Below are 72,089 nucleotides of genomic sequence, written 5' to 3'. Positions count from 1 at the left end.
TTTTGCTTTGCCAACACACTACGCCTTGCACAGCAACAGGCAAGAGCCCAGCACAGCTTTGATGGAGAAGAAGACTTATCACTAAACTGGACAGGCTACACCCAGACCGGTGGCAGCAGACACCTCTCCGAGGGGGTTGCAAGTGGGTGATGGGGTGTGGGCCCAGAAGTATGGGCATGGGACCTTGGTGCCAGGTAAAATTGCTAAAGTGTCAGGCCCCCTCTCGTATGAGGTGGCCCTGGATGGCGGGCAAGTTGTTTGCCGCCATATTGATCAGCTGCGGAAGCGGTTCCCAGAACAGCCAAAAGCGAGGACCTCAGGACGGGTCTATTCCCAGGACCAGAAACCGGCAGCCAAGCGGGGCAGTTCACATGCCCTGAGGACTCTAGCAGTCAGAATAACTGGGAGGTGGTTGTAGATGGACAAAGCCCAGGAGTGTAACATGGGTCCCCCAACAGGGAAGTCAACCCGACCAAGACAGCCACCGTGCTAACTCTGCTCCAACGATGGACTTTGGCTTGGGCCAAACAGGAATGGCCAGCCAGAGGGACTTGAGTCAGTCTGACTCTCACGGACTCATGGGTCCTGGTCTACCCAGCCCGGCAGGCAAGCTGGTAGACCGAGAGTTGTCTGGATCCCCCAGGTGATCTATAAGGTCATGTAAGCCTCCAGCTTATTTGCAGGATTTTGTCCTTAAGTAATTGTACTATTGTAAGTGCTGTATGACTACTGTACTTGTCTCCTGTTCAGGGAAAGTATCTGTACTATTGAAAACATTTGTACACTGCTGTTCTTATTCCTAGTATTGTTTTATACTATTGTAAACATTGTAAACTGCTGTTTTTTATTTTCTACTATTGTTTATTATAACGTGTGTACATTCTAGGGGGGGAGGGGTGTAATGTATTTGGCCTAGTTTGCTTAAAGTGTACCACATGGGTTTTGAATGCTGTGAGATTGCTTAAGCAGGGAATTGGCTGGCTCCTCAGGCAGACCATCTCCAGGACACCATTGGTTGGCTCTAGGGTGGCAATAGGTTCCTTTAAACCTATTGGCCGCTGCCTAGTGGCCAGAGTATAAATAGCTGCGTAGCAGCCTTGGTTCTCAGTTCAGTTCCTACATTCAATAAGCATGTTCTTGCCTGAAGTCTCTCGCCTCGTCTCCTGCTTTCAGCAAGAACCCAGTACACAACAACTAATTTAAGGCAAAGTTAGACTTGTCTGCTTCATAGGGCCTCCTGGCTACCTGAAAGTTGCATTTCAAATTTCAGATGCTCCTCCTTCCTCAACCATGGTCATGCTTTTATTTGAATATGTGAATTGAGTCCACTACCTCCACACGTGGCAAGGAGAAAGTTGTTTGAAATCCATCAAAGCCAGATTAAAATGAAATGCTTTTGGTTTGTAAAAGAAGTGTTATCATATTTATATTTATGCAACACTGCAAATTACTTTACTGTACATCAATAAGGATAAATTGCAAACAGTGAAAAAACACCTACATCAAGATGCTACAATTGTTTAAAATAGAGGATAATATATTGAGAATATGAAATGTTAGAGGATTTCTTAAAAATAACTTTTTAATATTTTGAAGAAAAAAGTTCTACATTTTGAAATATGGTATTTTACTCAACCCTTGAAATTTCCATGTGCTGTATTTAGATATCAGTGTTATACTTCAAACAGGGAGGTTAGAGTATTTCAGTCCATTCATGTTTTTACTGATCTATACTATTCAAATTTCCCATACAATGTATCCTATCACTGTTTCTATCTTTGTGTGGTGCAATAAATAAATTTCTACAATAATGCATCTTTTGAAATAAAGTTATGAGACAGAAACAAACTATACACTTCCGGAATAACATGTTTTGCCTGCTGTCTCTTATCTCCATAGGTATGCATGCATTTGAATTCTAAAGAAAGGAAAGACTATAATTTATCACCCACTTTGTGATTAATTATCTACAGTTTTTGCTAGGCTGTGAAGTGGCATAAATGCAAAGGTGAGATTCCATTTACTACATAAAGGATTTGGGTTTTACTTCATGTACACTGTCTTCAGTTTTTTCTTCCTCCTGTTCCCTAGGCAAGTACTGTGAAATATGATAAAGGAGAGAAGCCCATTTATAGAGTGTTAAAAGACAACCATGGAATAAATGACTTGTTCGGGCCAAGATCAAACGCAGTATCTGTTTTTATAAGTTTTTTTTAATGCTATTTAGTTTTGATCACATTTGAAAGTTTTTGAGTCTGTTTTTATCTTTGCTCACTGACATTTAAGTACTGACCCTGAGCTCCTATTTCCCATCAGTACTACAAATGAACATTTAAAATGTATGCTTACTTGAAATACACCCTTCAATAATCATTTCAAAAGATAATAAATATTTAAACTCTGATGAATGTGGACAATAATATAAATGATGGCCATAATAAATGTATTTGTGGTATTTAAATATTGCAGACAGCAAGATCGATTATCAAAAAATGTAACATGCAAACATGCAAAATAGAGTAAATAGTAGTCACTAGGGGTGTGAAGATAAATGGAGGCTAAGAGATATGTATCAAAACTGATTTTTTTTGTGTGTGAATGAAAATGGAGGCTAAGAAATATGTGTCACAGCCCAAATGAGATGTTGGGAATCTCATGTTACCTGTGAGCCACCCACCCTTTAGGGATGGGTTGCACCTCCCTAAAAGAGGGAAAAATGTACTCAGAAAAAGACTGGTCCAACTCATCAGGAGGGCATTAAACTAACATTGAGGGGGAAGAATGACATCTTTAGAATCTCTAGAACACAAAACCAGTCATAAATCCCAAGAAAACAAATCAAACAAAGAGATAGGGAGTGATGAGAAAAAAGAAAAATTCCAACAACAATCAGAAGATGCAGGAAACATACCCACAGACAGGCATAAAGGTCTTAAATGCTTATATACAAATGCTCAAAACTTGGAGAACAGACAGGGTGAACTAGAAGCATTAATACATGAGGGCTAGTATGATATAGTTGGCATTACAGAAACCTGGTGGGATGAAACCCATGACTGGAATGTACTGATGGATGGATACAAATTGTTAAAAAAAGATCTACAAAAAGAGGAGGGGGAGTTGCATTATATGTAAGAGAACACTACATATCTACAGAAATGCCCATGATCAAAGATAAAATCCCTTCAGAATGTATATGGGTCAATATAAAAGGGGGGAAAAGCAACATTGCCATAGATGTATATTACAGTCCATCCAAGCAATCAGAAGAAATAGATGAACTCTTTGCCAACCAGTTAACAAATGTATGTAGGAAGCGTACCACAGTAGTAATGGGAGACTTCAACTACCCAGATATCAACTGGGAGACAAACTCTGCAGTGAGTGGGAGATCAAACAGATTCCTAACCAAGCTAGCCGACAACTTTATCATCCAAAAGGTAGAGGAGGGAACTAGAAGTAAAGCTATACTGGACCTAATCCTTACTAATCAAGAAGTGATAAAGGGAGTTGAAGTTACCGGAAACTTGGGTGAAAGTGACCACGTCATGCTGAAATTCAATATAATTCAAACACAAACAATAGAAAATAATCCAACCAGAGTCTTAAACTTCAAAAGAGATGATTTTAACAAACTCAGAGAGCATGGGAAACGCTGAGGAGTAGGATCATAGGGGCCCAGTCTAGCTCAATACCACTGAAAAAGAGAAACAAGAAATTCAAGAGGAAACCAGCATGGCTGCACAAAGCTCTCTGACAAACTGAAAGACAAAAAGGACAAGTACAAAAAATGGAAAAAGGGATTATCTGATTGTCTGATTATCAGCAGACAGCCAGAACTTGAAAAGATGAAGTCAGGAAAGCAAAGGCTCAGAATGAATGAAGACTTGTAATAGAAATCAAGGACAATAAAAAAAGCTTCTTTCAACATATTAATGATAAAAAAGTCAAAGAAACTGTAAGTCCACTAAAGAGAGAAGATGGCAAGGAAATAACAGGCAGTAGGGAGAAAGCAGAACTGCTTAACTCATTCTTTGCATCAGTCTTCACAGAAAAAGAAATTATAGCCCAACATACCAAAAAACCTACTGCAAAAGACAAATTAGAAACTAGAAAATCAAAATAAGCAAGAAAATGGTAAGAAAACACCTATCTGACCTTGATGAATACAAATCACTGGAACCCAATGATTACATCCAAGAGTTCTGAAGGAGCTGGCAGATGTTATCTCAGAACCATTCTACCATATCTTTAAAAATTGCTGGAGCACCAGGGAAGTACTTGATGATTGGAAAAGGGCTGATGTGGTTTCCATCTTCAAGAAAGGAAGAAACAAAAACAGAGCCAGGAAACTACAGACCAGTCAGTCTAACATCAATACCTGGGAAGATCTTGGAAAAGATAATAAAAAAACAGATCTGTAAACAACTAGAAGCAAACAAAGTTACAACCAGCAGCCAGCATGGGTTCATCAAAAACAGATCATGCCAAACCAATCTTATATTATTCTGTGATAAAGTACTAAATTAGTAGATCAGCCAAACACTGTGGACATAGTATACTTAGACTTCAGTAAGGCATTTCACAAAGTAGCCCACAACCTGCTGCTTAGTAAGCTAGAAAAAGGGGGATAGACAACACCATCAGATGGATCTGTAGCTGGCTGGCAAACCATACTCAGCGAGTAATTCTCAATGGTACTACATCCACATGGAGAGACGTAAGCAGTGGGGTATCACAAGGCTCCATCTTAGGTCCAGTACTCTTCAATATCTTCATCAATGACTTCGATGAGGGAAGAGAAGGGGAGCTCATCAAATTTGCAGATGACACCAAACTGGCAGGAATAGCCAACACTCCAGAAGACAAGTTCAGGATTCAAAAAGATCTTGACAAATTTGAGCAATGGGCCCTATCCAACAAAATGAGTTTTAATGTAGAGAAAAGCAAAGTTTTACATTTAGACAGGAAAAATCAAAGGTTTAAGTACAGATTAGGCGAGACCTGGCTCAAAAACAGCAATGTGAGAGGGACCTTGGAGTTCTAGTGGAAGTGTGGATATGTGTAAAATCCACATTGGAATGTTAGAGCTGCCTGGTTTACCTGGATTGCGTAAACTATCTTTCTTGACAACAGTTTTACTGCCACAATTTGTATAATCTGATCACAGAATTCAGGCTGGAGTAGAAAAATGTGATGCTTATATCTGAGCCACAGTGCTTTCCCGCCAGATGGCAGATTTGTTATCTCTTGATTAAAGGATTTGTTTTAATAATGGACTTGGAGACTGTGGCAATCATGAGTTTCATCCCACCAAGTTTGGTAATGGCAACTATATCATACCTGCTCTCATATACTAGTACTTCAAGTTCACCCTGTTTGTTCCCCAAATTTTGAGTGTTAGTGTATAGGCATGAGTCCTCTGTGGCTGACCTGGGGAATGCTTCCTACATCTACTTTATATCTGAGGTTTTCTTCCTTCCATCACTCCCTACCTCCCTGTCTGATTGGTTATCTTGGGGTTTGTGTTTGGGATTAGATCCTAAAGAACCTAAAGATCAGTCATTCTCCCGCCTCAGCTTTAGATTAAAACCCTTTGGATAAGTTGAGCCAGTCATTTTCTGAGTACATTCTTCCAGGTTTTTGTGAGGTGCAGCCCATCCCTTGCCCAAAAGCCTTCAGCTAGACCACAGTCTGCATTCTGAACCTCTTGACTAGGTCTGGACATCTTGACTAGGTTCAGGAATTTCAGGAAATGCAGGAAATAATTATTTCTCCCTCTTTCCCTGTTTAGGCTAAAATACCAGGTGCCAAAGTGAAACAGCTCTTTCATCAACTGAGCACAATAAAGCAGTGACATGTAACACTCATGTAAAAAAGGTAGGGAGCAAATGAATCAGATAAGAAACTGTTAAAAGCTTCTTGTGTATGAAGTAGTTTATTAAGATAAGACTACGGTAGGTATAGTAGGAATAAGCACACATTATTTACTGTACAGTAGTTAAAAGCATTTTAACAATTTACTTTATAGAAGTAACTGTGTGTGTTTGTGTCTGTGTGTCTGTGTGTAAGTTCTTGTTCATTTTCTATCCTCCAGCAATAGCTTGTGCACTACTCAATTCATTACTGTGGCCTCTAACCCCCATAAATAAATAAACTTAATAAATGAATTGTGGTCCCCCACAATTGGGAAACATGCATACTTCATTTCTTGTCCTTATATACTGTCAAAGGCAAACCTCTATAATACCAGGATTTTCCCCCCACAATGTCCAACAATCCCAAAAGTGCTTTTTCAAAATGGAACTTGACTTTGGTTTTCCTTGAAGACATCTTCAAGGAAAAACAAAGTCCAGTTGCCTTTTGAAAAAGCACCTTTGGGACAAACATCTCCCTACACAAGGTCCAGCAATGAAAAGGAGAGAGATAAACCAATTTAATATTACAGAAGAATTGTTTAGGTAAATTGTAGCTACAATATTTCAGGTTCTTGTTAGGCAAGTGTTATTCATCTTTCTAAATCTGTTAATTTGAATATTTGTCACTTCCTACTTAGTTCCCATTAAAATTATGTAAATATAATGTTGCAATAAATAGAATGGGATTGCTGTATTAAGACTATGATCTATGTTTATATCTCTCTATGTGTGTTATCTATATACAAGTCTTCAATTGGCAAAATGCAATACAAATCTTTTTTTCTGGGAAGTGTTGTTTGAAGGGTATCCCAACATGTGTGACTATGAATAATATATCAGAAACCATTTTTCATTAATTCAATTTAGGAACTTAATATTATTTCAGTTATATTACCTTTATACTGAAAATTACTGGCAACAAATGGAACAGTTCTGGCATACCTGAGTATTTTCTCCTGCTGTTATTATCCATTTTCAGTGGTTGACCTCTCAAATATTGGTAGGGGCTAAAGTGATTCTATTCATTTCCAAACAGACTTGAGATGGTTGTAGCATCTATGGGTAGTCCTCATTTGCTGACCATTCACAGTTACAACTGTGGTGAAAAAGTAACTTTGTGATCAATACTTGCATTTATAACCTTTTCAGATCTGTAAAGCAAAGGAAAGCTGAAGTAATATTGTAAGCACAGTTGTGATATAATTTAGCTATTGCTTTACTTAATAACTGAGTTGCCACTTCCAATTGTGGTTGCTAAATGGATCCTACCTGTAGAAAGATTTCTGCAGTGTACTCTGTCTCCATGTAGATATTTCTGGGTTTCTGGATGAAATGTTGTGATGAGTTAGACATCTCTGTGAGCAACTCTACTAGTGGAGACAGCACAGTGCTGAAATTGCCAGCCAGGAAATGGTTCTGGCTGACATAAATTTCTCCAGAGGAAGGAGAAACCAAATTGTAGTGTGGAAGAGTTGCTCCTCATGAGAAGACTGCAGGAATTTAGCTTCTTGTGGTTGATTGTGTGTCAAGTGGCTTGGGGCCCAAGGGATTTACCATGTGCCCTAAATGGCTATGCAGCCTCCATGGCTATTTGACTGGCAAAACCCTCACCTTCTTAATCACTTTACAATTTAGTTGCTTTACAACCAAAGAGATATTATGAATAGGCATGAAGATCAAAGCCTATTGGTGAGTGCCTTCTTTTTGAAATTAAGAGGAAAATCTCCTACTATTTTAAAGGATTTAAAATGAAAAATAAAAGATTGTGATTTAAGAAAGTTTAAAATCGACAAAGGGGTCAGTGATTTTTTTTAAAAATACAAGGAGTGTTTTTTTCTCATGAAAGTGCTTTGAAAAATAGTACATTAATTAGTCTAACAGATTGGACCTTCTTGGGAATGTTGATTGTTTATTTTTAAGAACAGTAGTAATTGGTAGTTTTTACAAAACAAGAAGATAAGATTAATATGAACCAGATTGTATGTTTGTAAATGTTGTTAGCTGCAAAGTCGTGTGTGACCCATCATAACCCTATGGACAACGTTCCTCCAGGCCTTCCTGTCCTCTACCATCTTCTAGAGTCCATTTAAGCTCACGCCTACTGCTTCTGTGACTCCATCCAGCCACCTCATTCTCTGTAATTTTTTATTTATTTATTTATTTAATTTAATTTTTATACCGCCCTTCTCCCGAAGGACTCAGGGCGGTGTACAGGGCAATACAATAAAATACAATATATAAAAATTAAAAAATATTAAATACAATAGTCCATTATAATAAATTACTAAACATTAAAATAACCCTAAACCCATCAGACCAGGCCGGCTTGTTCAAATAAATATGTTTTTAGGTCACGTCGGAAGGAACGAAGGTCAGGAGCCATCCGGAGCTCCACCGGTAAACGGTTCCACAGGTCTGGCGCGCCCACAGAGAATGCCCTCCCCCTGGGGGCCGCCAGTCGACACTCTTTCACCGACGGCACCCTAAGGAGGCCCTCTCTGTGGGTCCATTAGGCGCCTGGGGCGGAACCATCTAGTTGGTTCAACAGCCCCACGGCGGGGATTGACAAAATGTTCTTAGATGCAGAGAAGGCCTTTGACAATTTGAACTGGATTTTTTTGTTTAGGGTTCTGGAACATATAAACCTTGGAAATAATTTTAACAAAAGGGTCCAGTCTGTGCCTGAAAATATCTTTATGGACCTCAGCTCAAGAAGCGTATCACACAAGAGAACTGGCAAGTAAAGATGAATGGTTGATTTACTGATTTATTGGAAATCAGTACAAACGCTGCAGTGAGTGGGAGATCAAACAGATTCTTAACCAACCTAGCTGACAACTTTGTCATCCAAAAGGCAGAGGGGGGAACTAGAAGTACCGTATTTTCCGGCGTATAAGACGACTGGCCGTATAAGATGACCCCCTACATTTCCTGTTAAATTATAGGGTTTGGGCTATACTCGCCGTATAAGACTACCCCTCTTCCAACGCACACCAAATAAAAATTAAAAAACATCAGATTTGATTTTAATATGGTAATTTTAATTCAAATGCTTATGACATGCAGGTGCTTAGTAGGAAAACTGTCACTTATAAACATAAGGCTGTTTGTCATCAAACATGTAAGCATAAAACAGTGCAAGTGGATAAAACTATAATAATAACAATAACAATAACAATAATAATAATATAATAATATAAATAATAATAATAATAATAATAATAATAATAATAATAATAATAATAATAATAATAATTTGTTGTTGTTGGAGGGGACCTCGGAGGTCATCTAGTCCAACCCCCTGCTAAGGCAGGAAACCCTATACCATTTCAGACAAATGGCTGTCCAGTCTCTTCTTAAAAACTTCCAGTGTTGGAGCATTCACCACTTCTGGAGGCAGGTTGTTCCACTGGTTAATTGTTCTAACTGTCAGGAATTTTCTCCTTAGTTCTAGGTTGCTTCTCTCCTTGACTAGTTTCCATCCATTGCTTCTTGTCCTGCTTTCAGGTGCTTTGGAGAATAGCTTGACTCCCTCTGCTTTGTGGCAGCCCCTGAGATATTGGAACACTGCTATCATGTCACCCCTCACCCTTCTCTTCGTTAAACTACACATACCCAATTCCAGCAACTGTTCCCTATATGTTTTAGCCTCCAGTCCCCCAATCATCTTTGTTGCTCTTCTCTGTACCCTTTGTAGAGTCTCGACATCTTTTTTACATCGTGGTGACCAAAACTGGATCCAGTATTCCAAGTATGACCTTACCAAGGCCTTGTAAAGTGGTATTAATGCTTCACGTGATCTTGATTCTATCCCTCTGTTAATGCAGCCTAGCACTGTGTTGGCTTTTTTGGCAGCTGCAGCACACTGCTGGCTCATATTTAAGTGATTGTCCAGTAGGACTCCGAGATCTCTCTCACAGTTACTACTATTGAGCAAGGTACCACCTATACTGTACCTGTGCCTTTGATTTTTCCTGCCTAAATGTAGAACCTTACTTTTTTCACAATTGAATTTCATTTTGTTAGATAGTGCCCAGTGTTCGAGTCTGTCCAGATCCTCCTGTATCTTAAGCCTATCTTCTGGAATATTGGCTATTCCTGCCAGCTTGGTGTTGTCTGCAAATTTGATGAGTTCCCCATCTATCCCCTCATCCAAATCGTTGATGAAGATGTTGAAGAGCTGCACAGACCTCTTCTAGATTTTCCTCTTGTCTTTCCGAGTTAACTCCTTGGTCTGTCATTGAGCAAGAATTGCATATTATCATTTGATATATATTTAACATATGTTCTACCTTTATTTACCAATTATATAATATTTGTATGCAATTCACATGGCGAGGTTTGGGGAAACTTACAATAGAAAAAATATATTTTTAAAATCATAAGATTAAAACATCGCCTGGCCCGCACCGCCTCCGCTGCCCGCATTGTACAGCCCCGCCATATAGAGTGGGCTCTGCTGTTCCCACAGCACCAGCCGCGCTGGCTCCGGCCCCAGGGAGGGGAGCCCGCCACCAACACCCTTCGCACCTGTGACTGCAGCAGCACTGTCCCCCCACCCCCCGCCTCCTGCGCCCGCCAAGATGAGAGTTCTGGCACCTTTTTTTTTTAGAAAAAAAGCACTGACTATAACATATGAAGAATGATTACAGAAATTGTGCATGTCTAGTTTAATGAAAAAGAGGACTAGGGGTGATATGATAGTAGTATTCCAATATTTGAGGGGCTGCCACAAAAAAGAGGGATTAATCTATTCTCCAAAGCACCTGAAGGCAGAACAAGAAGCAAAGGATGCAAACTAATCAAGGAGAGAACCAACCTAGAACTAAAGAGAAATTTCCTGACAGAAATTAATCAGTGGAACTGCTTGCCTCCAAATGTTATGGGTGCTCCAGCACTGGAGGTTTTTAAGAAGAGATTGGACAACCATTTGTCTGAAATGGTATAGGGTTTCCTGCCTGAGCAGGGGGTTGGACTAGATGACCTCCAAGGTCCCTTCCAACTCTGTCATTCTTTTATTCCCACATCATGCCCACAGCTGTATCAAGAGAAAATGGGAAAGAACACTCATTTAAAATCTGAACAGCTGAATGACTTTAAACCAGTGCATCCCAAACTTTTTCTTGCATTGCCCAAACTGCTTATCAGAAAGAATTTTTTTACCCAGTGTAGGTAAAATACTTTAAGTCAATTTAAACTTTCCTGTTGTGATTGGGCAATGGTTTGTGTGTTGTTATCCAAAGGGAAAAAAAACATTTTTACCCAGTTTGGGGTAATTTACTCAGGTTTGGGAAGCATTTTTTTAAACTGTCCAAGTTATGAGCTGGGTATGAGACAAAGACAACACATAAGGACATGACATTAAAAAAAGAGTTACATTTGGGAATCTTAGTGCTGCTTTTAGAGAGACATGAAGATTTATTTATTTATTTATAAAATTTATTGGCCGTCCATCTTATCATAGGGTAACTCTGGGTGGCCTATACAGTTAGATGAGCTCTCAGTGAGAATTTGCAGTTACAATCAATAAAATGAGATGATAAACATGCTTAATAATTAGCAAGCTAAACATTATGACAGTTACAAAAAGACACCGAAGAGAGTAATAATATGAGAGATAATAGCAATGTACCAACTTTATTATCTGATTACCTCACCAATCCCATCGTTGATAATACCTGGGCAAAAATTCAGGAATGTAAACATGAAATTCCTTAAGAGAAGAATTAGAAGGTCAAATTGTCCCAAAGGTGCTTTTTCAGGAGGCAACTGGACTTCCTTGTTTTTTCTTTGAAGATGTTACGTTTCTCATCCAAGAAGCTTCGGTAGTCTGTAATGTTTTCTGGAAATCCGTTCATACTCCCTCACCATTCCTGCACACTACAGGAACCATTGACTTCTGTTTGAGATGTAGACCACACAGATTCATCCCCAACAGCCTGCGCCTGTCTTCAACAGTGAAGGGACACAGGGCAGAAAACATCCTGCAGCCAGGAAGGCTCCACTCAGGTGATCCTGAGGACACAGGTGTTGAAGGAAAAGTCTTCATCAGAATTCAGTCCAAGCTGGGAATAAACAACATGGCGACTGCTTTAGAAAGAAGGTTGAAGTTTATTGAAGAGGAGAGCCAGACAGAAAGATGGCTCTGGAAGAAAAGAGAGAGAGCACATGTAGGGAGTGGGTTTTTATACCCTCTGGCGCTCTTGAGGTTGTTTCCTATTCCTGTTTGAGGCTTTGTATATCCTGTGTCATGTACTTTGACCTGAGTCTGAGTGTGCCTTTCTGGCATTCTGGTGGTGATGGGCTAATCCTATTATGTCCTGTCTTAGAGTTTGGGTGGGGTATGTAGATTTTAGGTGTCTTTGTCTTCCTAAGCTTCTAGCTGGAGGGACCCAACCTTCCTGAATGGATTATTACATCTTCATTTCTACAGAGCTGGTTTCTGCTTGGGGGAGGGAGACTTGGGGCTATTAAGAAAAACTGGGCATGCTTTCCTGCCTCTTTAAGATACTTTGAGGAAATATAATATTCTGCCCTTTTAATATTTCCTTCTTGGTGGGGCTGACTTCCCACACCGCCAAATGACCTCAACGACTCTCTAAAAGAATGCAAATGACCAGCTGTCTGCAAGGAGTATAAATCCTTCCATTCCCCACCATCCAGTCAGAGCTGAAGAAGCTTCTTGGATGAGAAGTGAAACGTTTTCAAAGAAAAACAAGAAAGTCCAGTAGCCTCCTGAAAAAGCAGCTTTGGGACAACCATGGCCTGGATGACTGAGAATCTCCATAGACAGAAGATCAAGTTATTCATCAGTTCTCACAAAAATGCACCTTAACTCACAAATTCATTTCTTAATACTTTCTTAAAACTTCTAACTCTTATGTGAATAATTTTGATATATATTTCTCAATATAACTGAGAAAAGGTAATAAAGGCATGAGAAAGAACATGATTTAATATGCATTATGAATACATGAAAAAAAATCTAAGCAAGCTACGATTTTATCAGCTACATGATACACCACACAATATTCTTTAGTAACTTAATTAGAATCCAGTGCATAAATTCAAGTATTTTATTTGTTGTTCCGCAATTATTTCAGGCTAGGATGTCCTAAAACTCATATTAGAAAACTCATTTTGCTCACAGAGCAAAGTTTCATTGCTAATGCTTGGTTCCTCAAACCACAAGTGATATCTTCTCTGACAAGCTACCTTGCACATCTCAGAAACCAAGAAGATGTGCTAATGCATCTACCCTGCCTTCTCTATTGCTTGAGAGGCTGAATAGAATCTTTGCATACAGGGCCAGCGGCAAGAGTGTCTTCATTTTCAACATGTGTCTACAGGTAGGGTATTGTTAGACTTAGCAGTCAGAATAACATGTGGGAGGAAGTGATTAGTTATTTGTTGATTTATTATTATATAGCATGGAGCACACAAACCTCAACATGGTTTGTCAGATAGTCAAGATGAATTAGAGTAGTCCATGGTGCATGGATTGCATTTAATTTAGATAATTGGGGAGACGTGGGAAGCTTATTAAATGAATGGGCATTTGTTTTCCTTTAACCTATCTTGCTACTCTCTCTACCAGAATCTTCTTGCAATGAAATTGTAATTATGACCCAGATTCAAAGTTCTGATGGGCCTCCTCTCTGCAGTCACGTGATTGCATTTTGGTCACCAAGCATTTGGCCTGTATTTATGGTTCTTTGCAACATCCTGTGGTCACATGACTGGAATTTATTATGTTTTTCTGACCAATGGGTTAACTTTACGACTGCCTCATTCACTGACCACTGCAAAAATATTGCATAATTTTGGGCTCAATTACACTTGCAAGTTGAGATTACCTGTACAATGTAGTTAAAAGGCAAAACTTTGGAAATTACATCAGTAAAAGCCTCTCTGTCTTCAGCCCCTTCCTTGTGAATATAGTCTAAAAATCTAAAACAAATATGCATAAACTGTAAATAGCAGTTCCCTAGCTTTTTGCTGACCTCTTGTGCTCAATATAAGGATTTAATGAGAAAAAAGAGCTAAATTGGTACTGCAATTCTAAAAATAAACCTCATCTTTGTAACTCTTAAAAACAACACAGATCAGATTTCAAGAATGTTACAGGTAGTCCTTGTTTTATACCACAGTTGAGTCTAAATTTTCCATTGCTAAACTAGATAGTTGTTAAGTGAGTTTTGCCCCATTTTACAACCTTTCTTGCCACAGTTGTTAAGTAAATCACTGCATTTGTTAAGTTAGTAACATGATTGTTAAGTGAATCTGGCTTCCCCATTGACTTTGCTTGTGGGGAGCTGGCTGGGAAAATTGCAAGTGGTGATCACATGACCCCGGGACACAAGAGCCATCATAAATACATGCCATTGTCAAGTATCCAAATTTTGATCACATGACTATGGAGATGATGCAATGGTTGTAAGTGTGAAAAATGGTAATAAGTCACTTTTTTCAGTGCAATTGTAACTTCAAACAGTCACTAAATGAATGGTTGTAACTGGAGGACTACCTGTAGATGGTGTTTTTGGAAATAAAGGTTATATTTCAAAAATATCTAGTTTTGCTAATACTGCAGAATTTGTGTCATTTGTTTTTCAACTTTTCAACTTTATTACGGTTGGTTGCACAGTCAGTCAGATGTTTAGACTAGATTTGGCCTTTTTATCCACTTATCGAGTCCTTCCCAAGGGCCTGGAATAGACAGAGATTGTTGTTTAATAGTGTTAAAAGTATCTTAGCGGGATATAACCTTTTACATGTAAAGCTGCCTTTTTCAATTGACCAATGGTGATTTTGTCAATCCTGATGGTATTCACATAGTGCTTCAGATGTTTTGGGATTGCATCCAAGGCTCCTGTTACTATTGGTGCTATCTGTGCTTTCTTTTGCCACAGTCATTCTATTTCTATATGCAGATCTTTGTGGTTTGTGTTTTATAAGAGCCCTGGTGGCGCAGTGGTTAGAATGCAGTATTGCAGGCTAATTCTGCCCACTGCCGATCCTGAGTTTGATCCTGACTGCCTCAAGGTTGACTCAGTCTTCCATCCTTCCACCAGGTTGGTAAAATGAGGACTGAGATTGTTGGGGGCAATATATGACTCTGTAAACTACCTTAGACGGTGCTGTAAAGCGCTATGAAGTGATATATAAGTGCTAAGTGCTAAATGCTATTTTGTGATTTTCTCCAATTCTTTCTCTTCTATTCTGCTGTCTTCAGATTCTGCTGCATCTACTGTTCAGACTTTTTTGCCTTTCTTATCAATAATTCTTAAGTCTGTAGTGTTATGTGGCAGGTGTTTGTTTATTTGTCTCAGAGCACTTTAGCTTCTTCATTTTGTATTACTTTGTCTATTTTTGTGATCCCACCAGTTCTTGCTTGCAGGCCAATAGTATTTCTTGCAAACATTCCAATGCACCATTGTTGCTACTTTGTCAAGCTGTGTTTTGTTGTCAGTCTGTGTGATCTTCTTCCAGAAGCTAACTATGTGGTCCATAATTTCTTCACCTTCTTTGCAAAGGCAGCATTTGCTTTCTGTTGCTGTCTTTTCAATTTTGGCTTTGTGTGCATTTGTGCTTGAGGCTTGGCCTTGTGCAGAACTAGAACCTCTGTTTCATTTCTCAACTTTCCTGCTTTTATCCATAGTTAGGTCTTGTTGAAATCTGCTTTGCCTGTTTTTTTTTAAACTACTGGCCACATAAAATCTCTTTTCTGTTTTTCTTATTGTCATTAATATACAATGCATGCAAACTACAGTACATCAATACATATATTCCCATGTATTCTGTTATCTTGATAGTATTATTTATTGAGCAGAATTTTAAATAAATATTATGAATAACTTAAGAATGCTTTAAGAAAAATGGAACAAAAATATTAAGAACATCATATAAAAATACACCAGACCCTATTTATTCAGAAATAAATTCCATCAAATTTACCTGTAATTATTCCCTAAGCTACCTTTTGCATTACTGTGTTCATCAGATGTTTTGGATTTTAACTCTCACAATCACCACAGAACAAGCCCAAAGAATGAGATTATGGGAGTAGGAATCCAGTATTTCCAAAAGTTGGGAAAGTTTATCTTAGGAAATGTATTTAAGATTTTAATCTTATCTAGGAATAACCTTCATTGAATTGTCCTACTTTTGCATAAGTGCATGGGATTGTGCTTTTAATTATTTCCTGTAATCAATTTTAATAACTACTGTATTATATAATTTCAAAAAAGTGCTCCAGAAGGGTACACAAAATACAAATTCTTTGTTTCTCTTTGGTGTCTTAGTGTAGTGATTTATTCTTAATCCAAAATAATTAGCATATGCTCTATACAACGTTAGTACTTTTCAGATTAGCTTAATTTCAGTTTTTTTCTTAAATACTTTCTTTTCTTATTTCTAATGTACCATTTTTTCTAGTTCTGGCTGGACATTTGAAAAACCATAACCCTGTGTTTATTACAAGTTGTTCACAACTATGATTGCTCCTTGCAATATCCCTGGCCATTTCATTATGCCAGCTGTGAAGCAGAGTGCTGGCATGTTAGCATGTAGCAAACACTGAAAAACACTACTTTCTTTGCACTCTCATAAAATCAGCTTCTTTTTCTCTTTTCATTTCAGCACTGACTTGAACACACATTTTCTCTGTGCTGGATTTCCATCAGCAAAACTGCCTACCATGTCCCCATTTCTTAGCTTGTACAGGATTTCTATCATCCTTCCCAGCCCAAGGAGAAGCCCCTAGTGTGAAGAAAGGCACAGAAATATAGTCATGCGTGGTCATCTTTGTGAGACATATAATGTATATGTTGGTGCAATATACTTTTTCATTTCTCTTTTTATTAATGAATATGGAAGAAATACTACTATTTATATTAGTACTGGAAGTACTGGGCAAGATAGACGTCAGGTAAATCATATGGAATGTTAGGTCCACCTTCGTGTCCTGCCATTCTGTTGGAGGGGGGGGAGAAACAATGGCATATTTGGGGTGCTTTCGCTTTGCTGTAATGCTTGGGAAATACAGAAGCGGATGGCCTTTGGAGATGAAGCAGACTCCCTCCCAGCTGGTTCCAGCCTGGTTCCAAGGCAGTTATTATGTCGTGGGCTCTGATGAGCAGGAATGAAGACACACAGTTGAGTACAGAGAAACTCATTCTTTTATTAAGCTGGAACTGTACTAAGAACTTGGGTGCACCTTGCCACAATATATAGCCAGACCTTCTGGTAGCAACCAATCAGATTGAATCCATGCTTGCCACCCAAAGCTGACCAATTGCAGGACCGGAGACGTCCTGTCTGGGTTGCTGGAGAACTGTTAGTTCTCCAGCAACGCACGTGGTGATGTACCAAAAGCCCATTACATAACAGTAGTCATGCCCTGAGAGTGACCTGTTATCTGCCTAGCACCTCAGCATTCTCAAAACATCTTTGCAACATCATATTGGCTGCTGGTGGACTGGTCAGGGACAGGGTGTTGTGTTTGGACTTGGGGGGGAAAAAAGAATAGCTGTGTGCATTGCATAGGATCTTCAGTTTCCTCCTGACTTTCTTGTAGCCACTTTCTCTCAGTAAAAGTTCTTTTGAGTCAATCACATGGATTCAAGTGTTTTACTTTCCTGAGGGACCATCTGGGGCAGATCCTTACACAGAATCTCCAAATGATGAAGACAAAGTGGGAGAAATATGGAGTGGTTTCTCAGCATCTTAGGTATGTTTTGTATCTGTTGATGTGGCCTAGTCTCATTCCCTAATCCAAATCCATTATAACAGCTATTAGGTTTATTTTCCTGACCATTGCAAAAGAGGCAGTGTAAAAACAGTAACAAAACAATTCAATGAACATTTTTGTGAAGCCTGCATCTTTATGATGCATTCAAGACCCAAAAGCAGGAAAGAAAAAAAATGTGTTGCTTGAAATGTTTATATTCATTAGGAAACATGCCAAAAGTTGAGCTGAGACCCAAAGTCTCTCCAAACATTCTGTTTCATCCACAAATTACTTTAGGTTTACAATCCCTGAAGCCTGTCAGGTCCATTTCAGATCCATTCATGTCTCTTCACCCTTCTTTCCTTGTTGAAGGCAGACTTTAGAATTTGGTATTTTCTGTTCACAGTGATATGCTTTGAACCAGATTTCACCTGCAACCTTCAAGGAACTGAAAAAAAAAACAGAAAGTAAGTCCTGCTTCATTGCTATGAGAATTAAGACCTATTCAGAGAAAAATCATGCTTCTGATTCAAGCAGAGGATTGAATTCAGAACGAGTACAATACATTGAGGACAGAGTGAGAAGCACAAAAATCTCTCTGTGATTCCTACATCTTCTTTTAGGTATTTGATGTGACTTCACAGTTATGTCTAGTTTGTATTGATGCTTTATGGACTTATATATCATTATCATAAAGTAGCACTTTATCCAACCACCCAAATTGAAAGGTCATGGTGATAGGGAGAAGGCAGACTCTGCCCATCTTCAGGAGACCAGCTGGGCATGTAATTTTCATACTAGCCATATGGAAATAGTTTGCCATTGCCTGTTTCTAGAGGGTTTTGTTTGTTTGTTTTTTGCAACTTTACAGTCTAGCTCAGCTGCTCCTAATCTTTTGGACACCATTTTTTCCATGGATTGGAGTGGGGCGTGACTTTGCATGCTACCTGTATCTTGTGGATGGAGCTTTGCTTGTTTGTGCAGCCCAGTTGCTAACATGCTCCAACCAAGTGCGGTCGATGGAAAGGGGGTTGGGGACTCCTGGTCTAGCTTACAGCTTTTTCTTGATGGTTCCTATCAAAATACTACCAACTTTTTTTTTCCTGCCCAAGATGGCGGTGGCTGTGGTCTGAGCTCCCTGCGCTCCGCAGCGGGCTTTATATGGGTCGGTTGGGAGACCCGACCAAGGCATGAGGCGGTGGACAGCTTTGGGGGGAGTTGGATATGAAGATGTCTTGCTGGGTGCTGCTTTTGGCGGCGCTAGGCTGTCCCTGCCCCCTTGGATAGCAGCGTCTGCCTACCGGCTTGGAGCTTGTTTGCTTGTGGTCGGGCCTGTCATCCGGGACTCGTCGAGTTTGCTGCGGGCTCTCTCTGGTTCCTGCGGCTTTCTTTGTTGCTTCTTCGCCGTGAGCACTCCCCACTTGTCGGAGGAGCGGCAACGACAATCGGGCGACCTGAGGACTCATCTAAGAAGGTTTGGAGCTGAGGTTCGTGTCAGTTTGGCGGGCGCTGCTTTCGGCGGCGCGGAGCCCTCCCTCTCCTCCCGAGTTGCAGTGGTGGCTTCCTTGCTTGGAAATCGGCCAGGGCTAGCTTCGCAGGCTCTTGCTATCTTTTGCCGTGAACGTCCCCTGCCTGTCGGAGGAGCAGCGGCGACGATTGAGCGATCCAGAGACTTGGTTTGGAGTTGGGATTTAGATCAGCTGGCTGTCGCTGTTTTGGTGACGCGGAGCCCTCCCTCTCCCCGAATGGCGGCGGTGGCTTTCCGGCCTGGAAACTGACCGTGGTTTCATCCTACCGCCGTGGATTTGCTGGACCTGTTGGATTTGCTCCCTATGCTGGTTGGCAGGCACTACTGTGGCCCAAAGATCGGCCAGGATTACGCTTCAATGCCCGGTTGGGGGTTAGTGCTTCCCATTAATATTCTGGACTGGACCTGGGACTGTACCATGGTGGGAGGACGGTCTTGGATTGATCATCAACCGCCTTACTGGTGTGAGAGACCAGGTGGGGTTGGTTTACCCCGGGATCCTTTACTCTATCCATGATAGGCTAGACTCCTCAGCCATAGTGAGAGGACGGCTGGGGTTTCTTTTCTTGAGTTCCACCTCAGGTGAGAGCTGATCTGGACTAATGGACTGTGATACATCTACCGGACTTTATGTTATCAATACCATCGATCCACCCATTATTAACCATTATTAACATCAGCCCTATGTGGACATTTGTCACTATTGTATGGTTTTCTTACACTACTCTGGAGCCGACTTGTATGCCCTCAGGGGGGTTTCTCTCTCCTGGATTCGACCTGCCGCCCTTTCCTGCATTCCCCTTAATGACGGGCCCAACTGTTGGGACCCCGAGAGGTGGTTGGGCTTAGATAGGGGCCTCGAGCGGAGACGTATCAAGAGGCCTCTGATCCACTTTTTAGCCGGTTATTTTAAAAGGTTAGGGAGGGTGAGGGAGGGGAGGGGATTATTAACTGGAACTCAGTCCGGGCCGGTTTGGGGTCCCGGGGGGTCGGGGCTTGGGTTAGAGGCGGCTGGTTCTGGATGTGTTGGGGTGGGGCTTCAAATCCCCACAATTATAGGGAATGGCAGCAGGTGTGTGCATGGAGGGCCGTATCGACATCCGGGATCGCGCCCCCGCTGCTTGCGAGCGGTGAAGCGCTCCGACCCTCCGGCTAGCACCCTTTTGCCTGGGGGTGAGGGTGATCAGGCCCCTGAGCTCTGGCTGGTTTACCTTAATGCCAGATCCATTGCTAATAAGGCTCCCCACATTCGTGACTTGATCGAGGAGGAACGCGTGGATCTGGCATGCATTACGGAAACCTGGTTGGGCTCGGAGGGCGGGGTCCCTCTGATCGAGTTATGCCCCCCAGGTTTCCGTGTGCTACACCAGCCATGGGCTCAGGGTAGGGGGGGCGGGGTGGTGGTGGTTATCAGGGAGACTTTATGCCCGCGGGAGACCACCATTGTCCAGATTGGTGGGAGTGAGTCCCTCCTCCTGAGATGTGGTTCTCGGGTTCAGATGAGCTTGTTGCTTACATACCTGTCGCCCAGCTGTGTGGCAACAGCTCTGCCCGAACTGCTCAACACCCTCTCAGGGTTGGCGGTGGAGTTCCCCAGGCTCATAGTGCTGGGTGACTTCAACCTGCCTTCCCTGGGAGGATCGTCGGAGCTAGCCCGGGAGTTCATGGCTTCCATGACGGACATGGACCTGACACAGGTAATTCAAGGCCCGACCCATGTGGGGGGTCACACTCTCGACCTGGTGTTCCTATCTGGACAGTGGTTGGATGATTTGGGAGGGGGTTTACCAGTGGTTACCCCCCTGTCATGGTCTGACCATCATCTCCTGCGGCTGGTCTTCCGTTATGCCACCCCCCCGCTGCTGGGCAGCGGAACCAACTAGATGGTTCCGCCCCAGGCGCCTAATGGACCCTGAACGGTTCCAGATGGCGCTTGGGTCTATACCCATCGCCCTCACTCACAGCCCAGTTGATGCCTTGGTGGATGCCTGGGAAAAGGCGGCCACTGAGTCACTCAACTGTGTTGTACCCTTGCGACCTCTGACCCAGCGCAGATCCTGTTGGGCTCCATGGTTTTCTGTGGAGCTCTGGGAGATGAAGCGTCAAAGACGGGGACTAGAGAGCGGTTGGAGGTCCAGCCGTTCCGAATCTGACTGATTGCAGCTAAGAACCTTTACAAGGTCTTATCTTGCTGCGATGAGGACGGCGAGGTCTAATTACTTCGCTGCCCTCATCGCGTCCACAGATAATCGCCCGGCCGCCCTGTTTAGGGTGACTCGCTCTCTTCTTCACCAGGAGGTGAGGGAGGATCCCTTACAGGGACGGGCCGAGGAGTTTAGTCATCATCTGACGGACAAAATCGCTCAGATCCGGGCCGGCTTGGACTCTGACTGGGCGGAGTCTGATGTGGAGGAATTGGACGGTCTTGAGCATGTTATCTGGACTGAGTTCAATCTTGTTTCCCCTGATGATGTGGACAGGATCATGGGGAGGCTGAGCTCTACCACCTGTTTGTTGGATCTGTGCCCCTCCTGGCTGGTTTATGCGGCCCGGGAGGGGACACGAGGCTGGTTCCATGCAGTAATAACTGCTTCTTTGAAGGAGGGTGTCTTCCCCGCCGCCTTGAAGGAGGCGGTGGTGAGACCCCTCCTCAAAAAGCCTGCCCTGGACCCGGCTGTTTTAAATAACTATCGTCCAGTCTCCAACCTTCGCTTTCTAGCGAAGGTTGTCGAGAGCGTGGTGGCGCATCAGCTTCCTCTGTTCCTGGAGGAAACTGATTATCTGGACCCGTATCAATCGGGTTTCAGGCCCGGGCACAGCATGGAGACGGCATTGGTCGCGCTGGTGAATGATCTCTGGCGGGCTCGGGACAGGGGTTGCTCCTCTGTCCTAGTCCTATTAGATCTCTCAGCGGCTTTCGATACCATTGACCATGGTATCCTACTGCGGCATCTCAGGGGTTTGGGAGTGGGAGGCACCGTTTTACGGTGGTTCTCCTCCTATCTCCTGGGCCGCTCGCAGTCGGTGTTGATGGGAGGGCAGAGATCCACCCCAAGGCCTCTCGTTTGTGGAGTTCCTCAGGGGTTGGTTCTCTTCTCTCTTGTTCAACATCTACATGAAGCCGCTGGGTGAGGTCATTCGTGGTTTCGGGGTGGGGTATCATCAGTACGCTGATGATACCCAACTTTTTCTTTCCACCCCGAACCAACCCAGCGATGCCCTCGCCGTGATGTCCCGTTGCCTGGAGGCGGTCCAGGTCTGGATGGGGAGAAACAGGCTTCGTCTCAATCCTGCCAAGACTGAGTGGCTGTGCATATCGGCATCTCGGACTAACCAGTCCATTCCACCTTTAATGATGGGGGGTGAGGTGTTACCCCCCGTTGATAGGGCTCGCATCTTGGGCGTCCTCCAGGACTCACGGCTCAATTTTGAAGACCATATAGGTGCCATGACCAGGGGGCCTTTTGCCCAGGTTCGCCTGGTGCGCCAGTTGAGACCCTACCTGGACTGAGATGCTGTACGCACAGTCACTCATGCGCTCGTGACCTCCCATTTAGACTACTGCAACGCTCTCTACATGGGGCTGCCCTTGAGGACCACTCGGAGGCTTCAACTGGTGCAGAATGCGGCCGCGCGAGTTGTGATGGGGGCTTCCCGATACTCCCATGTAACACCTCTCCTCCGCGAGCTGCATTGGCTTCCGGTTGCCCTCCGGGTGAGATTCAAGGTGCTGGTGATGACCTATAAAGCCCTAAATGGCTTGAGTCCGGGATATTTGAGGGAACACCTTCTGCCAGCATCAAGTTCCTTTCGTCCAGTGCGCTCACACAAGGAGGGTCTTCTCAGGGTGCCGCCGGTAAAAGACTGCCGGCGGATAACACCCAGGGTGAGGGCCTTCTCTGTGGCTGCGCCTGCCCTCTGGAACCAGCTGCCCATGGAGCTTAGGACTGCCCCTGACCTTCGTTCATTCCGCCGGGACCTGAAGACCTGGCTCTTTGAGCTCTCCGGCCCAGGCTGAGAATTTTTAACTGGGGTTTTTATTTTAAGGGATAATTTAATCTTTATAAATTGTTTTTTAACTTTTGTATTTTGTATTTTATGATTTTAAATTCCCTGTAAACTGCCCTGAGTCCTTCGGGAAAGGGTGGTATATAAATCTAATAAAATTAAAAATTAAATTAAAACTTAGATGCTGCTTATCTTTTTTCAAGATCACCCAAGTATTGTTGAGAGCTACCACATATGAAAGGCTCTTTGATGTTAACTGATAACTAATTTTTAATTATAACTAATTTTATGAAAGAAGCATGTAATAGAGCACATGCTTAATGATTAGCATTTCTCTCTTTCTGATACATTTTTTTCTTAAAGGATCTACATCTGAAATCTTTATTCTCATTAACAGTCTAATACTTTGCACAGCAGATCGCTTTTGAAGCCTCTACCCAATGGACCTAGTGTTCAGTTGACATCTTCACACTTATATATATATGTCTATATCATTGCAAGTTCACATTTCACATGTCCTTAAGAGAAAAACCATGCAGATTTGTCTATGGAGATTCTCAGTCATCCAAGTCCTGGTTGTCCCAAAGGTGCTTTTCAGGAGGCAACTGGACTTTCTTGTTTTTCTTTGAAAATGTTTCACTTCTCATCTAAGAAGCTTCTTCAGCTCTGACTGGATGGTCAGAGGACTGGATCCTTCCATTCCACACCATCCAGTCAGAGCTGAAGAAGCTTCTTGGATGAGAAGCGAAACGTCTTCAGAGACAAACAAGAAAGTCCAGTTGCCTCCTGAAAAAGCACCTTTGGGACAACCATGCAGATTCTTCATTTGATTCGCTGTTTGGCTAACCTTTATATGTGGAATGTTTTCTAGATGCCCAAATATTCTTCTCAGCTAATAGTCTTTGCAGTCTGATACTTACTGCACAATGTCAGCAAAGCCAGTGAAGAGGGGTTTTGATTGATATTCAATACCATGTTTGGCACACATGGATTTCACCAAAGGAGTCACCTTCCAAAAGTTGTGCCGAGGCATCGTAGGGAAGAGACTATAGGCAAAAAGGAAGGCAGAGAATTATGATCCCTTTACTACCTTTTTGTTTTATATGAACTATGAAGCAGTTTCTCACGGATACCTTAAAATCTTTCTCATTGCCCTAAATCTGTACTCACTGGTGCTCAATTTGAAAATTCAGGTGCCCCGTAAACCAGTCATTGAAAAACGATTGATTCACATTGCATGTTGCCTGAAGCTGGGAGAAAAGAGAAAGAGAGGTTTTAGTTCAGACATACTGTGAATGAAGGAAGATCAATTTTCAGGCAAATGTCCATGATTTATATTCATGTATGTTTGTATGTATATATCAGTATATAATTTGTATTTCTAGACCAGGGGTGTCAAACTCAATTTCATTGAGGGCCACATCAGCATTATGGTTGCCCTTGGGGGGCCGGGTGGGCGTGACCAAGTGGGCATGGCCGGGTGGGCGTGACCAAGTGGGCGTGGCTGGGTGGGCGTGACCAAGTGGGCATGGCTGGGTGGGCATGGCCAGCTCAATGCTGCTCACTCAGCGCAGCTTACTCGAAATGCCTGGGTCAGGAGAGAACAAGTTGCAGCAGCTAATTTGATGTGGGGACATCTCATTGCCCCACAAGCTCTTCACCTTCCCAAACATCTGCAGCCAAGCATGTGCAGAGGATGGAAAGGGCCTTCTTCCCAAGCCCACGCATGATTGGTAGTTTGTTAGCTCAGATGTAGATAGCCTCCTAGTCTCCAAGCTTGGAGAGAGAGAGAGAGAGCGTGTGTGTGTGTGTGTGTGTGTGTGTGTGTTCCTTCTTCTGCCTTGACAGATCTCTGGAGAGCAAGAGGAGGCAGGGAGCAGCACTTCCCAATCCTGCATGAGGGAGGCTGGCCCTTCTTGAAAGGGAATCCCCATTTCCACTCATGCGTAGTAAGGATGCTGGCTTGTTGGAGCAGCCTTCCCTCATGCAGCTTCCCTGCCACCTTCTGCTCCTCTCCAGAGATCTTTCAAGGCAGAAGAAGTTGGAGGAAACTGCTTCCTGGAAATTTTCACCACATCAGCATCATGGTTGCCTTCAAAGGGCCAGTTGCATGTAGGACTATTGTATCATATTAGTTCAGAAATGTATTATGTCTAAGAGTGGGGCAAAAAGGAGTAAAATCTCAAATATGAACAAATGATTTATTTCAAATAAATCTGCAAAAACACATTTAAAACAAAGAAAAATACAAGCTTTTTAGTTTTCATGCCATTTTGTCCGAACTGGATGTTTGGCATCTTTTTTGGCTACAAGTTCATCCATGTTTGGGGATAGGTTTTGAGTGGTGGATACTCTCAGGATAGAGTGGAGGTGTGCATCTGTGAGCTGACTTCTGTGTGCGCTTTTGTTCACCCTCATGACGGAAAAAAGTTGCTCACAGAGGTATGTACTCCCAAACATGGAGAGCATTCGAGCAGCTTGAAGGCAGAGTTGGGGCATTGTTTCAGGGATGAACCTGTTGAACTGTGCGGGTCCTACAGAATCGTACTTTCCCTTCAGCATGCTATTACATTGGAGTTCTATCAGCTCCATCTGGATATTTACAGGAGCGCTGTCCACTTCGACTGAAAATGGGTTGCTGAGCAGTCCAAACCTGAATTTCTGTTTTCCAAAATCAGCAAAGCAACATGTAAACTCCATTTGAAGTGTGCTCAGTTTATCAGCAAACTCAGCATTTGAGAAGGCAGTGGTGGAGACTTGGTTTTTTATTGTTTGGCAACTGGGAAAGTGACTCAAGTTTCCTTGCTGCATGTGAGTCTCCCACAGTCGCAGCTTTACTTGAAAAGCTTTCACAGCATCGTACATGTCTGTGATCACACGGTCCCGTCCCTGAAGCTGTAGGTTTAGTGCACTGAGATAATTAGTAATGTCACATCGAAATGCTAATTCACACAGCCACTTTTCATCCTTCAATTCCGTGCAGTCTTTTCCTTTGCTTTCAATAAACTGACATATTTCCATGCGTAATTCAAAAATCTATTGAGCACTTTCCCTCAACTTAGCCATCACACCTCTGTGTGATAAGGGAGATCACCAAGTTCAGAATTTATTTCTTCAAGAAAAGTCTTAAGTTGATGGTGATTTAAACCTTTGGCTCTTATAAAGTTAACTGTCTTTGTTACAGTGTGCATCACATGGTCCATTTCCAGGGCTTTGCCACATAGTGTTTCTTGATGTATAATGCAGTGATATGCTGTCAGCTCACCTGTGCAATTCTCACTCTTCATTTTGCCTCGCATCCTTCCTACTAATCCACTCTTTTCCCCACACATTGAAGGTGCTCCATCTGTTGTGAGTCCTATAACTTTGTCCCAGGGTAGTTTCATGTCATGTATACTTTTGGATATTGCTTCAAATATGTCCTTCCCCGTGGTAGTGCCATGCAGTGATTTTATATCCAGAAGCTCCTCTATAATGCATAAACCTGAGTCCACTCCATGGATGAAGATTGTCAGCTGTGCTGTGTCAGAGACATCAATACTCTCATCCACAGCAAGGGAATAAGCAATAAATTCTTTTCCCTTTTCAACTAATTGTCCTTGCAAATCAGTGGCAAGCTCACATATCCGATCAACAACAGTATTTCTGCTTAGCTTATGTTTGAAAAAGCTTGCTTTTGGTCTGGACACATGACTTCACACACTTTAATCATGCAGTGCTTCAAAAACTCCCCCTCTGTAAATGGCCAGGCTGATTTGGCTATCTCTTCTGCCACTATAAAACTAGCTTTCACAGCAGCTTCACTTTGTGATTTTGCTTTTCTGAACATATGCTGCTGTGACATCAGGCTCTTTTTCAATTCTTCCACCTTCTGTGCTTTCTGCTCCATGTTCAAGTTTTTGTACTTGTCCTGATGCTTCGTCTCATAGTGCCGTCTCAAGTTAAACTCTTTAAATACAGCCACAGTAGCTCCACAAACAAGGCACACAGCCTTATCTTCAATGTCAACAAACAGGTACTCTGGCTCCCACCTCTTTTGAAAGCATCTTTTTTCCAAGTCCACTTTCCGTTTGGCCATTTTGGGGGGTTTAAATATCAGCACACAGGTCTTCTTCCCTGCAGATATATGTATGGATGAGACTGGACAGAAAGCTCAAAGTCTCAGGTACTGTGTGAGACAACCAGTTGTGAGCACACTTGGTATCCAGTCTGCTGGCTCAGTAGGATGCTGCAAGTCCAGATGTTTGGAGCAGGTTTAGCAACATAACAGCATCTGTGGAGAGAAAGCATGAAAGCAGCCCTCTTTGATACAATTGAAATTATATGTTTTATGCAAGAGAGATCCTGTATGGATGGAGGAAAAAATCAGCAATCCACCATCACTCAGAAGCTGGTCTAGCAGCCACAAGGACTACTCAGCCTCCATTTCTGATCAGATTCTGATATTTTCAGGGCTGCCTTCCAGTCTCTCATTGCAAGGGGCGGGGGGGGGGGAATCAAGCTTTCCCAAATAGGAAACAAGGAACCACTTGCTCCATTTTTTCCCAACAACTCTCTTATGTCCATGAAGCCCAGAAATAGAGTACAAAATCCCTGAAATATCCATCCAAAATTTAGCTTTTGCAAGCAATGCTGGTTAGTTCTCTCAAGGTCTGTCAATCTGTCCTTTGGGGGAGACCCAAAGCATCCCTCCATTGATTTCAACATATTTTCCACCAAAAACCAGACTGAGCATAATGTGGTTTGGGGACCCAGGGGGCAAGGGGATGGGGCTCATGGGGGCACTGGCAGGGATGGCCCGTGGAAAAGGAGGCCAGCGGCATGTGATCCAGGCTGGGAACATGCGGGGGGGGGAGCAACTCCAGGACAGAGGGATGGAGCCAGTCTGGGCACTGCCCAAAATTGCAGGAGGGTGGCTGCTGCCTCACTCTTGTGGCCCCAAAGGGCTGCCCAGCATTCTGCCTCACCCCCTCCCAACTCTCCGCAGCCCCAGGCCCGCTTGCACTGAAGGGCACAAGGAGACTTTGAAATTGACAGCACGTTTTCTCCTCCACACAAATCTGGAGACATTCCCAGGCCACCAAGGCCCAGAGCTGTGGTGTTCACAGAGCCAAGGGTGGCACCTACTCTGGAACAGTTGGGGCACAAAGGAGCATCTGGGGATGCCCCAGTATAACTCCTGCTGAAAGAAAGTTGGCAGCAGTGTCCCTGAGGGGCAGGCAGGGTGGCAAAAAGAGTTTTTAGCGCTCAGCTCTACTATACCGCCCAGACCCTAGCCTGTAAAAAATCACAGACTCTGCCTCCGGCTGCAGCTTCTCCTCCAATTGGTCCCGCTTTCACTGCACAGACCAAATGGGAGATCCACTCCAGCTTTTCTAGCCAGCCAGCCCAGTTCCTGAGTCCAAGGCATCCTTAGAGCTAAGCAGCTGCTCTCCGCCTGCCTTTCAAGTTGGGATAGACTGCAGCTGCTCTTCAACTTTAGAAGGAAAGACACCCAGACCCCAGCCTGTAAAAAAATCACAGACTCTGCCTCCGGCTGCAGCTTCTCCTCCAATTGGTCCCGCTTTCCCTGTGCAGACCAAATGGGAGATCCTCTCCAGCTTTTCCAGCCAGCCCGGCAGAGAAGCCATATGCGGCTCTTTCTCTGGCCGCCTCAAGTCTGCCTTCCTGCCTGGGCACCTCTCCCCCTCACCAGCTGGGTGTTGCTCCCCCGCCACGTCCTACCTCACTCCCTCCTACCTACCTCCTCCGCGTCTGGTTGGCAGGAGACTAATGAGCTGCAAATGGTGCTGGGCTTCACCAGCCCATGTGCACTTGCCTCCTACTAAGCAAGTGCTCAGCCGGGCCGGCGCCAAGGTGGTGGGGGCCGGACCTTTTTAATTTCTGGGAGAGTTGTGAGGGCTGGATTCAATCATGTGGCGGGCTGTTTGTGGCCTGCGGGCCTTGTGTTTGACATGTCTGTTCTAGACAAATATATTGAATTTTGGAAGACTTAAATTATATTAGTTTAAATACTCATTTGGTATCAAATCTGATAGTCCCCATTGTACAGTTTTGAAAACATGGAGAATTAAAATGTAATTCTACTAATATGTTTATTTGTCATTTTGTGAAACATTTCTTGTCAACAGTTACTTTCAAATCTTCTCCTTACGTATTCCAGACTGAACCAGGTTGTCTGGTAAGATTCGAACTCACAAGCCTCCTTTTTTAAAAAAAATGTCCTGATCTTGATGAAAACCTGATGCTGGGAATGGAAAAGAGAGAAATGATTTCTGCACTGGCCGGTTTCTCTTTGGTGCTATTATCTTAAAATGAGTCCAAAAGATATTTGTTTTGTTCATCTCATTTCCATATTTATAAAGTCCAACTAAAAGTGAGGGCAATCATAACCTGTAAGAAAAGACATGGTATTTCTAAATACACTTCAAACTTTACCATTACATAGAAAAAGCACTGTAAAAAAAATGAAAATAACTTTCGAAAATGAATATAGTTTTCACACATGCAAATTATAGTTTGATGCTGTGGTAATTGGATTATTATGGTTCTCTGAGTTCTCTTACCTGTGTAGAGAACCAATCCATGTTTTTATCGTGATCAATGTGCATAGGAAGATGACTCGACTGCGATATCCATGTAAATAGGATACTCTCAAGAACACTGAGAGACAGAAATGAAGCAAAGTCAGAAAGTGAAACTATATCTACACAAATCAACCATTAAATATAACACTGGGACAATTTATTGGCTTGTTTGCTAGGCTTACAATGCAAATCATTCACTAGAGCAGGGGTCCCTGTCCCCTGGGCTGGAGGCCAATACTAGTTCGTGGCCTGTTGGGAACCAGACCAAGAAAGTGGCATATGAGTGTGCGAAGCTTCATTTGCATATATGCAGGATTAGGTTGAGCGCACAAATCTATCTCATCTCCCCCAACTGTCACTACCGCCACACACGGCCGCCAGGCACCACCATTGCTCTGTACAGCCAAAGAGATTGGGGACTGCTGCACTAGACCTCATGGTGCCTTTCGGTGGAAACCAATACCTGTCCAACTGAAACAACTCCAATGACAATACAAGGCTTTAACAAGACTTTTGTTAAATTCCAATTGGTTTGTCATTTCCATTTCATTTTAAATTTTTAAAACCTCAACCATTTTATTTTGAAGATCCAGTGAAACATCCTTTTCTAAATCTTTTGGTCTATCAGTTGTAAATCCAGTTTCAATACTATCTCCATCTTATTAAAATTTGTTCTAAAAATGACATTTCTTTGATAACATCCTTTGGACATGGTTTATCCATTAAAGCATCATCATTATGACACTATTGATATTATGGCCACTATTTTCTAATTCAATTCTTGTCCTTCATTGTTTTTATTTTCATAACATTTTGTACTGTCTTGCAGGCCTGTATATCTTTCCTCTGTTTAAAATCTTTAGTCCCCTCTTGTGTCCAGTTTTTGAAATCATGTAATTATTTATCTGTATCATGTTATATGAAAACCAAAACAGGATCTATTTCCTACAAGAAGCTCTTTGTACTTTATGTAATCTCAAAATCTTATTATAAAAGTTTTACTATTCCAATTGTATGTGGACCTTTAGCCTATGTGTTAATTTCTAAGATCAAAATCATATTTAACTTTTTGCTGATTATTTTAGATTCTTAAGCTTATAATCAAACCTTTCTTCTGTTCTAGGTTGAAAGGCAAATTTATCCTGCATTTCAAACTTGTCATTTTAATAACTTAGAAGTAGTTAATCAGCAATTTCTGAAAGTGATTAGAAAGTGCTATTTGCAAACTTAGTATTCTTTGAAAATCTCTGCTGCTATTGCGAGAAAGATGGCTAGTCCTGTTGTCTCCAGGTACTCAAGGCTGTGGAAAATTACTATCCTATGAGGTAGACAATTCAATATGGCACTTAGAATTGAGGACTGCTTCAACTCACGGAGTTACATCAAAGTGGCACTTCATCTAAGGTTCAGTCAAAATGAAGAACCGCTTTGATGTTTTGCATATATGTGATGATTGATTCATATATGCAGATTGTAAAAAAATGTATGCTGCAGTCAGTAAGTGGTGAATGCATGTGCACCAGTCTTCAACAGGAAGAAAATGTGTGTGTGTGTCCTAAAAATAGGGGGGATGTTTTGGGGTAAGTTCAGAACTCCCAGAATTCCCCAGCCAACAAAGCCATTACTGCCAATGGTAGAACTGAAGCCCACAAGTTTGGGAAAGGGTAATCAAGAGCAGGGGTCTTCAGACGTGGCCCTTTTATGACCTGTGGACTTCAACTGGCTGAGGAATTCACACTGGCTAAGGAATTCTGGGAGTTGAAGTCCACAAGTCATAAAAGGCCCAAATTTGAAGACCCCTGATCTAGAGAATAGTCAGGGTCTGTGAAGGAATTGTGAAACACAAAGAAAATAGTACATATGATGAACAGTACTTCAAAAGAACGAAGTATCCCAGAACACCCTTGAATCCCAATATGGGGTTGAAGGCAATAAAGAATCGGATAAAATATGCAAATATCCATGCCATTTCCTGCAGAAGAGAAGAAAAGGAACAGACATTAGAATAGCATCTTCCCTTGTTCCAAGTAGGCACCCTACATGGAATCGTAATGAGTTCCAGATGTGTATCTTCAGGAAACTCTGCTCTGTTTACTGCCTCTTAGACAGAGTCATTTTCTACCCTGGCTGCTTTTTTAATGGACTGACAGATTTAACAGATTGAAAAGACCCATAGAAAAATTCACCAGACAAGATTGAGTATGCTTGCTTTTTTTTTAAAGTACAATATTTTGAGCTCACATCATTCCTGAAAATGATGGAAAAGGAGAGAGGTTTCTTTGCATGTTGTTATAAGGATTTTTAAAAATTAATCAGGGAAAACAATCTTTTTATATAGTGACTATCAATACAAGAGAATGGGTGGTTGTAAGCACCAATGTTGGTGTGTATGTGGATCTGTTTGAGCTCATTAAAAATGTTGTTTTCAGTTTTCAATAGTGGCAACTATCTGTACTTTGGATGGAGGGATGAGGGTGGAGGTTCATTCTTTAAGCTTGTGGGTTAAAGAACCAGGCTAGGCAACATCATCAGCAGAGTTTAGGGGATGTCAGGATTGGTGTTCTTCTGCTTATAAGGGTTTCATGTGGTCAGTAATTCTTGTGATGTTAAGGTCATGTCAGGTCAGGTTCACATCAGGTCAGGGTCCTGTGATGGGGAGGTCACATCAGGTCAGGGTCATTGGGAAGTGAAGTGCTGGTTGGAGGGGGGCTTGCATTGGTTGGTTGGAGGTTGGTGATGTTGCGGGTTGGTTGTGTGGTTGGTTTGAATTCTCAGGGGTTAGGGTAGATTGATGTGTCTGTTGATGGAATTGTGAAGCTGAGGATCTGAGCAACCACCCCACTACACACAAAAGAAGCTGTGTCTAGACCCTTTTCAGAAGGGCCAGGACACACTGCAGCACCACAACACTAAGAAAAGCAGAAGAGAAATGGCTGCCTGACATCTTTCTCTGCAACGGCTATCTAAAAAATTTCATATTCTGACACACAGCAGCCAAACCACAATGCACCACACAGCCAACCACCACGCAAAAACGAACCCTACTGTACATAAAGGGGGTATCAGAAATGACAGCCAGAATTCTCCAGCCTCTAGAACAGGGCTTTTCAACCAGTGGTACGGGTACCACCTGTGGTACATTGGCACCTGGCAGGTGGTACATGACCATCCTAGAAAAGTGGTAGTGGGGGAGGGGAATGAGCTGAACTGGTGGCAGCACCGCACAAGCCTGAGTGAGAGATGGCTGGAACTGCAGTGCTGTCAGGGCTCAGTGGAAGCACCAGGATCAGCGCCAGGCTCCAGCTGGAGCTCGGCACTGATCCTGGCGTGTGTGCTGAGCCCAGAAGAAGTGCTGATCAGCTGGAATGTTGCAGCATCTCCAGGGTCTTGTGATTTACATTCAGATGCTTGGCAACTGATTCATATTTATAACGGTTACAGTGTCCCAGGGTCATGTGAAGTGACCAAAACCTGCTGCAACCACCCAGCAGACGGGGGGAATAAAAACCAAACACCCCCCCCACCCCACCCCCACTGCCAATCCTCAACAGAAATGCTCACAACAATGAAAACCTTGGACAGGAGGAAGAGTGCCACTGGGCAGGCAGGCAGGTGTCTTGCTCGGCTGTGGCTTGGGAGCACTTTTTTCAGTGCCATTGTAACTTCAAACAGTCATTAAGCGAACTGTTGTAGGTTGAGGGCTACCTGTACCTCATCACTTCCCCCCTTTTTATTTGGTCATCAAGGTTTTTATACCTTGCTAGGCGACTGGTGGTACTCAGATGTTGCCATATCCTAAAAGTGGTACAATGGGTGAAAAGGTTGAAAAGCCCTGCTCTAGAAATAGCAATAGCCCACAAACACACAGCCACACCCCGCCAGGAATTATCCAGAACCAAAGACAAGATACAGAAGGATGAAAGAAATAATGTAAGACTTCTGGTTTGCCAAAGCACCCGACATGGACGTCTGGAGGATGGCTCTCGTCTTCCACATCCAGTTTTGCATCGCTGCAGGGTCCTAAAAGGGCCGAAGAGTCACCCTGACCAGCAAGAAGGGGCTTTTGTAGAAATGCGTGGGAGCTGCAAACCCCCGTTAGTGCCTGCATTCCCTTCAAACAGGCGGACGAAAGACTGGCCATAGCAACATGGCTGGTTACTAGGCTGCAGACAGCCGAAGTCACACTTACCACCAGGCAACATTAAAGCAGCATGGAAGAGACTGGTAAGATTCTTTTCTGATATTCCAATCTTCTTCCTTTCACCTAAATAAGCTGCTAAGTACTTTCCCCCTGTGGAGAGGGAGGGGGAAGTTTCAACTCTCCCTTCAAGAGAGTGGCAATCTAGCCTCCAGGGTCGTTTTTAAAAAAATGTTGAAAAAAACAAATTGATCTCAATTAGAACTTTATAACTTGTGGACTAAAAGCTTTTGACTACTTACTTCTTACTTCCTACTCTTATTTGAAAATTTGGCTCTGTTCTTCCAAAATAGAAGAAATAATTGAAAGAGATTTACAGATACTTCCCTAAAAGAAACAGAAAAGAAACTCTCTAAGCGCTTGGGAGACACTCAGTGGCCAAACTTGAAATTGAAATTGCAATCAGACACTCTTAAAAAAAACACACAGAGAGAAGAGATTTGGCTGACTCCTTAGAAAAATAAGATAAGACTAGCCTTCAACACCAGATGTGAAACTTCACCATGGAAGAAATAGAAAAACAAATCTATGCTATGATGAAAATAACTTGCCAAACTTATCAGTTCCTGTCTACGGCCGGCGATGAAAAAAACCAGAAAGCGTCTTGGAGAAGCAAACTCAAATTTTGACTACAACTAATAATTTATTGGGACAGAACACAACAGAAGAAATTGAACAATTAAATACATTGATGGAAGAATTAACTACTCAACAAGCACAGACATTTGAAGATAAAAATGAGAAATGAATGGAAGAAAAATTATATAGTCCAGGACAACTATATCAAGAGATGAAAATAATAAGAGGATTTGGTGTTTTCATCAGACCCCTCAACCCTTCAAAAAGGAAGACTGGAGGGTCACTTCAATACGATATAATAATACAAGAATTCTTTGATGACCCTGAAGCAAAGAAGCAAAAAATCATATGGCAAAGGAAAAAAGCAAGAATAAGATTGAAGAAGAATGGACATATCTAAAAGGCCTGAAACGGAATACTAAAATAGACAGGATTGTACTTGGATTATGAGAGATTGTTTTGATGAGTAGATTAAAATACTAGCTAATTAAAAAAACAAAAAAATAAAAACAAACTCAGATGTATGAATATTAACTGTTAAATCGAAATATTGAACTGTTTAAATGAAATTGATTAAGATGTATATATGTTAAGAATGATATAATGTAATCAATATACTTGGATGTAGTGATATGAAACGATGAAAGGATGTATTAAATGTTGAAATGAGAAATTTTTGGCTAATTTTTAATATGTGGAAATTATAATGAAAACAGGAATATTATATTGTTTTATCAACTTGTTGATATGGAAATGAAATAGATAAGATATGTATTTATATCACCAGGTATTAGAATTGTGTAAAGGGAAGGGAGGTCACCTAGAAATATAAAATTGAAAAACTTTCAAACATTTAATTTTAATATCAATGCAAAATTAAACCTGGAAAAGTAAAAAGTGTTCGATGTCTTAAAGATGGAATGTTAAAATATAAAATATATTAAAGTATTGATAAATGTTAGAAAACTACTTAATAACTGATGGATAAAAATAAGAAGTATGTTTATTTAGATAAGAGATAATATGTATCAAAGGAAAAAAGTGAGGAAATTCTGGTTATAACAAATTGGAGATTTGTAATAATATGTATTTGTACGAAATGGAACTATTGTAACCCAGACACCATGTTGCTTTTCAAAGATACTATTGTAACATTGGAAAATCAATTAAAAACTTATTAACTGAAAAAAAAGAAATAATGTAACTTAAAAAACCAACTGTAACAATTGCAACCGATTCTATGTGAGACAAACATCATGTCAATCAAAAACCAGGCTCCATGAACACCACGATCCCAAATCCCTAATCTCTACTCACATTGACACCAGACAGCACCAATTTGATTGGAGCAATACAAGAATCATTGATCATGCTACCACCACCCTCGTTTGCGGGTTTATCGAAGCCTGGCACAACACAAACAATTTCATCAACAGACACATCAATCTACAACCAGCCAATGATCACCTGAGAATTCAAATCAACAGCACAACCAACCAGCAACAGCACTGACCTTCAACCAACCCATGGACCCTCCCCAACCAGCACTTCACCTACCAATGACTCTGACCTGATGTGACCTCCCCATCACAGGACTCATCAGAAGACCCTCACTTGTGACCACACTTGACCCATCACAAGACCGCGATGTGACCCTCAGTTGACATGACCTCACCATCACAAGATCTACTGACCACCTGAAACCCTTACAAGCAGAAGAACACCAACAATGCCATCCCTAAACTCTGCTGAAGATGTTACCTAGCCTGCTAATGAAACATTCAGGAACCAGCCCACAAGCTCGGAGAATGAACCTCCACCCTTGTTATTTTCAGTCACTGACATGTTTATGTGATATCAGGTAAAAATGTAGCAATTTTTTTTAGCTTTGGTTATCCCACAAAATTTCATCCATTTTTAATTAGGATGCTTGTCAATAGTGCATGGCAAATAAGGCTGGAAAAGTTTCTTTTGCCATCATCTCTATTAGAAAAAAAATAAGTCCAACCCGATTTCTAATCCCTCTAGATCAGGGGTGTCAAACTGCCGGCCCGCGGGCCGGAGCATCACAGAGAAACCGCACCCATCCCATTTTTGGCAATGAGAAAAAGTTCCGATACGTTGCGCGATGTCACATGATGTCGCGAGTTTGACATGCCTGCTATAGTTCTTTTTTTAAAAAGAAAGATGAACCATGACTTTACATTTGTGTTCAAGCCACCATAAATAATTCCTGAATCAAAGCCCTCAAAATCACTACTTGAGAAAACTGGATTGTAATTCTTGTACATTCTTAGTTCAACCGATGTCATTGTCCAACTCTATGCCTCCAACTTTCCCTATGCCTTCTACATGTTTGTTTCCTTATACAAAAATTTAATGTCTTCTTCATAAAAGGCCTTTTGATAGCCAGCAATAGTTCATCTGGAAGCACTTTAGAATTGGGTGGCATTGACTTTCCTATTAACAATATCCTCTGCCAATTTTTATATGGTTCTGAAATGGTCTAGCTTTTTCATTCCCTCTTAAGGAAATAAAATTCTAAACCTAGAAACTTACCATGGGGAGGGGGAAAGAAATCTCAGTATTTTAATATTTGGTATGGATTATTTGTATACTCACCCTCCAGAGTTTGCGCTGGAATATAAAGTACAATGAGTAAACTTGAAAAGTTGGCATTATAAGCAGTGGCAATGCTGTAGAAGGAAACAAGATGGATATAGTCATTATTTGTCCTTTTTAAACACAGAGGAGATATATAGAAACAGGAAGTATCAATCACATTCATCAAATGTATTGTATTTAACATTTTGGAAACATTATAATTGTACTTGGGAAATCTCATCATACATCAAATCCCAAAACATGTACATGGCAGACACTGCCTGAATTGTGCCACTCAAACTGTGTTGACTCCATTAGAACCAATTGACTAAAATGCACTTGAATGAGTTAAAAAAATCTCTTATTATTCCTGGTGATAAGTGGACAATACTACCTTAATCTACTCAGGTTTATTTAGAAGAAAGCCCTGGTAAATCCAGTGAGACCCGCTTTTAAGTTTATGCATTCATTTATAAAGGGCACAGCTGCCCATCTTGTAAAACACAGCTCTGTGCAACTTACAAAAATATAAAACCTAAAGCAAGAGACAGGGCAAGCCACTATTAGAATATATAAAGAGAGCAAACTGCACTACCTTCTAGCACTGATGATATTACCTAGCTGGGTAATGAAATGTCTGCAAGAAAACTACTGACCTCGGAGATCACTAAGGATCCCATAGTTCCACCCTGAGTTAAAAACATTCTCTTCTATTGGAATCAGCTAAATAAAAGGTGATTTTCCTTCACACACAAAGATGTTTGTGTGTGAATAGTCAGAAAAAAAGAAGCATAGAGGCACAATAAGAAAAATGTGCTCTAGTTGCTGGCCAAAATCAGAGAAGAAAAAAAGGAGAAATTCCAGAGAGAGGAATTTAAGGGAGAACAATGTTTGTAAGAAGAAAACATTGTTATGTAATATTACTATTGAGTCTGATAACAGAGTATAATAATAGTAGTCATTATAATAACTGTAATTAATGTAACAATATAGAAAATAGAATAAAATATAAAGTAGAGGCAATATAAAAACACAGATAAACTTCTAAGTTTCACATTTCACTTTTATATCTTGGGTTTCTTTCAAAATAAAATATCTCCCTAACCCTTAAAGGAAAATATTTTTTTTAAAAAAACAGAAACCACTTGTTCAGAGTCCAGGGCTTTTGTGGTTCTTGAGACTCAGACTCAAGAGTCAATTTAATTGGAGACAGGTAAAAAAAATCATATGACAGAGGTCCCCTCTGAACTGCTGTAAGCAGTTATTGGTGGTGGCCACTAGCTTGTTTGGCTTCAAAAAACGGGTTGGACCAATTCATGGAAGTCATGCAAATAATGGCTATTAGCCTGGATGGCAGTCTGCCTGTCTGAAGGGAGACCAGTGGCTATCCTTGGTAGGTCATTGTGAGAATGCCCTCCTGAACTTGTTGGGCCAGAGGTGGGATCCAGCAGGCACCATTGATGCTCTTATGAATAAAGTAGTTTCAAAAAGAAAAGCAACTGCTGGTCAAGCATTATTTGCATTATTTTCCAGTCTCTTCCATGGCAATTTTCTCCCACTCTAATTTGATTATGGATGGTCCTGCCTATAGTATATGTTATGTATCCAGGTGCAGGTCACCTGCAAAGCAGCGGCCACTAGGGGGAGTTGGCCTCAACGGTTGGCAGGGAAACCTCGTGTCCGGTGGGAAAGCTAGGGCCAACCCCATTGGCTAGCCACCTAACTGGCCAGGTATATAAGGTAGCCCGTGTTCCTCAGCACGGGACTTCCCCAATAAAGGGCTGAACCTGTACTCCGGCTGGCGTCTCTTCCTTGTGTCAGACCCACTACTTTACAGTATAGAGCACCAAATAATTGAGCTGTTGCAAGAGAGCCAACCCCATTGGCTAGCTGCCTAACTGGCCAGGTATATAAGGAGGCCAGGTAGCCCATGTTCCTTAGCACGGGACTTCCCCAATAAAGGGCTGAACCTGTACTCAACTGGCGTCTCTTCCTTGCGTCGGACCCACTACTTTACAGTGGTGACGAAGGTGGGATCCTGCCGACGAAAGAGCTGAAGTCACTAGGGGAACGCATCGTGTGCTGGAGGGAAAGAGGCATCTTTCCTCCCCCCTCAATGCGACCGCCAGCACCCGCAACCCAGCCACAGCGAGCAACCTACGACCGGCCCCGGCCACTGCAACCGAGCACCGATACCAGCCACCGCAGCAGCCGGCAGGGAAACGATGGCAAGAACCGGACAACCCCACGAATTTGACACCCGCCACCTGGAGAAGTGGTCCCGGTACCTGTTGCACGCCAAGCTATACATGAGGTTCAACCAGATCTCGGAGGACAGCTGGAAGGCGGCGGCCCTGCTTTGTTTCGGTGGCCCTGCCCTCCTCAAGGTCGCTGCGAACCTGTTCTCCCCGGAGCCCATCGAAGCCGTCTCCTACCAGGACCTCATCACCCATCTGAACGCCAACTTCTGGCCTCGCATGTCCGTGCTGGCCTGGAGGTCGCAGTTCAAGAAGAGGGACCAGCGACCCGACGAGTCAGGGGCCGAGTACATCGCCGCCCTGCAGGAAGCTGCGAGCCCCTGCAAGTTCTTGAACCTGGAGGAACCGCTACGCTACAGGCTGGTTTGTGGCCTACGGAACATGAGGCTGCAGCAACGCCTGTTCGCGAAGGCCGAAGTGATGCTCCAGGAAGCCCAGGACACCATCCTGGCCCACGAAGCAGCCTGCGGGGCTGTCCAGGCCGTCCCCGAACAGAGATCCGGCAGCCAGGCGGGCGCCATCCACCACCAGGTCACCACAGCCAAGGATGAGGAGGACGAACTGAGCGTCGACCTCCTCCAGTGGAAAGCGGCCCAAAATCAATGAGACCGACGTCCAGACAAGCCCAAGCCGACCAACAGCTCACAGAAGTGCACAGGCTGCAGTGGAAACCACATGCGCACACACTGCAAGTTCTGGTCGGCCACATGTCAGGTCTGCAAGAAGACAGGCCACATAGCCACGGTCTGTCGTAGCCGCCGGCCCCGAGAAGAGATCCATGAGCTGTGCCCAGAAGACTCGCCGCCGAGAGGTACTGGGGCCCCAACCCAATCATGAATTGGATTTTTTGAGAGCCGGCTGGCCATCCACCACACTGGTAGCTGCCGGCTGCTCAAACAAAAAATTAAATTAACAATCCGCTTGCAGGGCGTTCCGTGTAACATGGAGCTTGACTTCGGCTCTGCGGTCTCCATCATCTCTGATGAGACTTTTAACTACATTAACGGCCGGAGCAAGCAGCGGATTCAATTGCGGCCCTCAAACTTAATCCTGACCGACTTTTAAAATGCCCCGGTCAAGGTAAAGGGGGAGGCCATCCTTTTGGTGCGGTTTAAGAGTCGCGTGGAGCATCTGGAGGTAGTAGTGGTAGAGGGCCGGAGAGCCAGCCTAGTCGGCCTAGACTGGTTTGAGGCCCTGGGGATCGTAGTCACAGGGATCCACCACACCCAGGGAGAGTCCATCTAGGCCGTCTGCAAGGAATTTGCAGACATCTTCGATGAGAAGCTGGGCAAGTACACAGGGCCCCCTATCTCCATTAAGCTGAACCCGAGCATCGCCCCCATTAGAGTCAGGCCGCGGCGAGTCCCCTTCGTGCTCAAACACAAAATAGAGAGCGAACTGGACAAGCTGGTAGGCCAGGGAATCTTAGAGCCCGTAGATGGGGGGGAGTAGGAAACCCCAATAGTTACCCCACTTAAGCCCAACAGGGAGGTGAGGATTTGCGCCGACTACAAGTGCTCGGTGAACCGCACCCTAAACCCGCACGCTAACCCGGTCCCCACGGTCAGCCATGTTCTCGCTTCCCTCCAAGGCGGTGCCAGCTTTGCAAAGCTGGATCTTGCGCAAGCGTACCAGCAGCTCACGGTCACCAGGGCAACGGCAGATGCACAGACTATAGTAACACATAGGGGAGCTTTCAGGGTAAACAGGCTGCAGTTTGGAATCAGTGTAGCTCCTGGCATTTTCCAGGAAATTATGGAAAAAACCCTCAAGGGCATCCCAGGAGTGTGCCCCTATTTTGATGACGTCCTGATTGCAGGAGCATCAGCAGAGGAACTGACAGGTAGGCTAAGGGAGGTTATAGCAAGGCTGAGGGCTGCTGGCCTCAAACTGAAGAGGGAAAAGTGCAGCATTGGCGTTCCTTCCACAGAATTCCTGGGGTTCAGGATAGATGCCAGGGGAATCCACCCCACTGAGTCAAAGGTAAGGGCTATCAAACTGGCACCCACACCAAAGAACAAAGCAGAGCTGCAGGCAGTCCTGGGCCTGCTCAATTTTTACCACACATTCCTTCCCCACAAGGCAGCCATCGCAGAACCACTACACAGGCTATTGGACAAGAAGGCAGCATGGGCCTGGACCCCTATCCACGACCAAAGCTTCAGAGCTTTAAAGGCAATACTGTCTGACAAGTCCACACTGACACACTTTATAGAATCAAAGCCCATATGCATCACGTGCGATGCCTCCCCTTGCGGTGTGGGTGCTGTACTAAGCCATCTTGAGCCTAATGGGGCCCAAATTCCAATCGCTTACTACTCTAGAACGCTGTCTGGAGCAGAGAGGAACTACGCACAAATAGATAAGGAGGCTCTGGCAATAGTTGCCGGGGTCAAAAAGTTCCACAATTACCTATATGGCAGGGAGTTCACAATTTATAGAGACCACAAACACCTGCTCGGCCTGTTCACAATGGACAAACAGACCCTCCAGATACTCTCTCCCAGAATGCTCTGGTGGTCCATCTTCTTTGCAGCATACAATTGCAAGCTGGTGCACAAGCCAGGGAAGGAGATGGGCCACGCAGACGGCCTAAGTAGACTGCCCACAGACACTACAGAGCCAGACCCAGCCGCAGCAACACAGGTCCTGGCTCTGCAGGAACTACCAGAATGCCCAGTACATGCCAAGGACATTGCAGCCAAAACAGCCTCTGACAACATCCTGAGTAGGGTACACTCGTGAGTTTGCACAGGCTGGCAGGACAAGTCCCCGGGACCTGAATTCCAGGCGTACTTCATCAGACGGCACGAACCTCCACACACCGGGGTTGCCTCCTATGGGGAAGCAGGGTCATCATTCCCACAGCATTTCGGGACAGAGTGCTGGAGTCTTTGCACGAAGGACATCTGGGGGTGGTTAGGATGAAGGCACTGGCTAGGAGTTACCTCTGGTGGCCAGGGCTGGACAAGGACATTGAGGAATGGGTCAAAGGCTGTTACACATGCCAGAGATCCAGGCCAGAGATGCCTCACGCCCCCGTGCACAAGTGGGAGGCAACACACACACCCTGGTCCCGCATTCACATTGACTACACGGGGCCCTTCCAGGGTCAGCTGTTTCTGCTAGTAGTACACAGCCACTCTAAGTGACTGGAGGTAGTCCCTGTAACCAACATGACCTCAGCAAGGACAATCCAGGTGCTCAGGGCTCTTTGCCACACAAGGCCTCCCCGACGTGTCAAATAACGGGCCTCAGATTACCGCTACTGATTTCCAGACGTTCCTGAAGGCAAACTGGATAAGACACACCACGTCCGCGCCCTTCCACCCATCGACTAACGGTCAAGCTGAACGGATGGTAAGGATGACAAAGGACGCACTCGCTGTATATGTATATAGTTATCCTTGTATATAGTTGGATTATGTTGTATAGTGTTAAGGGAGGTTTTTCTCAAAGGGGGGAGGGGTGTTATGTATCCAGGTGCAGGTCACCTGCATAGCAGCGGACACTAGGGGGAGTTGGCCTGGACGGTTGGCAGGGAAACCTCGTGTCCGGTGGGAAAGCTAGGGCCAACCCCATTGGCTAGCCACCTAACTGGCCAGGTATATAAGGTAGCCCGTGTTCCTCAGCATGGGACTTCCCCAATAAAGGGCTGAACCTGTAGTCCGGCTGGCGTCTCTTCCTTGTGTCAGACCCACTACTTTACAGTATAGAGCACCAAATAATTGAGCTGTTGCAAGAGAAAGTGCGGTAGCCCCTCCGGTTCTCTTTCCACAGTTTAGGCGTAGCCTGCTTTTGAAGACGTGGACTTAGAATCAGGATGCCTCCATCCACCTTAAATGTACAGGGGTGTCTGTTTGCTCTGAGAAAGAAAAGAATTCCTCCTTATCCTCTGCAATGTTCTGCAGTTGCTGCCACTGCTCTTGTTCTCCCCTCCTCCTCTTCTTTATCTTTATCTTATTACTAATAAGACTGCAAAGGATATAAATTCTTCCATTCTCCACCATTCAGTCAGAATGGAAAAAGCTTCTTGGGTGAGAAGCAAAATGTCTTCAGGGAAAAACAAAGTCCAGTTGCCTCTTGAAAAAGCACCAAAAAGCTGAATGGCTGAGAATTGCCATAGACACGTATTACTAATACTTAATAAGAGTTGTTATTAATCTGCACTGGGCTGGGCATTATGTAGAATGCATATATAATCTGTCCATGAACTCATGGTGGAAAAGATAGAGTCCAAAGATGATCCATAACTTTTTATGATAGTTGTTTTTTTACACAAAAAACCCTTCATTTACAGTTAGCTAGAGGTAGGGGGAAAAATCAGATACTCACTGAAGAAAAAATATTTGTGCTGATAGTTATAAGGCATGTATTTCCTTTTCTGCAAACCCAACTGTAAAAGAAAGAAAGTCATGAAAAAAGAAATATCCTTTATTAGATAAGGCTGAAACATTGACAGTGGAGTGGCTAAATAGTTTCTGTTTTGATCTGAAAGGCCAGGGTTCAGTAAAATCTGTTGTTTCTTACCTCCAAAGAAAGAGGTTCCCCTAATGACAAAATAACGGGATGAAATGAAACGTCTGGGTCCTTCTGAAAACAGTTGGGTTTAGCATGATGCTGGGAATGGTGCAAAGACCACCAATTAGCTGACAGCCCCTGTATAGGAAGAGTGAAAGAAAGCATTGGGGCACTTTTAAAAGATTACTTGACTATTTACTACAGTAGTATTCTGCTTTGAAGAGGCTACATAGAGTGTCAACACTGCTATGTTCTTGCTTTGACAACAGATGAAAATGCAGCCATTTTCTCTTTCCCCTTTTTCTTACTCTTAGAATTAGTTGGTGCAGGGAGGGGGGTTTCGGATGCGAGCTCAATTAGCTCGCATCCGAAACCTGTGGGAACCCAAGGACAAACTGGGTCCAGAGCTGTTAACCTTTAGGCGGGCTGGAGAGCTGGGGAGAAAGCCTGTGCTTTAAGCTAATTGGGGAATGTGCTTTATGACTGTTTATTGGGGGTGGGAATTGTATGTTGTCACTTTGTATCCAGGGGAGGGGAATTTAGTTTTTGGGTTCACCTATGTAGTGCTGATACTTTGTTTCCCAAATAAGAGATTCTTTAAGGAAAATAATGCCTCAAAGTTCTTTTGAAGGGTTTCATCTGTCGGAACCATGACATAGAGGAGATTCCACTGAACCTTTGAATCAGATTTTCAAATAAGTTTGAGAGGTTGAATCAGCTGACTCTGAATTATCTTTGAGAGGTTCAAAAACAGTTTGAAGATTAAATGCACTTTCCTGCTTTGAAGAATCTCAAGCATTCATTGCATATATGGACAAACCCGGGGGAATTTGAGTACTGTACTGAGCTCTCTAATATTAACTTTAAGTAGGTGGCAAAAATTTTGTCACCTTTTCAAACCCTGTTTATCAAAGCACTGGAAGATGTGCTGCTCTGCTGTTTGTGTATTTAGATATTTGTTTGGGGGGGGGAGAAACAGAATACAAAATCGAGGACTAACTTTATTCCGCTCTGTCTCACTTTTAATGAATCTTGCTCTTCCTTGCCTCCACACCATTTTATCATTATTCTTTTTTGACTCACCTGCAGATATCTGTCGCTGTTAGATTTGTGTCCTGTATTTTCCTACCTTATTTATCTTTAATCAGGCTTATTGATCAAGGTGTTATCACTGGCACTTAATCAGGCTTATTGATCAGGGAATTTTATCACTGGGATTTAATCAGGCTTATCTTACAGTTGTAGCAAAAGCAGGTGAAGATAACACCTGGTATGCTAATTCTCATCTGATTTCATTGCTAATGTTGATACAAAGGTTTTAATAGCAGTGTTGGCAAATAGGTTACAAATAGTTTGTTATTAAAATTGATCAAACATAGGCTATAGGCCAGGGGTTGGCAACCTTAAACACTCAAGAGCCACTTGGACCCTTTTCCCACAGAAAACACTGGGAGCCACAAAACCCTTTTGACATCTAAAATGAAGATAACACTGCATATATAGTTTTTTTTAACCTTTATGCTATGTATAAAAAAATATAGTGTGTTGCATTTATGAAATCAATGAACTGCTACAAAGAAAACAAATTTTTATTTCTGCATGCAACAAAAACATTTGAACTAAAAAAGACGCTGGGTCGAAGGTTACTTTCAGATAAAATACTCAATGTCTATTTGAGTCCTCGTATTTAGGAAATAAAAAGCTGGTGCAAACTATAAAAACTACAAATAGAAAAATAGAAAAGAAAAAATTGCAGGAAAAAAAAAGAAAAGGACAGGAGGAAAAAAAAAACCTTTCTCCTTCATCCCAAGAGGTAAAAACAATTTTAGTAGCTGATCTACCATCTTTAAATACAGCATAATTATCCCCATATCTATTCTCTTAATTAAAAAAATCAAAATATTCCATTAAACGTTCTTTACTATAGGTCCAGTAAGGACAACCACATATATTCATATTCTCCCTCTCCCTCACTCTCTTTCTCTCCCTCCCTCCTTCTCCCTCTCTCTCTTTCTGCCCATTCATTCATTAATCCAGTCCAAGTGCCCACACAGGCCCACACACTCAAGTTTTTCTATCTTGTGGGGATCAAGAGGTAGAGGAACCAGCCTGAACAGAATGGGACAAATGAACAGAGCTACCTTAAGACACCCACTGCATCTCCAGCATCCCACCACAGCTGACATACTATGAATATTCTTATACGGTGGGTCTCCACTGGGCGCTTGTCTCCTGCCCTTGGTCTGCCAGTCCTCTTCCCCCAGCCAGTGTGTTTGTGTGTGTGTGTGTGTGTGAGAGAGAGAAAGAGAGGGGGGGGGAGGGAGGGAGGGAGGGAGGGAGAGAGAGGCACTTGCGCTTCTCTCTCTCCCCCTCTCTCTTGGGGGAGGGGGGGGGCTTTAAGGCTGCAGACCTTCTGGACCTCCGTCTACTTGCAGGTTCCAACCAACTGCTTTGTATCTCGCCGAGGTCACCGGGATGTAGCCAAAATAGCTGCGATCGGAATACGCAGATAAATCAGCGTTACGCTGGCATTGAAGGCAAGCGGAGGCAACGGACGGAGCAGGCAGGGCTCACTCAAAACATCTAGCCTGGGAGCCGGGGCAGCTCCTTCGGACTAACAGACTGCCTGCTAGCTAAGTACTCGGAGCTGGCAGCCTGGCGAGCAGTCTGACTGCATGCTGTGGCGGAGCTGCTGCCACAAAGGCCACCCCCATTTCTCCTCTGCCGCTTGCCCTTCCTGGGACGGCCTCACATGCTCTCTCGCTCAGCTCCTGCGCACGAGGCAGTGGTGTCCCGAATGCAGGAGATGGAGGAGCCCTGCTGGGCGGAGGCGCTGCCGAAGAAGCGAGACCTGGGTGAGGGGGAGCGAGGGAAAGACAAGCAGGCTGGGGAGGGAGCAGAAGGCGGCTCTGCTGCATGCGGTAGAGGAGAAATGGGGGTGGCCTTTTTGGCAGCAGCTCTGCCGCGGCATGCAGTCAGACTCGCTCGCTAGGCTGCCAGCTCCGAGTGCTTAGCTAGCAGGCAGTCTGTTAGTCCGAAGGAGCTGCCCCGGCTCCCAGGCTAGACGTTGGGTGTGAGGCCTGCCTGCTCCGTCCGCTGCCTCTGGTTGCCTTCAATGCCAGCGTAACGCTGATTTATCTGCGTATTCCAATCGCAGCTATATTGGCTACAGCCCAGGAACCTCGGCGAGATACAAAGCAGTTGTTTGGAACCTGCAAGGAGACGGAGGTCCGAAAGGTCCGCAGCCGAGATGGCCTCTTTCTGTCTCTGTCTCTGCAAATAGTGGAGGAGGACTGGGAGCTGCAGTAGAAGGCCACATGGGGCTCCAGAGCTGTGGGTTGCCGACCCGTGCCATAGGCCATGGACTAGTACTGAACTTCGGACTGTTTGGGCCACGTAAGTGGCGGCCGAGCTTGCAAAGCTTTCTTTGTGCATGGCAGGGATTAGTTTGCACATGTGAAACCATCCCCTCTCTCCCGCCCACCCTGGCCGCCAATGCCAGTCTCTGGAGCCAGGAAAGTTGAGAACCACTGTCCTATATGAATCAAGTCTTGCCACCTTCAGATCTTAAATTTGGATTGGCTCTCAGTTAATTTGCACATTCATATTGTTTATTGCAAGTGAAATTCCATTCTTGGTCTGTAGTTATTAATGAGATAGATGAACAAATAGTTTGATTTAATGTAAGAGAGCTTTCTATGTTCTTTGAGTGGGAATGGAAAATGGGAATCCCATTTGACACATTGTTATAAATAACACAACACATTTGATACTTACTGATGAAATTTTTTCAGGTACATTTGAAATATTTCCTATTCCTTCCCTTCAATTCTGTGGAACATTCTAAGAATAATATACCTTACTTACCTTTAAATGGCAATTCACAAATTCATGAAAAAGGTGGTTCCATTTTGGATTGCTGAAGACTGAAAGATGTCCCAAATCATGTTGCAGCCAGCCTGCTTGAGACTAAAAAGAAAGGGTGATACACAACAGAAGGGCCATCTTTTGTCTCACTCCTACATCTCCTGGGTTGGAGCTAGGATAACTAAAATAAAATTTCATTCTAGAATTTTTTTTATTCAGTCAAAGGGGCAGCCACACAGAGAAACATTCCAAACAGGATGTGCACAGGAAAGCTTTTCTACAATATAATTGTAGATAAAACCATCTTCCAGAAATGTGATAGACAGTGGGAAGATATGGTTCTTTTTTATGATGTATTTCTATTTGTGTTCCATCAAGAGCCGTGGTGGCGCAGTGGTTAGAATGCAGGCTACTTCTGTTGATTGCCAGCTGCCAGCAGTTTTGCAGTTCAATTCCCACCGGCTCAAGGTTGACTCCATGCTTCCGAGGGCGGTAAAATGAGGACCCAGATTGTTGGGAGCAATATGCTGACTATGTAAACAGCTTAGAGAAGGCTGTAAAGCACTGTGAAGTGTGTTATGTATCCAAGTCATCTGCATAGCAACAGCCACCAGGGGGCGTTGGCCTGGACAGTTTTGGTGGGAAACCTAGTTTCAGTGAGAAACCTAGGGCCAACCCCATTGGCTGGTCGCCTACCTGGCTGGGTATTTAAGGAGGCCAGGTAGCCCTTGTTCTGGCAATACGCTACCCCCCCCAATAAAGAGCTGAACACGTACTCCGGCTGGCGTCTCTTCCTTGTGTCAGACCCACTACATTACAGTGGCGACGAAGGTGGGATTTGCTGCCGACAAGGAGCTGAAGTCACTTGGGAAGCGCACCGCACGCTGAAGGAAGGAGGAATCTTCCCTTCCTTCCAACGCGACTGCCAGCCACCGCCCCCGGCCACCCACACGCCGCAATGACCGACGGGACAATGACACGAGCTGGGCAACCCCGCGAGTTTGACACCCGCCACCCAGAGAAATGGGACCGGTACCTGTCGCACGTCGAGCTGTACATGAGATTTAACCAAATCTTGGAAGACGGCTCGAAAGTGGCAGCCCTGCTCTGCCTAGACGGACCAGCACTCCTCGAGGTCGCCGCAAACCTGTTTGCTCCAGAGGCCATCGATACCGTATTATACCGGGACCTCGTAGCTAAGCTGAATGCCAATTTCTGGCCCCGCAGATCCAAGCTGGCTGCCCGAGCCCAGTTCGAGAGGAGGAACCAGTGGCCCGACGAGTCCTGGGCTGATTTCATCGCTGCCTTACGAGAAGCTGCCGTCGCCTGCAAGTTCTCAAATTTGGAGTAGCGGCTACGAGACAGGCTGGTTTGTGGCCTACGGGACACGAGGCTGCAGGAGCACCTGTTTGAGAGGGAGGAGGTTTCGCTCCAGGTAGCCCAGGACGTCATCCTGGCCCACGAGGCAGCCTGCGGGGCCGTCCAGGCTGTCCAGGAAGCCAACCCCAGCGGCCTGGCAGCCAGCATCCACCAGCAGGTCACCTCAGACGAGGGCGGACAGAGCATCGACCTCCTCCAGCGGAGGTCAACCCCCGACCATCGAGGCGGACGCCCAGACAAGCCCAGGTCCTCTAGCAACACTACCAACCCGCAGAAGTGCACAGGGTGTGGTGGAAACCACGTGCGCATCCTCTGCAAGTTCCGGTCGGCCACGTGTCGGGCCTGCAAGAAAACAGGCCACATAGCCGTGGTCTGTCATAGCCGCCGCCCCTGAGAGGAGATCCACAAGCTGCAACAGGAGGAATCGCCGTTCAAAGGTACTGGGGCCCTGACCAAAACGCGAATTGGCTATGTTGAGAGCCGGCTGGCCATCCACCACACGGGTAGCCGCCGGCTGCTCAAACCCAAAATTAGATTAACAATCTGCTTGCAAGGCGTTCCTTGCAGCATGGAGCTTGACTCCGGATCCGCGGTCTCCATCATTTCGGACGAGACCCTTAACTACATTAATGGCCGGAGCAAGCAGCAAATTAAATTATGGCCTTCAAATTTAGCCCTGACCGACTTCCAGAACTCACCGGTCAAGGTAAAGGGGGAGGCCACTGTTTCCGTGGGGTTTAAGAGTCGCGAAGAGCACCTGGAGGTAGTAGTGATAGAGGGCCAGAGAGCCAGCCTAGTCGGCCTAGACTGGTTTGAGGCCCTGGGAATCGCCGTCTCCGGGATCCACTGGATCCAGGGAGAATCCATCGAGGCCATCTGCAAAGAGTTCAGACGTCTTTGATGGGACGCTGGGCAGGTACACAGGGCCCCCCATCTCATTCAAACTAAACCCGAACGTTCCCCCCGTTAGGGTCAGGCCGCGGCGAGTTCCCTTCACCCTCAAGCACAAGATCGAGTGCGAACTGGATAAGCAGGTGGCGCAAGGAATCTTAGAGCCGTAGATGGGGGGGAATGGGAGACCCCGATAGTCACCCCACTCAAACCCAACGGGGAGGTAAGGATCTGCGCCAACTACAAATGCTCGGTGAACCACGCCCTAAACCCGCACGCTTACCCGGTCCCCACGGTCAGCCACGTTCTCGCTTCCCTCCAAGGCGGCGCCATATTTGCAAGGCTCGATCTTGCGCAGGCATACCAGCAACTCACAGTTACCCGGGCAACGGCTGATGCCCAGACAATAGTGACTCACAGGGGATCATTCAGGGTGAATAGGCTACAGTTTGGGATCAGCGTAGCTCCTGGCATTTTCCAGGAGATCATGGAGAAGATGCTCAGGGGCATCCCGGGGGTTTGTCCCTATTTTGATGACGTCCTGATCGCAGGAGGATCAATGGAGGAACTGGCAGGTAGGCTGAGGAAGGTACTAACCAGGCTGCACACTGCTGGGCTCAAATTGAAGAGGGAGAAGTGCAGCATAGGGGTCCAGTCCACAGAATTTCTGGGATTCAGGGTAGATGCCAAGGGAATCCACCCCACAGAGTCCAAGGTGAGGGAAATCAAACTGGCACCCACACCCAAGAACAAGGTGGAGCTACAGGCATTCCTGGGCCTGCTTAACTTCTATCACGCATTCCTTCCACACAAGGCAACCATTGCAGAGCCACTTCACAGGTTACTGGACTTCCGTCCACGACCAAAGCTTCAGGGCTTTAAAAGCACTACTGTCGAATAAGTCCACAGTAACCCACTTCATCGAGACAAAGCCCATATGCGTCGCATGTGATGCATCATCAACACACAGGGTTCTCAATGTGGGGGACCTGGTCTGGGCAAGGAACTACGGGGCAGGGCATCCATGGATTCCGGGGACAGTGGTTGAGAAAACTGGACCCCTCTCTTACATCGTGGGGGTGGAGGGGGACAGACACATAAGGCGACACATCGACCAGCTCAGAGGAAGGGTTCCTGAGTGCACCACACACGCCCAACAGAAGAGCCACACCCCAGGGGAGGTCAGCCCAACCGGAAACAACTCAGAACCAGAACCAGAGGAGGAGGGCCTCCTGCAACCAGCTCTGCTCAACCCAGCACAGAGGCTTCACGAGCCGGCTGTCCAAGTCCAGGGCCAAGCCACACCCAGACGGTCCACCAGGCCCCACAGAACACCTGCCTATTTAGCGGACTATGTGTGCAAGTGACCTTTCAGCAGTTGAATGGGTATCGGCACATTGTATATAGTTGTGCATGCATACAGTGGTAATGTGGTTCTTCTCTAAGGGGGGAGGAGGGTTATGTATCCAAGTCATCTGCATAGCAACAGCCACCAGGGGGCGTTGGCCTGGACAGTTTTGGCGGGAAACCTAGTTTCGGCAGGAAACCTAGGGCCAACCCCATTGGCTGGTCGCCTACCTGGCTGGGTATTTAAGGAGGCCAGGTAGCCCTTGTTCTGGCAGTACGCTACCCCCCCCAATAAAGAACTGAACACGTACTCCGGCTGGCATCTCTTCCTTGCGTTGGACCCACTACATTACAAAGTGGTATATAAGTCTAAGTGCACCTATTCAGTTGTTATGAGCCTTCAGAATTTTGCTCTAAACTGTTTGGAATAACGAAGGTTGAGCAATTAAGAAATAATAGCTGAACCCGATTTCGAATTTGAGGAATTGGAATCTGATCTGTTGCTGTGTGTGAAAAAGAAAGTGCTTGGTTTGAAAAATATAGAATTGCCAGAAAAGATTAAAAAAGAATAGGAATATAAGAAATTCTGAGATAATGGATATGATGAAAGATGGACTGGACTTTCTTGGGAAGAAGAATGTTGTGTTGTCAAGGAGAATTATTCAACAATGGATGTTGCAGAATTATTTACAATTATTAACTTTGAAAATGAGATGCAATTGTTGGGAAAGTTCCCAGTTAAAAACCCAGGCAACGGTTTCACCCAAGAAAGGTATTTGATCCTGGGCTCAGAGATAATGACTGGGGCAATTTATGGTAAATAAGAAACTGTGTAGACTTTCTATGAGTAAATTACAACAATAAACTGTTAATAGAGTGCTTTGAACATTAATTTTACTATTGCTTAACCTGTTTACTATTTTTTCTTTCATATATGTAAGGTATGACAGGTCAATTGGGTTGCAAATAGATTTACAAGCTTATAAATTTTGGACCTGCTTTGCAAGTGGGGGAAGCTATTATTGCTGAAATAGTTTTGTCAGTGTTTAACCATAATATGTGTTTTTATCCTTTTTAAAAAAACATTTTTTCAATGTTTGTTTAGTTTTGTCACTATTTTTTTATTTTGTATTTTAACCTTTTGAATAAAATAAAATTGTTGGCAGAATTATTTGTTGGGCAAAATAAAAGTAGTTTTTTCGCTAACTGAATTGCTTAATTGCTCAACCTTCGTTATTCCAAACAGTTTAGAGCAAAATTCTGAAGGCTCATAACAACTGAATAGGTGTTATTTTCCTTACAGAGAAATTATTTTATTTTAATTTAGTTAAAAGGTGCTGTAGGAATCCTATCTAATGGGAAATTTAATTTTGTCTAAAAATAAATTTAATTTTGTCTAAAAATAAAATCAAGCAAATTACCTGTGCAAGGGTCAAACAAAGTGTCGCAAGAAGAAAAGGTGTTATAGATGTCCCAAAATACCACAACACAAACCAGCCAGCAGCATCCAGCAGTAAAATGTGCAGAAGGGTCAGGAAAAAGAACAATTGGTTTGGCTTGAAGAGTCCCATCTTTTCAACAGTGGACACCAGCTCCCGAAAATCTTCTACTAATAATTTCTATGGGGGGAAAAACGCAACAAATTTACAGGTATTTTGACTCTATGAATACTGCATAGCTAGCCAGTGGCCTCAACAGTTAACATAAAAAACTCTTGGTTTGGAATTGCCATCCTTTTCCTGCCAAACTTTTTATAGAGGAATTAAGAGGAAACTGCTAGACAATTTACTACCCACTTTGGGGACATATGGATCATCATTCATCATTCAATTAATGACCATTCAAAGTTACTTATGACCATTTTTCATACTTATGATTGTTGCAGCATCCCACTTGATCATATGATCAAAATTCAGAAACGTGGCAACTGGCTCATATTTATGATGGTTGCAATGTCCTGGGTTCATGTGATCACTTTTTGCAACTTTCTGACAAGCAAAATCAGATTCATTTAACAACCATGTTACTAATTTAACAACTGCAGTGATAAACTTAACAACCGTGGCAAGAAAGATTGTAAAATGGAGCAAAATTTACTTAACAATTATATAGCTTAGCAACAGAAAATTTGGGCTTAGTTGTAGTCATAAGCCGAGGTCTACCTGTAATGGAGAAACTGACACACACAGAGAAATAAATACAGTGATAAAATCATAAAATGTGTTAAATAAAATAATTTTATGACAAATTGATATAGCTTTCTTGAGTGTCCACAAGTTGACACCAATTTAGAGACTCCTCCAATGCACATAGTGATTTGTGATCAGAGGGTTATTAGAAGACATGGTGGTACAGTGATTAGAATGCAGTATTGCAGGCTAATTCTTCCCACAGCCAGGAGTTTGATCCTGACTGGCTTAAACGGTGACACAGCCTTCCATCTTTCCAGGGTCAGTAAAATGAGGACCCAGATTGTTGGGGGCAAAATGCTGACTCTGTAAACCACTTAGAGAGGGCTGTAAAGCACTCTGAACTGTTATATATGTCTAAGTGCTATTGCTATTGTTATTAGTTTAAAAAAAACAGAGTGTTGTGTTATTCAGAGTGTGGTGTACATATATTTATTGTAGTATATATTTGTTCATTAAATTAATTTATAGAGTGCATTTGTAATATATTCCAAATTCATTTAAATGTAGTATTTTATTACTGATATAAAATATGTAGTTAATATGGATTATTAATTAATATTAAATATTTATTATTAAATATTTATAGAACTGTTACTGGAGGATAGTACCATCTATGCATCCACCTATATTATTTCTTTCCTATATTACTACTTTCATCACAGTCACATCATTTGATGCCCATTGGCCAGAAGTCCCACCACAGGCCATCCACAGGCATGACCAGTCCTGTTTCAGTGCTGTGCCCAGGCCAGAAACCTGACTGAAAAGGATCCAGATAAACCATTTTCTGCAGATTCTCTGAGGCTGCATTGCAACCACCTGCTTAGTAATTTTAAGGCTGGGATTGATTAGGTGAAGGCTGAGGAAGGCAACCTGAAAGAACTGGGTTTACTTGCCCAATCTTATTGCCCAGCTGCATTTTTTTAAAGTACCTTAGATCTTGTTTGGCAAAATCAGATAGAAGATCATCTGATGGGACATGAAATGAGTTTGCTCTGCATCCAAAGCATGAACAGGATACAATTATGTACATTCACTCTATATTGGATGCTACCTGGATAAGACTTGTTGAGATGACAGAAGCCTCATCTTGTGAGATTATTTGGATTCAGGTTGACTATGTGGAGCCTAAAGAAGCAAATTGGATTATCTCTTTCTTATTCTCACCTGTGGAGTCCTGCTTGCTTAGTGGAAGCAGACAGGGGGATGAGAGGAGTGAAGATATCCTTCAAATGTATTTGGGGAGGATCAAGTGGGGCTTCAGGAAAATGAGGTGGAGAGTGGAAGGGAATGAAATGGCAAATACTAAGATCACTTCATAATTAAAAGTCTGCCAAAGGAAATGGACTTTTACTGTTTTTATAAATACTAAGAGATTGGGGTGAAGTACAAGGGCAATGCAGAAAGATTGAGGAATACCTTATAAAAATCTCTTTTTCTGACCTTAACAGCAGATCAGTTTTAATGACAAAAGTGATCTTTGAGTCAAGCCTTATAATATTTAAGGCTTTGCATTTTAACACCATAAGCCACTACCTCAATTTTCTGTCTCCAAACTTACATTTTTACTAGGTTCAAAGCTGGGCTGATCAGGTGCCAATTCCCCAATCAAAAGTGATGCCATGTGCTTCCTTACTAGAGTCTTGTCAACATGAAAGGCTGTGAAAGGATCCTAAAGCCAAAGCATAAAGAAAAAAGAGAAAAAAATATTATAATAAAGAACCAGTTTAAAGGCAACCTGGAAGAAACATGTTTAGGCTAAGTGATTATACTTGATTTTTACCTTTCTTCTTTCCAATTCAAGGTATCACAGGCATAATTCCCAGGAGGTGTTTGACCCAGGATGAAATTATTTTCCTTCAAGAAAACAGTTCAAAGGACTTCCGGTGGCGACGCGACGCTGAAGACAGCCATCTCTGGGCTGTCCGCTCCGCGGCTTTGTTGAATTGCTGAAAACAGCGCCGATCAGCTGTTTTGGTGATTCAGAAGCCCCCTCCCCGGGAGAAGAGGAGGGGGTGAGGCCCCAGGTAGGGGTTGAGCTCTCCGGGGCCGCCTGAGCTTTAAATTTGGGCAGCTGAAGGATCGAGCCCCCCCGAAGCCTGGGTTTGCTCCGGGCTGCGCAGCGCCTCTGCTCCGTGTTTTTTGGAGCAGAGCCAAGTGTTAGCAACCACCCCTGCCAGAAGGAAAGACTCTTGAGTGTGAAGACGCAGGCAGAGCGGTACAGGAGGTCAAGGTGAAGTGGACTTTTACTTTTACTCTCTAGTTCAATGGACTTTATGGCTTTAAAGTGAAAGTGCGCAGTAAGTGAAAGTGGGGGAAGATGGCGACTAAAACTTCCAAAGTTCTCCGGAGTGCGGGGGCTTCCCCGGTGCAACAGACCTCGTTGCAAGCTTTGCTTCCTCCTGCACCTGCTCCGGCATTGACGCTTAAGGATTTACAGGATGCCTTCGAAAAGCATTCACAATTAATGTCAGATATGATGGATGAAAAGATGGAAAAGCTGGAGGAGAAACTGGAGGAGAAGATGGAAGAGAAGTTTAGAGCAATGAGGGCAGACATCTTGCCTGCAATTGAAGGTGTGGCTGTATGTGTTCAATGTTTGGATGAAAAAATGGAGGATCTTAGTCAAAAGAATTCCATATTAGAAGCAAAAGTATTAGAGAATGAAAATATAATGGATAAAATGGATGGAGACTTGACCCTCGTCCAGTACCATCAGATGGAGTTTGCTATCAGAATCAGAGGCTTAAAAGAGAATCCTAAAGAAGATTTAAAGCAGTTGGTCCCTGAGGCTTTGGAAGCGGTACTGGATCAGTCAGCAGCTGAAATTGAGGGAAGTATAGACAAAATCTTTCGTGTGAACTCATGGATTGCAAGGCAGAGGAAGTTATCTAGAGATGTGGTGGTTTACTTTACAAAGAGAGCAATTAGGGATGAAGTTATCCAAGTTGCTTATGATATTAAGCTTGTGGTTGCTGAGCAAGAAGTTTTGGTCTTAAAAGAGATTCCTCCAAAAATTTTAAGGAGAAGGAAAGATTTTGCCTTTTTGGCACAGGAACTTAAGAAATGTGACATCAAGTTTAGATGGGAGATTCCAGTGGGCATGGTGGTGATGCATGAAGGCAAGAGACATCGTTTGGTCACAGTGACTCAGGCACGTGATTTTTACAGTAAAGTTTTAAAAGCAACCCCTCCACCACTTTTGGAAGCTGTAAAGGGAATGGCAAGGGAAAGCCTCAAGATGCTGAAGGAATACAGACAGAGGAGAATGGTACTGGAGGGGATCAAATTACAGTTTCATCGGCAGCTGCTGGAGAGCAGAGGATGACGCGTGCCGCCTTAAGACGAGTGAGACAAGAGCAAGAGCAAGATCAGCAGAAAGTTATGGAACCTCCAAAGCGTACTTATAGCGAAGCTGTGGGAGGGGCGCAGCCTAAGGAAGTTAAAGGGGTCCTGGCAGATGTGCTCCAGAAGCTTCGGGATGCCAAGAATGGCGACTAAGTTCCTAACCTGGAATGTTAATGGATTAAATTCACCACAGAAGAGAAAGAAAGTTTTTCAATATTTAAAACAATTTAAGACTGATGTTATCTGCTTGCAAGAAACGCATATTAGGGTTATGGACCAAAAGTACTTGTTGAACTCAAGGTTGGGTACGCAATTTATTGCTTCTGCAATGAATAAGAAAAATGGAGTGGTTATTTATGTTAAGAATACTCTGACAGCGGAACTAATTGAAGTAGATAAACAAGGAAGATATGTTATGATAGATTTGCTGTTAGAAGGCAAAAAAATGCTTTTAGTTGGGCTGTATGCTCCTAATCAACAACAAGCTGACTTTTATAGTTCACTACATACAAAGATTACCCATTTGGATTATAAATCTTTTATTTTTATGGGAGATTGGAATGGTGTCCTGGGTGTACAGCTGGACAAATCTGGTTTTTTTAAGCATGCCCCGAGTCATGCTAGATTGCCTAAATCTTTTTTTGAAATGAAGGATGATCTGGAATTGCGAGACATTTGGCGAGAAACACATTTACATGAAAAGGATTATACTTTTTTTTCTGATAGACACCAATCTTTTTCTAGGATTGATTTTATATTACTGACTGATGATTTTTTTTCTAGGATTAAGAAGATAAAGATTTGTGCAAGAACTATATCTGACCATAGTCCAGTCTGGTTAGAGATCAACAAGGACAATAGAGATAGGCGCTCCTGACACGTAAATGAGAATTTGTTTAGAAATCAGAGAAATGTGGAAGAATGCAAAAAGCAGATGAAGGATTTTTTTGAAATTAATATGAACAAGGATACTTCTATGGACATGGTTTGGGATGCTAGCAAAGCCTATATGAGAGGGGTGTTAATATATATGAATAATAAATACAGACGTAATTTGGAAGTTAGGAGGAAAGAACTGGAGAATGAAATTAGGGAAAAAGAAAAGGCCCTAATTTTGAATCCATCGGATGTGAAGATTAAAGAGGTTATTAACTTGCTAAGAGGACAATTTGATAAGTTGATGGCTGATCAGGTGGCAACTAACTTACGGTTTGCTAGGCATAATACTTTTTGCAATGCCAATAAACCAGGTAGGTGGTTAGCCTACAGGTTAAGGAAAAAACAAAGGGCTTCTAACATAGATAAAATTGAACATAAAGGCAAGGTTGTGTTTCAACAGGATCTTATTAAGGAAGCCTTTGTGGACTTTTATTCCAAATTATATGTTAAGGATAAGATTAATGAAACAGATATTGATGTATACTTGAAGAATGCTAGCATCCCGGTTCTTACACAAGAACAAAAGGAAGAGATTAATCAATTGATAAGAGAAGAAGAAATTCTTTTAGCAATTAAGCAATTGAAGGTGGACAAAGCGCCAGGCACGGACGGACTGACTGTGGTCTATTACAAAAATTTACAATTGGAGCTGATAAAGCCATTAAGGGAATTGTTTCAGACAATTCAGAGGGGAGGAAGGGTGCCTCCGTCTTGGAGAACTGCTTTTATTTCCTTGATTCCGAAGGAAGATCAGGATGTCATCCAAGTAAGAAACTACAGACCAATATCACTTTTAAATACAGACTACAAGATATTTGCTAAGGTTTTAGCTAATAGATTGATGAGGGTTTTGCAACAGATGATTCATGGGGATCAAACTGGGTTTATTAGTGGTAGACAAATGAAAAATAATGTGAGGCATATAGTTGATGTGGTGGAGTTTTTGGAAAGGAACAACCAGATCCCTGCGGCGTTAATCTTTCTAGATGCTGAAAAAGCTTTTGATCAACTGGATTGGCAATTTCTGATGAAAGTTCTAGATAAAATGAATTTTGGGGATACATTTTTACAACCAATTAGGGCATTATATCAAAAACAAACTGCCCGAATAATAGTAAATAATAGCCTGACTGAAGTATGCAATATTGAGAAGGGCACAAGACAAGGGTGTCCGTTATCACCTCTATTATTTGTTTTAACATTGGAGATATTATTGATAAAAATACGGAACTCAGAAAAAATTAAGGGTATTCAAATTAGAGATCAGGATTATAGATTGAGGGTGTTTGCAGACGATCTGGTTGTTACGGTGACCCAGCCAGAAAACTCTGTTGTGGACCTGATGGAGATAATAATGCAATATGGGAAGGTTTCTGGATTTAAGGTTAATGTACAAAAAACAAAAATTTTAGCCAAACACATGACAGCATTGCAAAAGGCCCTTTTAGAAGGATTAACTGGATTTGAGATTGTTAAAAGGGTTAAATATTTGGGGGTGTATTTGTCACCCTCAAATGCAAAGTTATATAAAAATAATTATGAAAAGTTATGGGGAAAAATTCAAAAAGAATTGGAGAGCTGGGAAAAATTGCAATTGTCTTTACTGGGAAGAATTGTAGCAGTGAAAATGAATGTCCTGCCTAAATTTTTATTTTTATTCCAAATGATACCGATTCTTAAAAAAGATTCTAATCTGGAAGAATGGCAACGGGGTATCAATAAATTTGTGTGGGCAGGGAAAAGGCCACGAGTTAAACTTAAGATTATGCAGGATACTTGTGAAAGAGGTGGTCTTAAAATGCCCAATCTTAAATTATATTGTGAAGCTGCTGCATTGTCAGGAATAAGTGATTGGATTAATTTGACACAAGGGAGATTATTAAATCTTGAGGGCCATGACTTGTTATTTGGCTGGCATGCATATTTGTTGTATGATAAGAAGGTAGATAATGTGTTTAAAGTGCATATTTTAAGACAGGCATTGTTGAGAGTCTGGAAGAAGTATAGACATAAGTTAGACTACAAGATGCCGTTGTGGGCAATCCCGAAACATGCAATAGAAAACATAAATGTTGGCTTCAAACATGATGTGACTACGTACAAGGAGATCTTAAGCTTGGAGAGGAACATCTGGTGTTTGAAGCCGTACAATCTCTTGCGAGATGAGAAGATCATTCAAACTTGGTTTCAATATGGTCAATTACGTGCCAGGTGGAAAGAAGACCAGAAAATTGGTTTCTCAATGACTGATGAAAATTTGGTAAAGCAAATTAGAAACCAGGGTCCAGCACATATCAAACGGATTTATCTTGCATTGATAGATATTGACTCAGAAACAGAACTTGTTAAAGACTGTATGATAAAATGGGCTCAGAATATTCAAGAAGTTATTACAATGGACACATGGGAAAAGATCTGGGTGAGGAACGTAAAATTTACGGAAGCCCAAAACCTAAGAGAGAACTTTTATAAAATGTTTTATAGATGGCATTTAGATCCTAAAAAGCTTGCAAGTATGTATCCGAACTATCAACCTAAATGTTGGAGATGTGGTGGTGAAGATGCAACGTATTTTCATATATGGTGGACCTGCAAAAAAGGTTAAGGCTTTTTGGATAAAAATTTGGTGGAATATGCAGAAGATCTTCAAGCAAAGGATAAAGTTTTGTCCGCAATTGTTTTTATTGGGTATAATTACAGATGCTACTGTTGTGGACATTAAGTTGATGTTGAATTTAATCACAGCAGCAAGACTCTTAATAGGACAATATTGGAAGAAGCAGGAACTCCCGACTATAGAAGAATGGACTCTAAAAGTTTCTGACCTGGCGGAAATGGCAAAGATTTCGGCTTATCTGAAAGATCATTCGCAAGAACGTTATATTATGGAGTGGAAAAGTGGATTGATTATATCCAGAACAAATATGGGACTAAAAAGTTTCACTTAGCATTTGAATAAGTTTTCTTTTCTTTTTTTTCTTTCCTTTTTTATGTAATACTAGTATTGCTTGTAGTCATTTCATATGAGCTAGAGTGCGATAGACTTAATAGTTTATTGTTGTTAGCATATGGATGTTTATGATTGTTCTTTGTTTTTATACCTTGTACTTAGCTCTGGGAAGTCGGGGGGGAGGGGGGAAGAGGGGGGAGGGATAGGGAGGGTTAGGTAGGGGTGGGTGGAGGGAGGGGGGATTGTTAAAGATAAAATGTATTGTAAAACTTTTCAATAAAAAAAAGAAAACAGTTCAAAGTAAAGCCACTTGCATGCAGCTGTTCTGCTCTCTGTCTTAGAACTGGCAAGAAGTTACAGCCTTTGTCAGATCCACTGGATGGATCAGACCAAGAAATCTACTCCACAGGAAGGCTAAAACTACTTTGATTATTAATGGCCATAATAACAGATGATTCATTGACCATATGCCAGTCCCAAGCCCAAAAAAATGAGAAGAGTTAGGGAAAGCAGTGGTGAATTACCCTGCAAAAAAATCTCACCAAAACACTTTATGGCAATAACTCAGTATGACTCAGATTGGATACCAAAATCCAACGTTGGATTTTTTATGATGTTGTTGGAGGAAAGCCTTCAAGAAGCCCAACAATTGACGGTGCCCATGATGAAAGAGGTTACCTACACAGTACAAAGTTATATCAAATTGGATCATGGGATGTGGCATGTCCCTTGGGAAGCTTAAAATTGTAAAAAAAGAAATAATTAGAGTGAATATAGACATCCTTGGTGTCAGTGAGTTATACTGGACAAAGGAGTGATCAGTTCAAATCAGACAAGTTTATGGTTTATTTTTCTGGAAACAATATCAGACGCAAGCAAACAAGCGGCTAAATGTGTTGAGAATTACATAGCATACAGTGATTGCATACTATCTATCCAAATTCACATAAGCCACTCAACATCACCATACTACAAATCTACGCTCCAACTGTATGCTCAAATGATGAAATTGAACATTTTAAAAGTGAGCTTCAGTGTGCTCTCAAGTAAATACCAAAAAGGATCTTTTTTATTTCAATACAAAAGTAGGCCAAGGAGATGTTGCAAGAATAGTAGACAAGTTTGGGCTAGGGGAATGGAATGAAGCTGATAATTGTCTAGTGCAATTTTGCCAGGAAAACCATCTCAGCATAACAAAAGTTTATTCAACACAAGCAACATTTATATAAATGGACAGCACCAAATGGACAACATTCAAAATCAGATAGACATTAGAAAAGTTCTGTTAAAACACTTCGTGGGGCTGATTGTAACTGATTATAGCTTAGACCATCAGCTATTAGTCGCTAAACTTGTGCTGTTACATCAGCCATAAAGCACTATGCAGTGCATATTGTGCTGCCACCATGTGGTTTTTGGGGAACTACAACATTATGTTAATTTGGGGAACTACAACATTATGTTAATTTGTTCAGTCAACTCCTCCCATTTGTGACGTACTTCCTCCTTCTTTTTAACTCCGTTCTTTCACTTCCCACCATACATGCGGACAGTAGGACCATTACTGTCTTCTGACCTTGAAATACTGTCCATTCATCATCTACTACACCTTGTCTGCTGTAATCTTCTCTGCATGCAAATAAAGGTCCTTCTGGATGATAAAAAGGTAATTTCATGAGTTCTGCTATCTGGCAAGGGCTGTTAACAGTGATAGTATCCACTTATACAGGCCAGGCACAGGGGTCTCAGCAAGGGGATACATCATTAAACAACAGTCAGAGTCAGAATAGTCAAAAGACAGTAGAATTCCTACAGCCTGCAATCCATATGTGTGTCATATCAGCAAGCAAGCTCAGTGCAATCCGCCATCTTGTGAAAGCACATGGTCGCGCAAGCTTACTGCACATCTCCTGTGTATGCTGAAAACTGTTTCTGTACATTGGACTGTGTTATAAACCCTGTCTAAGTTGCAATTCGTCTGCTTAAAGAGACAGTACCCATTTTTTGCAAAACGTGAAAAATGTCTAGACAAGGCTCTGAACACTCTTTTATCGCTGAATCAATGCAGATGCATCATGCTTCTGACCACACAGATGTACAGACAGCTGATTCTGCTGTAAAATCCAAGTGCACAATAAGACCAACACAGAAACTCAGAGTTATGAGACAATTAGAGATGAATTCTCCAGTAATCTGTCAGTCCTATGGGACAGAACTGCACACTGCATGTCAGTTTTGCTGTGCTTTAATGACAATCCTGCTGAATTAAGAGACTCTATAGATCACCTATCTGCAGCCTATGAACGTTACCAGTGGCTGTCTGCAAAATACACAGCCTTCTTAAAGGACTCTAATATAGATGACTCCTCAGCAGAACTAACCAAGACTGATGCACTAAACCACCAAAGAGATCTCCTAGTGCAAGATGCAAGGGATAAGGCAGAACTCCGTATTGCTGAACTGCAGGAGACCAGATCTCATAGATCCACATCCACTAAATCCACAGCACATTCTTCTAGATCCTCTCGCTGCAGGACTTCAACATTAAGTGACAAGCTGGTAGAGGCCCGTGCACATCTAGAAGCAAAGAAAATGCAAGTTACCTTTGCCAGAAAGGAAGCTGAAATAGAAGCTCAGAGCAAAGCCCGCCAAGCAGAGGTGGAAGCTCAGAGCAAGGCCCGCCAAGCAGAAATGGAAGCTCAGAGCAAGGCCCGCCAAGCAGAGGTGGAAGCTCAGAGCAAGGCCCGCCAAGCAGAGGCAGAATCCCAAATAAAGATTCTGTGAATGGAAAGGGAAGAAGCAGCTTCTCTAGCAAGGCTAAAGGTCTTTGAACAAGCAGTGAAGGAAAGCACTGATCCAGATTGTTCTATCCCAACAGAAGTGAAAGATCCAGTTGAACGCACCAGTAAATATGTGCTAAAGCATAATATTTGCAACGATACAGAGCCATCTTCTGTACCTCCTGCGAACAACACTGTTCTGACTCTCAGCATAGAGACCCCAAATCTGCAAAGGCCTGAGCATGTTCAACTCCACAACACATGTGCGTCAACACTTCAAACTGCTTCACCACCTGCTGATGACAAGGTAACTTCCAACAATAAACAACAGTTTAATCAACAGCCAGCACAAGCCTTAGAGACTAAACCACAGCTGAATCCTCTTGGAACGTCATGCTATCCTGGTACACCTCACCCTTATTCACCAGAGAACCTTCACACCCAAGGGATCCCACAAGTTTCTTTGGCACCAAGGAGTGAAAGATCAGACCTCTCTGACTTCGCCAGATACATGATTCGCCAAGAGCTCATCAACACTAGCCTCTCAAGGTTTGATGACTGTCCAGAGAACTATAGATTCTGGAGATCAACCTTCAAAGCTGCTATTGCTGATCTCAACGTTACCACCAAGGAGGAACTTGATCTACTCATAAAGTGGCTGGGGCCAGAATCTGCAGATTGTGTTAAAAGATTGAGAACAGTACATGTTGACTCTCCAGATGCAGGTCTTGCTGCTGCATGGGCAAGACTTGAACAAACCTACAGAAGCTTGGAAGCAATAGAGAATGCTCTATTCAAAAGACTGCAAAACTTTCTGAGGATAGGCAACAAAGATAATCACAAGCTTCAAGAGCTAAGTGATCTCCTCATGGAGATAGAATTGGTAAAACCAGACCCACGTCTACCTGGTCTAAGCTACCTGGACACCTCCCATGGTGTCAATCCAGTGGTGTTAAAACTGCCATACAACCTGCAGGAGAAATGGACACAACAAGGCTCAAAATATAAAAGACACTATGATGTATCTTTCCCCCCATTCTCATATTTTTGCAGGTTCATCAGCGAACAAGCCTGGACAAGAAATGATCCCAGCTTCAACTTCAGTGAATTCAGTGAATTCCACCACCATCATCAAGGTATGATAACACAGCAGCTAAACACAGAGACTTACATGGAGCTGTGTTTACAAAAAAGATGGACATCTCACCTCCTGTACCATCTCCTGCTCAACAGAATGGTTCAGGTGATGGAGATAAAGATCCTAATCGTCAGTGCCCTATTCACAAAAAACCTCACCCTCTTAGGAAATGTCGTGAGCTTAGAGCAAAGACTATACAAGAGCGGAAAGAGGTTCTCCAAAAACTTGGAATATGTTACAGGTGCTGTGTTCTTATGACCATTTTGTTAAAGACTGTAAAGCCTTTGTCAAGTGCACAGAATGCAACAGCGACAAACACATTACAGCTATGCATCCCACTCCACTTCCAGGCAATCCATAGCAACCACCTGCATCCAACCCTGCTTCAAATCATGGCGGGGACCAACAAAGTCATGCTCCAGTCACAAATGTCTCATCTTCATGTACTGAAGTGTGTGGAAACTCACATGTTAAGGAATAGGAGTGTATCTCACTTCAGACAATACCCTCACCACCATGAAGAAAAGGAGAAGCCTCTTAACATCATCCAGGTATCTGATGTTATCCCCATCACCTGTGATGATAACTTAGGCAGCACAGTGTCTCATACTACATGTGATGACAACAAAATAGCCATGTCAGTTGAAGACAGAGAATTCATCAACATAATGGACACTGTATTCTCCAAAGATATGTCTAACAGCTGGGTAGCACCATTACCTCTTCATGCCCAGGAGAAAGCACAGCTGAGGTCTTCAATCTTCAAAATCCTGACAATGATCCAGAGCCTTGGTGGAGCAGTGGGCTAATGCCTCTTTAAGTAACACCTGCTGCCTGCAATTAGTGCAGGTTCGCATCCCACCAGGCTCAAGGTTGACTCAGCCTTCCATCCTTCCGAGGTAGGTAAAATGAGGACCCAGATTGTTGGGGGCAATAAGCTGACTTTGTAATAATGCCGCTTGGGGGTGTGTGTGAATGCCCTAATAAGCAGGCATATACATAGAATGAAGGCTATTACTAAGCACATTGATTTGTGCTTAGATTGTAAGCTGCCCTGAGTCTTCAGAGAAGGGTGGGATATAAATGGGATTAAAAAAAAAGATTCATCCTGAAGTCAAGACCCTTCTCACCAGATCTGAGCAGAGAGCCATCATGGACTGTCAACACTTTGAACAGTTCTCCAAGTGGATAAGGCTTGTACGCATCATCGCAAGGTTAGTCCATATTGCCCAATGCTATCACACCAAATCTAGTGACACTGAATGTCAAGCCTGGCACTTATGCCAAAAACCTCTCTCTGCAAAAGACAACTGCTTCTGGATTCAATGGAAGATGAAGTATCTTTCTCTTTTACAAGGATGCAGAAAATGGCAACATCAGAACCCCAATCTCCAAGTTAGAGACCTTGTTCTGCTCAAGGACCAACAAGCTCAAATAATTGAAAGACACCATAAAGACTTTCATCAGACCCATCACAGAACTTGTCTTGCTTTTGCCCCTTGGAGAAATGAACTCGTCGCCTTTCCTTGTTGGATCCTGACTTCAAGAGGAAAAGTGATTTAAACAATCTAGACAATTTGAGGCTTGAAATTGCAGTTGTTATTGTTGCAATATATGCATGTTCCTCTTTTATGTCTTTCAGGTCTTGAAGACAATAAGCAAATCACAAACATTTATTTGCATTTGAATAACTACCATTATAGGATTTATAGTGGTATTTTACAATACCAGATGGGGAGTGTGCTGTTACATCAGCCATAAAGCACTATGCAGTGCATATTGTGCTGCCACCATGTGGTTGTTTTGGGAACTACAACATTATGTTAATTTGGGGATCTACAACATTATGTTAATTTGTTCAGCCAACCCCTCCCATTTGTGACGTACTTCCTCCTTCTTAACTCCGTTCTTTCACTTCCCACCATACAGTAGGACCATTACTGTCTTCTGACCTTGAAATACCGTCCATTCATCATCTACTACACCTTGTCTGCTGTAATCTCTGCATGCAAATAAAGGTCCTTCTGGATGATAAAAAGGTAATTTCATGAGTTGTGCTATCTGGCAGAACTCCACTTATACAGGCCAAGCACAGGGGTCTCAGCAAGGGGATACATCATTAAACAACAGTCAGAGTCAGAATAAAACTGAAGCTCAAATTCTGCAAAGTGAAAAAAAGGTATTTCCCTCCCAAAAGGTCAATCTGAACATCTCATCTATGTCTGCCATAGATGTTAAGAATAGATTTGAAGATGCAACAGAAAGATCCAAATGAACAGTGGCGAGAGATCTCAGGTAACGTAGTTGAAATTGCTGGAAAGTATGTGTCACACCAAAAACCAAAGAGAACAAACAAGTGGCTGATGACACCATCAAAATAGCTGGTCAGTGAAATGTAGCCAAAGCCAAGGGTAATAAGGACAAAGTTAAAAAGCTAAATGCAATTTTCCAACATGAAGCCATGAAAGACAAAAATAGGCAGTGGGAGGAGCAGTGTCAACATCTGGAAAAAGCTATCAGGAAGGGACACAGCAAGGTCATGTTTGCTATAGTGAAAATGATGCGATCCAGCTTTTCAGCACAGCAAGGAACTGTTAAAGACCACAACAGGAATGTACTAAGTAACCAGTAGAAGATCAAGAACAGGTAGAAAGCATATATCAAAAGACTATAGCAATTTGGTTTTCCATCAAGATGATAATGATGACAACCCAATTATTAATGAACTAAACATCTTGAAAGAAGTAGTAGAATGGGCCATGGAGAAACTGCCAAACTAGAAAGCTCCAGTTACTGACAAATCTAGAAATCTCTAGTTACTGACAAATTACTAAGACCAAGGCCACTTAACATCCTCACTGCCCTGTGTCAAGAGACACGAACTACATGTTAATGGCCTCAGGACTGAGAAAAAATATGTTTTAATCCCACTAGTAAGGAAAGGTGATGCCAACGACTGCTCCAACTATCGGAAGATTTCTCATGCTAGCAAAGATCATTAAACAGAGGCTACAGAATGTCATTGATCAAGAATTATCTGATGTAGAAGCTGGCTTTAGAAAGGGTTGCATCACTCAAGATCACATTGCCAATATTAGATGGATTATGGAAAAAGCAAATAAATATCAAAAGGATTTATATATGTGGTTTATTGATTACAGAAAAGCTTTTGACTGTATAGAACACAATAAGCTATGGGGGGGGGCTTTGTGTGACCTTGGTGTCCCAACCCACCTGGCCAGACTTATCAGATCACTGTACACTGATCAGGAGGCAACAGTGAGAACAGTCTATGGTGCCACAAATTGGTTCAGCATCAGTAAGGGAGTTAGACAGGGATGTATTTTATCACCATTTTTGTTCAATCTGTATGCTGAAATAATAATGTGAAAATTAGACCTGGAATTGCCTGAGGTTGGAACAAAGATTGGGGGAAGAACCATAAATAATTTGAGATATGCAAATGATGCAACACTTTTGGCCAAAAATAAGGAAGAACTGGAAAAAATGATCTAGAAAATCAGGATGAAAGTGAAAAAATAGGATTGGGTCTTAACATCAAGAAAATATAAGTGTGAGAGTTCGACACTAAGAATGGCTGATAGAAGAATTGATGCCTTTGAACTCTGGTGCTGGCATAAATTATTGTGTACACCATGGGCAGTCAGAGCAATCAACAGAGAGATGCTGAATTGTATAAAACGGGTGGGGAACCTTGTGTCTTTTATTACTGGCTCAGGAATTCTGGGAGTTGAAGTCCACAACTCATAAAAGAGTCAAGGTTTCCCACCCCTGGTATAAAACCAGACAGATCATTAGAAGCCAAAATCACAAGACTACATTTGATTTACTTTGATGATGTCATGCATGTAAATTCATTTAAGAACTCAATGGTGCTAGGAATAGTTAGTGGAATAATAAGAAAGGGCAAGCACAGAACAAGCTGGCTTGATACCATCAAAGCTGATACAATGATGAATGTTCAATAACCGAAAGAAGCTGTGCTTGATAGGGTGGCATGGAGAGCATTTGCTAAGAGTCAGATATGACTGAATGGTTAAACAAGTCATTGTCTATATTAACAAAAATCACCCTAGTCTTTCAAAAATTTTGACCTTAAAAGGAGAACTCTTGTATTTGTTTAAAATTCTAAACATTTCTTTAAAAAATTCATCTTTATATCTAAAACCAATTAGAATAGAATAGAGCTGGAAGGGACCTGGGAGGTCTTCTAGTCCAGCCCCCTGCTCAAGCAGGAGAACCTATACTATCTTGGACAGGTGACTGTCTAGTCTAGTCTCTTCTTAAAAATTTCCAGTGATGGAGCACCCACGATTTCTGGAGGCAAGCTGTTCCACTGGTTAATTGTCCTCATTTTCAGGAAGTTTCTCCTTAATTCCAAGTTGCTTCTCTCTTTGATCAGTTTTCAGCCATTGTTTCTTGTCCTGCCCTCTGGTGCTTTGCTGAATAATGCAACCCCCTCTTTTTGATGGCAGCCCCTCAAATACTGGAATACTGCTATCATGTCTCCCCTATTTCTTTTCTTTAGACTATTAATTCATGTATATTTTAAACTTCCCTTTAACATACAGTCTGCCAAGTTCACTTTCAGTAATATTTTGCAAACGTTAAGAATTACTCAGCCATTATACATACATGTCCTTGACTTACAACTGTTTGTTTAGTGACTAAAGTTACAACACTGAAAAAACAATTTTTCACATTTATGACTATTGCAGCATCCCATTGATCAGGTGAGGACTTCCAAGGTGAGGACAGCCTGTAAATACATTCCAAATTTATTTTCAGTAATATTTTATAAACTTTAGTAGTCACCTATTCATCCCATTTTCAAATTTACTTTAGAGAAACAAAACAATGCCTCGGACCTCTCATATAGTAACATATGTCAAACCGATAAAAAACCATCCTAACTCCAATTAACCTATTAAATTTAAGCCACTCCCTCCAGCTGGTCCTCATGGAATAGAATCTTTTTCTTCTGCAGAATTGCTATTGAATAAATATGAACTTCTCTTTTTCTCAAGAGATTCTTCAGTATGACTTCCCAAGCTTGTTCTCTTAGGGATTGTAGATTTTACTTGCAACCCTTCTTTATCAACTGCACTGGAGAGTTTGTTATTAAACCATTTTCATAGTAGGGACTGCTGGTATCAGATTTATATTCCAAAATTACAATTAAATCCTTTGCATTGTCAGATACCTGTGCATTAGCCTCAGTGGAACAGCTTACCCCAAGAAATTGTGGGCGCTCCATCACTGGAAATTTTCAAGGAGAGGCTGGACAATCACCTGTCTGAGATGGTATGGGTTCTCCTGCTTGAGCAGGGGGCTGGACTAGAAGACCTCCAAGGTTCTATTCTATTCTATTCTATTCTATTCTATTCTATTCTATTCTATTCTATTCTATTCTATTCTATTCTATTCTATTCTATTCTATTCTAAACTTGCATCTCTCGGTCATTTATTTTTCTTCCAATTTCTTGAGTAATTTGTTCCTCTTGCTCCTCTCTTGTGACATCCTTAGAACATAGTTGATCTAAAAAGTGAAACATTATGTTTAAATACTTTTTCTAAAATAACTTTTGCCTCTATGACTCACTTAGATACCTGGAAGATCGCCATGGTTGTACAATTGGAGAACAAACATTAAGAATCTGGTCTAGGCTGATGACACTATCCTAATAGCTGAAAATGCAGAGGATCTGCAAGCTCTAATGATAAAAGCCAAGGAGTACAATGGGAAAAATGTGACTAAAATAACATATAAAGAAGACCAAATGAATTACAACAGATAGAAGAACCAGCCTTAGAACTGATAATGAAGGTATTGGAGTATTAGATACCTTCTGTCTTTTAGGATCAACCATCAACAGAACAGGAACAAGCAGATTAGCACTTAGTAGAGCAGACATGAAGGCCTTGGAAAAATTATTCAAATGCTATGATATGTCTATAAATATCAGAATTGTGCAAGATATGTTATTTCCTGTGACACTTTATGGAAATGAAAGTTGGGCTTTGAAGAAGCAGGATAAGAAAAGTATTGATGTTGGAGAAGACTCCTGAGAATGCCATGTGCAGCCAAGAAAACAAACCAATGGATCATTGGACAATTAAACCCAGACATCTCACCTGAGGACAAATAACCAGGCTAAACCTGCTCTATGGAAAAGGTTTTAATGTTGGGAAAAGTGGAAGGAACAAGAACATGACCAGCAGCAATGTTCCAGTTGCATTGGAAGATCTGAAGCATCAGGTTAGGGACAGAATGTCATGGAGAAAATCAGTGATTAGATTAAATTGGATTAGAGTATGTTAGAAAGAAGGAATTGAAAAAAAAGTTGTTTCCAAAAGAAAGGAAGAAATCCATATCTGGCATCATAGATGGGTTTATCTTTACATATATCTTAGTGCAATATAAATGAAATAAGCTAAAAAAGAAGTAACAACAGCAAGAAAAGGAATCCAACGTTGACACGAAGAGTGAAAAAATCGTGCTGCACGGAATTGGAAACACCCGATTCTCCGTCTCGCCCCTGCCGCGCGCCTTACCGTGGCGTCCTGCCCTGCGTAACTTGCGATGACCCGAGAACCCCCGGGGTGCCTCCTGTAGAACCGGCTGACGTCATAGACTTTCCTGTCAATCACCAGCCAGCGCTCCTGTGGCGGGTCTCCCTGGCCAGTGCGCAGCCCGATCTCGTCCCAGGTAAACCACCGCGAAGGGCCGGAGAGATCGGCCGCGGGATCAGCCTCCCTCCTCTGCCTGACCCCGGTTTCTCCTTGCTGGGAAGCCATCACCCTCCCGACTGAGACTTCGGGGTAGCTGGCACTGTCCTTTTCAGCACCACCGGGAGGGCGGACTGGGCGGGTCCTGGCGAGAGAGATTTCCCCCTTCTCCCTCTCCGATTGGCCGACAGAGTTTCATTGCCGCTGCTCTCGTGGAGAACAAACGCGGAGCCAACTCGGCCGAGCCTGGAAAGTTCGGAATTTCGAGTCCGAAAGAGGAGTTGGCGGCTGGCAGCTTTTTCTGCAGTAAGGGGAGCAAACTCCTTTTATTGGTTCCATAGAAATCCTATTTCTTCGCAAGCAAAAGGATAAGAATTAAGGTCCCTTCGTTTGATTTCAGTAAACTGGGAAACAAGTTTTGGAGTCTCTCTGTGGAGCCTCTATTTTGACTGATTTCATCAAAAAGCAAGATCGCCCCAATTCTTTAGCCCCGCAGTCACGGGAGGCAATTCGATCAAATGCCAATCTGCGATTCAGTCTGAAGTTAAGTTCTTCCTGAATATCATCGTGCTTAC

General features: G+C 42.8%; 1 protein-coding gene across 1 annotated transcript; it reads right to left on the bottom strand.

Annotated features, from left to right (window-relative positions):
- Positions 1-17,988: 17,988 nt before the first annotated feature.
- Positions 17,989-71,583, bottom strand: LOC310631684 (acyl-CoA (8-3)-desaturase-like; the record flags this gene model as incomplete). Its single annotated transcript, XM_083348340.1, has 12 exons — positions 17,989-18,097; positions 24,106-24,231; positions 24,356-24,435; positions 29,752-29,848; positions 31,647-31,744; positions 37,172-37,245; positions 43,747-43,807; positions 43,942-44,070; positions 47,800-47,901; positions 52,839-53,036; positions 55,171-55,281; positions 71,341-71,583. The coding sequence occupies 12 exons, from the start codon at positions 71,581-71,583 to the stop codon at positions 17,989-17,991; spliced, it is 1,428 nt and encodes a 475-aa protein (XP_083204466.1).
- Positions 71,584-72,089: the final 506 nt, after the last annotated feature.

This window comes from Vipera ursinii, assembly GCF_947247035.1.
Source record: "Vipera ursinii genome assembly, chromosome: 1".
In the NCBI taxonomy this organism is placed as follows: Eukaryota; Metazoa; Chordata; class Lepidosauria; order Squamata; family Viperidae; genus Vipera; species Vipera ursinii.
Note: the sequence above shows the minus strand (reverse complement) of the source record. Positions and strands in the feature narration are given on the sequence as shown.